Raw genomic sequence first — 72,089 nt, 5'->3', positions numbered from 1 at the left:
ATTATGTCATAAAGATGCTAATATGAAAAGGGGTGCTAAGACATCTATGGTAAGAGTAGAGACTGTGCCTTGTTTGAATTGTGTGCACTGCATTGATATTAATACAGAACAATTCTTTATACATCCTTTAAGTGGTAAACCATTTGAATTCAGAGCTAAAGGAACATGCAGTACAGCTAATATTGATTATTTTGCGGACTGCACACAATGTAGTTGCTTTTATATAGGAAAGACCAATCAAAAATTAAAGGACAGAATTAGCTCACATTTATCAGATATTCTGAGAAATATTGTAACTAATGTTCTGGCCAAACATGTACATACTAATGATTCCACACATAAATTCAAATTCAGAATTTTGCAGGTAATTAATCAGAACCCTATGGGTGGTGATTTAGTGAACAAGACCGAGCTAAGTGAATATAAGTGGATTAATTTCTTTCGAGCAGACCATCCCCAGGTCTATACTCTGTCGTTAGTATTACACCTGTTTTAAAAGAAAGACATGAAATTATTTGAGTTTCAACTCTTGTTTATACTTTAATTTTTTTTATTTTATATTCATTCTACAGTTATATTTATATATTTGTATTTATATGGGTATATTACATTTATTATATGATTAAGAGACAGGGCATTTTAATTCAGTTTATCTAGTTAATTGATTATGTGAGTGGATTGGTGGAATTGCTTTTTAAACAGAAGTATTTTATGTTACTGATTTTATGCACTGACAAAGAGTTCTACTTGCAAGCTTCGTGTGTTTCACTTGACCATTAAAACATTGCTGTGAATACCTGGAATTTTGTGATTTTGTTATACGTTTTACTTGTGAGTATTTGGCCTTAAGGTGCTTTTATTATAATTTTGGCATTAGGAATAGCAGAGTGAAATGTATTGATAAAGATACTGAACAGCATTGAACCAAGAATAGATCCCTGAGGTAATCTGGTGGGGGTGAGTAGGAAAGGGGAGATACCTTTTCTCCATTTCACAGCCCTAGATCTGTAAGATAAGTAGCATGAGAACCAGGAGAGAGTATTTTGATAGAGATTTGGGTTTAAAAGATGGCCCAGAAGATGGGTATTGGAAACAGTATCAAATGCCTTGGGGATATCTAGAAGCACTGTGTATACTATTTCCTAGAATCTCGGGTATGGTTGACTGTGTCTTTAAATGAGAGGAGAGCAGTTGTAGTACTGTGACTGGGTCAGAATCCATGTTGGGTTGGGGTGAGGAGATGGTTTTGAGTTAGGAAAGACATAAGCTGGAGATGAACGCATTTTTCTAAGATTTTGAACATTGGGGAGAGGATTTCCAGGGGGAAGAAATCAGAGATATTTGTGTTTTTACCACCTTTATGGAGTGGAAGGGTATAGGCTTTATGCCAGAGTCTGGGTACATAGGATTCCTGTATGAATCTATTGATCAGCATGCTAATAGAGAAAGCAATTCGATCACAGTCACATTTGACAAAACATGAGGGCATATTGTCTGGGGCATTGGAGAAGGGTTTTAATTTTGAGAGCAGTCTTATTATGTAGTTGGTAGCTATAGGTTTAAGGTTGAAAATGGAGGGGTGAAGGCAGTAGGTGGGGTGGATGAAGAGGGGGACGTACACATAGAGGGGGGGCTGTTGTTGGGAAAGGTTTTAATTACTACAGATATGGTGTTAATAAAGAATGAGTTGAGTAGTGAGGCTAATTCTTGATCAGATTTTCTGGGGTCAGAGCAGGGATTGTTTTTGGTATCTGGGTTGAGAAGTGTGTTTATAGAGTTCCAGAATTATTTAGGATTTTTTGCATGGTTGGACTGAAGTTTGATGTAGTAAGATTTTTTATCTCTAATGATTTGTTTTTTACAAGGTTATGGAGCTGAGTGTATTGAAGGAGTGTTTTGCGGAGTTTGATTTTTGATATAGCTTCTAGGATTTATCCTTTTGATGCATTAGTTGCTTGGTATCTTTAATTAGCCATGGGGCGGAATTGGTTTTTATTAATTTTGTTCTTGTTGGTGCTACATTATTTAGCGTATTTAGAAAAGTGGAATTGAAATAGTCAACGGCATTGTCAAGAGGAAGTGTTTTAGAGTGTTCCAGTTCATTTGTTTGAGGGTATTTCTGATTATGATGGGGATGAAGTTACCGATGTTACATGTGTGCATGTAGTGGTGTTGGTGCAGGGAGGAGGGGGTTGAGTGAAAGGCAAAGGCAGGGAGATGGTCACTGATGGAGTCAGAAATGGTGCAAGAGTTAGTGATATTATTTGGGTGGGAGACTAGGATCCAGTCAAGGGTAGTGCCTAAGAGTTTGGATTTATTGAGTCTGGTAATGGAATTAATTATTTGGGTGAAGTTGAACAGATTGTTGGATTGGGAGGGCGTATAGTTATTGATGTTGCCCCAATTTATGTTTGTGTCACCTAGTATATATATTTCATTGTTTATATTGGTTGAGGTCCATGAGAAAATTTCTTCAAGGATTTTTATATAAAGGGCAATGATACATTGACTTTTATGGTTATTCATTTTTAGTAGGCAAGCTACAAGTTCAGCGTTAGCAAACTGAGGAATAGGGTTTGGGTAGGGGATTATAGAGAGTAGGTTAGAGCAGATTAGGGTGACATTTCCTCCTTTTTTGCTTGTTCGATCACACCTAAGGGCTTGGAAAATGGGGTAGTATTTCAGAGTGAGAGATAAGGGGTTTGAGCCATGTCTCAGAGACCGCTATGATGTTTGGTTGGTTAACCAGGCTTGGAATATAGAACCTTTGTTACATAGACTTTTGGCATTGAGAGTACAGAATTTAAGTGTTTTGTGGGAGAGGCAGTGGCTGGAGATAGGAATATTATTATCTACAGATGTGTTTGGACCAGGATTAGGGTGGATGTCACCTGCTAGGTGGAGGATGTTGAGGAGAGATATTACTATAGGCTTAGGTTTTATTTTTTAATACAGAAAAATGTATTGTGGGTTTAGTCATATGAAGCTTAGTTGTAGAAGGCATAATTTGTAGTTTAAAGTAGTGAAGGAAGTTATGTTGGATCAGAGACGGGAGATGGAGTAGAAGCATTTTGTAGTGGGGTGATGATGTGTTCTGTGTGGAGGGGGTATAGGAGAGGGGAGAGAAGGAGGGAGGGAGATGGGTTGTAGAACAGGAGATTGCATGGTATAGGGATATTAAAAATATCAGAAAGTTTAGGGGGTATAAAGAGTTTGGAAGAGTATGGAGGGCATGGAAATGAATGGGTATTGAAGTAGAGAAGGAGAGGTAATGGATGGCAAAGATTTAGGTTTAGCTTTCTGAGGGTGAGGAGGAATATGGGAGTTAGAGATATAATGTGTAAATTGAGTGTGGGTGTGATAGAGAGGGGTTATACTAGAGTTGATGTTGGACTGGATAGTGGTTTTTGGAGGTGTGGCCAAATGGTCAAGATAAATGTAGGAGTAGTAGGGGCAGGTGGGATTTGGGTCAGGGTAGGGGAGTGGAGTGAGCTTGAAGGGCAAACAGAGCAGGATGACCCAGGTCGCAAGGGACGAAACTCTCAAAAACAAATCAGTAAAAGCAACTGTATGGGTATGATGTGATAGTGCATAGGTAGATGCATTTTTCTGCATTTTAGAATGGCTGGTATGTGCCCTCACTTTGACAACTTTCCATTGCCTATGTTGTATCTGTATTCCAACATTCCTCTTGTGTATCCCTATTCGGTTTACTATTGAAATTGCGAACATCACTCGGTCGACTGTTGTATTGTCGAACGCATAAGGTCGGAAACACAAATGTCGAAGACATTATAATCAATCGAGGAACGGTTTTAACATGGGTCAAGGTAGGGAAGATGGTTGTAGTAGGGAATAATACTGTACACCTACCTCGACCCATGTTAAAACCATTCCTCGATTGATTATAATGTCTTCGACATTTGTGTTTCCGACCATACAACAGTCGACCGAGTGATGTTCGCAATTTCAATAGTAAACCTCCCTATTCTTCACCCATACCCACATCTCCTTTTCTATCGCCCACTTAACTTGGGTGTGTATATTACTTGTTATTTCCATGCAAGTCCTGAACCCATTGTTAGCAAATGTTACCTGTGATGATGTGGCTGTGATTGCCCTTCACCTGTATTATTTTTTTTTTATTAGAAATTTTGCAGAGTCTGTTGGAATCCATAAGTGAAAGCAGGCATATTTTATTACTACATGCCTTATGGAGATATCTATAGTTGTCTCTGAGCTTACTGCAAATCGTCATCATCACCATCATCATCATCATCATCATTATCATCAGCCTTCTTTTTTCCATTTTTTCTACATGGGGTTGGGTTATCATGTTAACTGTCACCAACTCTCTTGATTCAGTGCCACACCTCTGCCTTCTACAACACTCATGCCTGACTGTCACAGATCTTCTTTCTCACAATCCATCCACCTCTTTGCTGGATGTCCTCGCTTCCTCTTACCTTCTTCCTGTCTGTCCCAAATCTTCCTTACCAGATTGTCTTCTGCTTTTCTGCACATTTCCAAACCACTATAAGCTGTTCTTTTTGATCTTTTCTGCAACTGAAGCTACTTTGACTTCTGCTCTTATGTTCTCATTTTTTTCTTCTGTCCCACAGTGTGCATCCTACCACCCTTCTCAGGGACTTCATTTCCATCACCTTTAGCTTCTTCAACTATTCTGCCTTTACAGCCCAGGTTTCTGTACCGTACAGTAGTACTGGTTGCACCACTGTCTTGTACACCTTACTTTTCAGCTTCTTTTGCATTCTTCTGTCATAGATTAAACCTGACACTCTGTGCAAGTTGGCTGCAGCTCCTCTGATTCTAGTTTTGACCTCTTCGTTCAGATTTCACTTCTCCTCAACCACCCCTCGCAGACACTTGTAGCCATTTACCTGTTCCACCTTCTTCCCTTCTATCCGTGTTCTCAGCTTCTTCTGATTTCCCCAATTTATCTCCATTACCACCATCTTATCTGTGCTTAGTCTCATCCCATGTGCCTTCAATTTTGCATTCCAGTCTCCTCTCCTTTGCTGAAGTTCTAGCTCAGAGTCTGCCTGTAATGCCATATCATCTGCAAACAGCAACTTTGTTGATCTATCCTCTCCTACCTGTTTGCTAATGTAGCCCATCACTAGTATGAACAGCAGTGGGCTCAGAGCTGAACCTTGGTCTAGACCCACTCCCACTGGGAACCTCTCTGTGAGGTTGAAAACTGTTCGTACTTGAGTTAGTGGGTCCTTGTACATAGCCTACACTAATTCTACCAATGTTTCTGGGACTTCAAACCACAACAATACTGCACAGATCAGCTTTCTTGGGATCTTGTCATATGCTTTTTCCAAGTCTAGGAATGTCTATTTGGACTCTCTCCTTATCTCTAGCTTCTTCTCAAGTATCTGTCTCACTGCAAACATTGGGTCAATTGTCTTGCATTCTGATCTGAATCCGAACTGCTCATCTCCCATCTTAGATTCTACTACTCTGCATATCTGTTTATCACTCACTCTGTCCAGAACTTTCATGCAATGTGATAGGAGTTTGATGCCTCTGCACTGTCCAGAGTTGTGGATTTCCTCTTTGTTCTTGTACACTGGCATGAATATGTTTATTCTCCAGTCATCTGGGATACGCCTTTCTTTCCACACTGCTATTAGTACCCTCAGGATCTTACTGCAAATATTGCTGATGCTATATATTTCAACAAGCATGGAGCTTTGAAGCAAGTGCATTTTCTTAGTGAATGAATTATGGAAATAGCCAAAGTTGTATGTAATGTTTCTGGACAAATTTCTGAAAATATCCATTACAAATGCCATGCAGCTTAAATTGGGATAGTTGGCATTTTTTTTTTGTATCATAATGGAATCAGTTATATTCCACAGTTGTCCTTAGCCTTACTAGGCAGATTCTATTGCACATATATCTGTATAGCTATTAGGATACTTGGGTTGTGATAATCTTTCCATAACTTTTTTAATGTACAACACACTTTGGCAACCATTTCTCATTACGTATGGATTACTTGCAGATTTGTTTAGTGTGCCATTGCTACTGTAATACTCTCTTGGGCGCCAAGCTATTTTGAGTGCATTATGGTACATTTACATATTACAACATTATACACAAGTTTAGTACTGATACCTGCATAATGTGCAAAAATCTGTGAACTTTATATAATCCAGCCCATAGAAATAATATTAATACAAAGTAGAATTTTACATGAATTTCTAACTAGTTAATTTTATGTCAAACATAGTATGTTAATTTTGATTTCATGGTATGCTAGTTATCAGAAATGCAACTTGAGTTGGCAAAGCTGGGCTGCTCTGGCCATAAACTGTTATTGGTCACAATCATTAAGTTCCAGTGCTGTGATAATGCAGTGCAAACATTGATTTACAAAGCCAACAACATTGCATTTGTAGTCACGCCTGAAGCAATTAAGCGCTCATTATGAATAGTATTTGTAGCAGGATTCTTGTCATATAATCAGGCAACTTGCTGCAATTACATGAATGGAGATTTTTTTTTTTGCTTCATATCATTCAGTTAAAGGGTACCAGTTTGGGGATATCCGCAGGATGCAGATGAGTTAACCACAGTTTCCTTAGTTATCACACAAACCAAAATTTACACTGAATCAGTGCAAACAGTGCCATTTTATAGCATAGTGTTCTTTCAAATGTTTCCTGTGTAAACAGTTCTGACATCTGGAAGCCTGTATCTATATTTTGGATAGGCTATGCAAACAGAATATTAAAATGTGCACTCAGATCCCATTCATACAAGTTTAATTTTTGGGTGAAGGGGTGTAAGCACTCTGCGGTGATATAACAGGGGAATCTACATTATAAACTGAAACAGTACTACCAGTTTCTCAAGTTTTTGAAGATAGTATAACACACTATTAGGCTGTTATACTCCACTGTAGAACAACTAAAAGTAGATGGACATATGTTGTAAGACTACTGCAGCAGCAACCCAACACACATAACAGCTTTCAATAAGGTGATATTTACTCACATGGATACTGAAAGGGAATTCTCATCCAATTTTATGTGTAAAGGCTTTATGAAGTGTGAATGCATATTATCAGCAGTTCTTTAATTGCATAGCATTACTTTGTTTAAAAATATCATTTGATGTACTTTTGAAATGTTGCTAATTGCCTGCCATAATATTAGCAGGCTAGTACCCTCAGCTGAGGCAATGGAAACTGTAAGAGAGCTAACCAACCTGCAATTATTAATATGTATTTATTCAGTAGAAACCAGTGCAGATAAACAACATAGTGACAAAGTCGATTCCCGCTTTAAATTCTCCATATGGTTTGCCAATTAAGGAAGTTTCCTTTATTCCTTTAATAGGACTATGTGAGAAATCAAATACCCGTAGTGTTATTGAGGCTGTATTTGATAAATTGGAAGTGGGGTTCTTCACTATTACATTAAGTGGACTGAGTACAAGGACAACGGTTCACCAAGAACTGAAGCACAGCTGGTTATACTGTGTAAAAATTCCCTGTTTGCCTTTCTTCCTGGCAGCAAAGATGATCCGTCATGTATGTTGTTATTTAGGAACTCTGTTAGAATGGAGTGTGGTAAAAGAACAGTAGCATGCACGCTACTTAAAACAATTAGTAGTAGGACTGATCCTCACACATTATGTACTCAACAAAAAACAGTATGATGTTAGGGGATAGGATGATTTTCTGACTGACAATGCTGAATTCTGAAGAATGCTACATGCTATGTGCCTTTCCTTTCTATGTTATCACCTCACCCCCTCACAACTTTCTGAATATTTGCAAAGATTTCATAAAATCAGATATATTTTATGAGATTGAAGTGAGCCATTTAATGCAGAATGAGTTTTTAGATGATCTAGTTTAGCTAAGTAAAAGGGCTGCACAGTGGATCAGAAGAAGTAAGCTTTCATCACATAACTACACAGAGTGTTTCAATCTTCTTGACTGGCTGTGCTTGCGTTTGCTTGTTATAGCATTGCATATTCAATGTTTTCCATGTACTCCAACTTCCCAAAAAATGTATGGCTACACAATTTTTTATACTGTATTTATTCTTCCCCTTGTGACCTAGTTTGTAGCAATAAAAGAGGGTCATGGATGAGCCTATATACACTTGGCTAATGAATAACAAATAAAATAGTGAATTGGACAGTATTTATATTCCGTTAGATAAAAGAGATACCAGAATAGATGAAATGCAATTAGAAAACCTATGAAATGCAAAGCAGAAACCCTAGACTCAGATCTTGAAGAGTGATAATATTAACACTGATAGAGTGATACAGCTACAGTAATGCAAATAGCTAAGTTATACAGTTTATCTTACTTTTAGAACACTTTAGAATTTCTCAAAAAAACATGATTAGTTTCTAATTTGAAACACCATTTAAGGTGTCAACAAATCATTTTGTTGGATATGGCATAAAACAAATTTCAACATATTATCTCCTCCTGTTGAGTAACAATTTCAGACTATTTTATTTCAAAAATACTCTATTTTATTAATGATAACTTTAAGAAAATGTATATCTGCTATTTCTTTACAGTGATTTCAGTGTTTGGAAGCTCAGTAAATGTAAGTCATAATATTGCCAAGAACTGTATTTTCATCAAGTGAAACATGGTTGAGAATGATTACCAGAAGTAGACAGGTAGGCAACCTGCCCTGGGATTCACTTTGCTCTGAGATGGTATGCAACAATAATATGAACAGGGTTTTGTAGGAAGGCTAAGCATCCCACAATTTTACTTGTACAACATGCCACATCAGAGTGATAAAATCATTTGTTACACAATACAGAAACTCAAGAAACATTCTGAAGTGAAGTAATGAAATAGAACTCAAATCACATCATGTGTGACTACAGTACATGACCCTCTTGCAAAGTGTTGTAATGGGAAAGTAAGTGTAACTGCAAAGGAAGGAAACCATTATACAGGTGCTGAAGATAGTGAGTCAGATACACAGGTAAGAGAATGGCAGACTGGTTAAAGAATGGCAGCAACCATGATAGTGCAAGGAACAGGAAATATGTAAAGGAAAACAAGTAACAGCTGCGTGAATAAAATCATTATTTTATTAGCACTACAACAGTCTAGACAAATACAGGAATGCAAAAAAAAATTGTTAAAATATATGACAGGAGTGCACATATCTGATTCATACAGTCATGTAACAGAAAGTTATATATGAGAAGCAGTGCATATCAGGAAAGTGTACTGGCTAACACTACATTATAGATGAGCAAAACTATACCAGCAACACCATTTGCAGCCAAAACATGTAATATGACTGAGGCATCACATAAGCCCAAGCAGAATATGCCAACTGAAGCCATATGAAAAGGCACAGAAATATCTGAATTATGCATATCCATAGGATACAAGCTTTCTTCTCCAAATGCATGCTGCAAAGGTGCCATAAAGCAGTTTGTTGTAAGATGGTAACAGTGTTGCAATCCAGGCAGTGAAAGGAATAGCATACAATGACACTGTTGTCCATGCAGCTTTAGGCATGCTGTATGCACTTACACATACATATATATAAACACACTCATACCCACACCCACACACACACATACACACACAGTACACACACACACACACACACACACACACACACACACACACATGCACATGCACACACGCATACAAGCACACACGCTCACACACACACACACACACACACACACACACACACACACACACACACACACACACACACACACACACACACACACACTGTACTTATGTGTAACAGTGTACCTACATCCAACACGGACACGGACTGTGCCATATGACATTGGTCAGGATTGGCACTTAACAGACAGGTGTGTAGAAATAACAGAGGGTGACCAGAAGTGTATATAGATAATGCAACACATAGCCACCAACAGGCACCGTGGATGACATGGCACATAGTGGGCACAGGTCAGCAGTCAAAAATGTCATTCAAAAGTTTGCATGTTAAACAATCTATAGATGAATGCTGAATATTCAACAGCAAGCAGCAACAAATGCTTTGCAAGCCTGCATGGAAGAAATAATAACATTAAAGTATAATGCAGGCATTAAGCACTAAAAAGCAGACAGATGAAATGAATTACATTTTAACTTAAATAATCTCAAAAGAGTGAAAATCATGTATGTGGGGTACACATTGTAGGCACAGATTATAGGAAGGGTGTTATCCACTGTTTACTTCATACGCAGCATCTAAAAGGTCAGTCATGCATATATCAAAGGGCATGGGTACCTATAACAATGTCAACCCATAATAAACTCTAGCTGAGTAACTAGTATGCCCTAGAAGGACAGCATCAAAAGCAGATGTTACATGAAGCAATGGTGGCCCAAGCATAGTACACTACATATACAGAGATCCAAACTGCTAGCAACTGGTTAGTATGGTCTGAGAACAGATGTCGGAGTGAGTTGTCAGTGACGGTGTACTCTCCTCCCCTCTGGAGGACAGTGCAAGAAGAATCATTTAGGAATTTAAGTTGGAACACATGACCAAGGATTACATTAAGCAGATACTGAAAAAATATTTCACTAGCTAAGGATTATGGCTAGTCAGTACATGGATATCAACTTTCTGCCAAACCTGGCAGGTCATGTTGACATGACTGTGCAACACAGGGTTGTAGGGTTACTACTTGGTCAGAAAAGAATGGCAGCAATGTACACACAATCAGAAGGCAGTTACTGTCAAAGCCATATAAATAGATCCACAAGCATAGGCCCTACATGCTAACATTTAATATACTAGATAATGGAAGTATTGAATACTGGGGTACATACAGTAAGAAGTACTGGGTCATAAGGAAGATAGATTTCTGTGGACTGACACACTAATGAAACTGGTAAGAGCAAATAAAACATGCAGGAGAGACCAGGGGATAATATGCACAACTCAAATGCCCTAATATTCAACAAAAGGATATTAGAAAATTACAGACACACTGCCACCATGTATATAATGTTACAGTGTAAACATCTTGGACTAGCAGTATGAAATGTGACTGACAGAGTTACACTTTTACCCAAAGCAGCCACACTCATCAGTGGCATCACATGCACCTATGCTGTAAGAGACAGGACAATGTGCATTGCCATGCAGTGTCAAACATGGCTGGAATGGGCGTGTCCAGTAAGAAGGAACATGTGCCCCATATATGAAATTGGTGATCCATGTTTTATTGCCAGTCTGGACACCAAATGGCTGGCAGAATGGAAAAAGGAGTAGAACTTGAAACAAAGGGTTACTAGTGAACTCAATTCATCATGGAAAGTATGCCAGAAAACTATAATATATCTATAACTATTGAGATATAGCTATATTACACAGATACAGTTATCAAAGCAACAGCTACTTATGCAAGCATATATGTGTGTGTGTGTGTGTGTGTGTGTGTGTGTGTGTGTGTGTGTGTGTGTGTGTGTGTGTGTGTGTGTGTGTGTGTGTGTGTGTGTGTGTCTGTGTATACACAACAGATTACAAGCAAAAACTGTTTTCCCTGTCCAATGGTAACTTCTTCAGTACAAAATCTGTTATGTATACATAGATTCACAGCTAAATAAAAAAGTTTTATGACTAAAATCCCATGATCTAATAGTAGAACTTTGGAAAAATAAAGCAAGAATTATGAATTTAAAGTAAATGTTATAGATATCAATAAAAATGGTATGCAAAAACAATTACAATAACAATGTTTAGACATGCTCATTGAAAACAGAAAAAAACACTCCTGTCTTTGCAATCCAGTACATTTTCTTATTCAGGAGATCCTCTATGTAACCCCCTGGTGTTAATGTGTGTGTGTGTGTGTGTGTGTGTGTGTGTGTGTGTGTGTGTGTGTGTGTGTGTGTATATATATATATGGGTCTAGGTTACAACGTCGACAGATGAGAAGACTGACAGTGAAATCACCGACGCGAGAAGATCGACGGATGAAAACACCGACGCGGAGAACACCGAGATGGGGAAAGGATGTGTAAGTATGCGGTAGTGACGGACGTTAGGGTGCGAGTAAGGTAAGTGTGCGATGTTGGCGGTCTGTAGGGGTAGGGGTGGGTTAAGTGAGTTAGGGTTAGGGCGCGAGTTAGGTAAGGGTGCAGTAATGAATGTTTTGGGTTAGGGGCGGGTTAAGTGAGTTAGGGTTAGGGCGAAGTTAGGTAAGGGTGCAGTAGTGAATGTTTTGGGTTAGGGGCGGGTTAAGTGAGTTAGGGTTAGGGCGCGGATTAGGTAAGGGTACAGTAGTGAATTTGTTTGGGTTAGGGGCAGGTTAAGTGAGTTAGGGTCAGGGAGCGGGTTAGGTTAGTGTGCGATAGTGACGGACCTTAGGGTTAGGGTTTCGGTTAGGGTAGTGGATAGTTGTGTATGTAAGGTTTAGTGTTTGTTTGTTAGGATTTAGGTGTGCTTGTGTTGTGTGTGTGGTTTTTGGTCAGGGAATTTGTTTTGTTTATTGGTTGTTGTGATGATTTGTTGAGTGTGTGTGGTGTCGTGTTTGTGAGCTGTCGATGATGTGGTGTTGGTGATGTCGTTGTCGATGTTGTGTGCTGTCGGTGTTATAACCTAGAACCATATATATATATATATATATATATATATATATATATATATATATATATATATATATAAACAGAGAGAGAGAGAGGAAGGTGATATAGATTGATATATGCAAGTTTTCTTCAATGTTCTATCTTATTATTAAAAATTGTCTTTCATATAAACTTACAGTACTATTTGAAAACCTTTTTTTATATTGAATGAGTTTAAGTTGGGCTGGTAGATGAAAAAATAATACTAGCAAAATATTAGAGAAGATATACATGTCATTCTAGGATATGGTAGTTAGTTGAACTGATGAATGGTTTAAACCAAAAAAGGAAAAACATCCAAAAAATGTATCTTAAATAGTGAACTAAATAATTTCTAATTGTGAATACAGACAGCTATACAACAACTACTATTATGTTTTAATGGAAAGAATACATATATATGGATTAAGAAAAGAAAGTTAAATACCTTAATTAAACTATGCTAAATTGTAATGTGTAATAACTGTAAAGCAATTGATAAATAAAAAGAAGTAGAAAGGGAATGTATATGTTTTCTACTTTTTGATGTTCTCTTTCTTCATTTATATGCTTCTTCTGTCTCAATTTATCTTAAAACTTTAACTGATGTTGAAACACTAAGCATATATTTCCTTATTATATGAGAAAAAGGGCTAGATTCTGTAAAGCTTGCAGATTCTAGTGCATTGTGCCGATCTCAACATGAAATTTGCATATAACATTGTAATATGTTAATATATAACAAAAAGCTCAGAATTCATCAGTCCACAATGGAGTACCACAGTTCCAACAGCACACTATAGAAATGTGCAAGTAATCCATAAGTATAAGAAATAGTTGTCCAATAACATTGTACATTACCAAACAAATGGAAAGATATCTCAAATCAAGAATCCCAAAAGGTGTCTAGAAAGATAACAAAATCTTTAAAGTAACTTTATGGACAACTAAAGAATGTTACTGACTCTGTACTGATAACCCCCAAAAAGCACACATAGATTAAAAGTGCAAGGTGTCCCAAACTAATTGGCATGGCAATCGTAACAAACATTTGCAGGAGTATACACAGAAATATACTAGATAATTACGGATATGTCCGCATGCCATCCACTAACTTATAATATGTGCTCCGAAGCAACAAGGCTATTTGCAATACATATATATTCACATCACTCATTACATTAAAATCAGAGACAACTATGGATATCTACATAATACATGTATCATAAAAGAATATTGACTTGGATTTACAGATTATGACAGACTCTGTAAATTTTCTATTAAAAAAAATTAAAGGCAAAGGGCACTGACCGCCACATTGCCATAGCTAACAGCTCCAAATACTGGGTTTGGGACCTATGTGGGGAACACAAGTAATGCGCACACCCAAGGAAAGTGTAAGAGAGAAAAGAATATGTGGAGTATAGGTGAAGAACAGGGGCAAACAAGATGAATGTTGGAATAGAAAAATCTGAAGGAAAGTCCGAGAGGCATGGGTAATATTTTTGGTGGGAATAGGCTCAATTCTTTTATTTTTTAAAGAATGGATGGAAAGGTAAACATAGGGACAGATCAGGTGAAGGTAAGCACAGCAGGTATACCCACAGAACAAACAGCACAACATAAGACAAGCAAAGGTTGGAAAAAGCAGTAAGGACAGGCGAGTTACACAGACAGCACACTGCCCAACAAGGGCAATGGAAAGTTGTCAAAAAGGGGGGCTCCATACCAGCCATGGATAAATACAGAAAAGAAATCTACCTATACACTATCATGTTAGCACATATTGCATAAAGTGTGACAGCCATACCTGGATGTGTATGACCAATAGTGCTTGTGTGTTCCTGGGTAATACAGTATGATCAAAGTACACAATGGATAAATATACATATATCCAATTAGTCCATCAGTAGTACAGGTGTTAGCCAAGACACATCACAGATAAGAAAATACAAGTCAAGCAATTGTACATATCTCTAGAGGACATAAACAAACATATGACCATGCATGTGAAAGGCAAACAAGAAGTACAATGTCAAAGACAAGTACTGCAGAAGAACAGCAAAGGCTGCTGCATAGACAAGAAGATGTACACAACCAGATGTGTGTATGTTACACACATATGCCATGTCAAAGGCAACACAGGTATACATGTGTATGTATGTCTGTCAGTGGCATAAATGGAATGTACTTGCAATCAAGGTCAGTTCACATATGTACATACATCAATGACATGTAATACTAAGTTAAAAGATCTAATAGGGCAGAATATTGAATATAGCAGGCTGTGGACATGGATGTGAAAAACATACAGTGGATAACATACATGTAGAATGAGAACAAGGACATATTCCAAGCATTAGCTAGCAGCTTGCGTGCACGTCCCACATTGTAAAATGCCAATATATTTGGCACATTTTCACCACCTCAAATTAATAAATGGCAATAGACAGTAGTTTTGACAAAGGTGAACACATGTGCAATAACCACTAGAGACATATTAAAGTGGTAGGGAGGTGAACAACCTGGGACCATTCTATGGTAAAACAGGACACTGTAAGATGACACAATGCAAATGCACATGTAAAGCACATAGGGTGCTACAGAAGACACACAGACATCCATTTAAACAAATGAAAAATGTATGTCAAATGGACAGATGGACTGCTGGTATCCACAAAACTGGACATGTACAAAACACACATATACAGCAATGTGCAGTCATGGCACATCAACAAGCATAGGTAAGTAAGTTAAAAATTCAGTCTCACAAACACACACACACACACACACACAGACACACACACACACACACACACACACACACACACACACACACACACACACACACACACACACTGCCAAGCAAATGTCAAATAAAGAAACACATGTGTATGTCAACCACACTACTCATTACAGAGCAGACAACACCTCTGTGAGCATCATTACAGCACATTTGCAGTACATCACTGAGTGCTCACTTGTCAAAGCTACATATCTGTGTCATTACATATCTGACTATGAGCACACATACAACCATTCTGTATGCAACTATTTATGGATGGTGTACAGCATTGTCACTACATCATGGGTGTGGAAATGCTACATATAACCCACATCATAATGTACTGTGAAAGACTGTGTAGTCTGTAACACTGTATATAGATTAATGTTACTTCACTTGTTGATGCAGTCAGATAAGGAGGACTGCACATACACAGGATATACCTGTATCTGATTCCACTTGGCATCAGTATTGTCAAACCATGACACAACACCACATCATGAGAGTCAGACATCGTGACGACTGTCATCCAAAACCACGCTGAGTGACATGTCTGTATGTTGCAAATAGCTGATATGGCAAATCAGACATCCATAGCATATGATATTGTTACTGTTGAGCTATGGATAACATATGTTGTCTGTCAGTCGTCCCAGTAATACAAATGTTTACAGACTGCCTGTCACAGCACTATAAACAGGTTAACTGCCACAATGCACAGACATTTGAATGTGTGTGGACACTATGTAATGTGTTAATGTGTGACATGCACACATGAAAACCACAGTAAATGTCACACTGTAATAACACTTAAGCATGACATAGATACATGTTATGCATGCAGAAGAGTGCATATACAGGCCAGTCAATTAAATGTCAATCACCATATTGGCAGGAGAACACAACTGAAGCACACAGATAATACCTATCCACTGGAGGGACCAGGCTAATGTGGGTCAGACTCCTGAATTATCTCATGAGCTATCATCCCGAATAAATCATGCATAGACTATGTCATCTCTTAAAAGAAGGTTCCCATCATATCTGTCATATGCATTTGGAACACATCAGTAATGACCTCCATAATCTCCGCCTCCATCTCTGTCATGGCCATGGGGGCATCTCCTCCAGGGTGTAGGTAGAATGGCTTGAGAAGTGGCAGTTCCAGGCTCTTCAGCAGCATCATCATCACCATCTTCTTTAGATGATTCAGGCATCACCACCACCTACTCTATCAGACACTAGATAATCTTCAGCTTGATAAACAAGCTCTGGACTGGTTTCTAGGCTATCTCTCTGATAGGAAACAAGCTGTCCTCTGGCAATCAAAGCTCTCTAACCTCTTACCAAATACCATAGGTGTACCCCAAGGATCAATACTGGGGTCTCTTCTTTTTACTATCTTCACAAATGACCTGTATAAGGCCATCCCTGAAGCCACCTGCATTCAATATGCAGATGACTCCACATTAGTCTGTTCTGACACATCTCCTGTTAACCTATTATCCAAAACTCAATCTTGCTTTATATCAGTAGAAAATTGGCTGTTAGAACGTAAACTGATCCTGAATCCAAACAAAACAAAATTACTACTATTCCATCCCATGCAAAAGACCACACCTCTATCCTTTTCTATCTACTCCAAAAATGGGGCAATCATTTCCTCAGACCCCTATACCAAACTATTAGGAGTCTCCACAGATAACAAACTCAAATTTGATATTCATATCAACCAGACCATTAAAACCATTAACAAAAAACTCGGGTCACTATACCGGATCAAATCCTTTCTAACTCCTATAGCAAAAGTGACCCTGGCCCGCTCACATCTTCTCTCCACCCTCCTGTATGCCTCTCCTATGCTCATTAACCTCAACACATCTGAACTAAATAAACTAGCACGCTGCTATAATCAGATTGCTAGATTTGCTACAGGAATGCCCTACAGAACACACCACTGTATTAACCTAAGAAACCTAGATTGGATTGAATACCCTAACCTTCTAAAACAGACCCAACTTATAGAAGCATTTAAAATCCTGAACCAACCTGACAAAACTCCAGCTCTGAATAACTTAATCAAACCCTACAATAATCTCAGTAGTTTGCGTTCCTCCAACAAACTCCTAGTACAAACAATCAAAGCCAACAATGTAGGGGGCGACTCACTCTTTACCAATACCATTGGTAAAATATGGAATTCCCTCCCTCCTAGCCTCTCTTGTATTTCCTCTTTAAATTCTTTCAAAAAAAAATTACATCACCATCTAAGGTCAAATTGGCTCTGTCAGTGCTCCAATCCTGACTAATCATTTCTCCAATTTGTATAGATCTTCTCCCATATGCATCCCCCTCTTATTTACTTTCTCCCATCTCCTCTTAACTAAAGAAGTTAATTGCTCAATAGGAGAATTAGTACACTGGAATCTGTGTTAATTTTTTTGTAAACTCATTATTGTATAATACTTTTACACTTTAATGTTTATTTTTTAGTATAATTAACACCTTACTGTATCTTTTCTGTTGCATGAGTGAAATTATGTTTTTTGTATTTTTTTTCTTTGTATGATCTTTATGTATTAATTACTGTCACTGTGGAGCTTTTCTCCCCGGGCCTCCGCTGAAAATGGACATGTAATCCAGACGGACTATCCCGGTCAACAAATGTAAAATAAATAAATAAATAAATAAAATCAGCCTTGCACATGCACATCATCATCTTCAGATTGGTGAATGCCCATTGGATACCATGCTCTGTAAAGATTAATTTCAAAACACAACAGAAAAGAAAGCAATGGCTAGTATGCTGAACAAACCCATGAAAATCAGAGCACAAAACAATATTGCTAGGATAACAATTTACACAGGGACTGAGACACGCTATTATGGACAGAGTTACTCATGTCCCGCTATGTCATAGTCCTAAAAAGGACAACACTATTCTTTCCTGGTCAATTCTGTATGCTTAGATGCATACACAAGTGTAATTAGCATTGCAAAAATGTATGAATGGTCAATAAACATATTTTACTGTCTGTATTCAATGATGTATATGAGCCGAAACACCATGTCATTGTATAAATGATGTAAAAGATATTGTCGACTACTGTGGACAATAGGCACAACATATGACAGCCTTCTGAGACAGCATGATATTTGATTAAACACTCATCAATATGATCACTACAACACTAAAAACAATGTGTTATGTTCAAGCAAAACAACTACACATATATCAGAATGTAATATAGCTGTAAATAGTAGTACTGCATGTGTAAAACTGTATGCATTCTCATCCAAAACAATCATGAATGAGAAGGCTTACAAATCAAATATTTAGGAAGACAATTGCTGATTTTGACCAGCTGCTATCAAATGTATACCCACTTGAGTGTCAACCTAGGCTACAGCAGTGTTTTTTTTTTAAAAGTGTTTGAAGATCGAAACAATACCAATGTGACTTGCAGGGTGTACTCATTATGAACTGCGACTATCAGTTCGGTACCTGATCAAGTGTCAGTCAACCTAGGCTACACCATTGTTTTTACAGACACATATATAATGTGTGAGGCAGGTGGAATACCAAAGCTGAATGGAAGGCTATGCCACAAAGTCTGCAAATAGCTGCACTAACAGTATCACCACAGACTCCCATGCAAACAGTTTAAACATCACAAAACACAGCCAGACATACAAGAGTGCCAAACCATGCATGATAAGTAATAGTCACAGCACTTACACTTCTATGTAAATAATTCACCTTTTAACCTGTGTGTCATACACACATAACAAACTGTTATTTATGTTGTGGGTGTATTTATAAAAAAATGTGTAGTGACAAAATGGATCAAAGCTATAAAATACAGCAACACTGTAACTTGTATACACAGTTGTAATGGCAGCTAACATTCACTTACCTTACTGATGCATGATGTGCATTCCTGGATTCTAATCAATAAACATGTACTTTTTAAAAATGCAGGCCTGAAAACATTGAAATATGCATCTCATTCCATAATATACATGAGACATGCAACATCCCTATCTCTCGCTCTCCGCGGCTCTTCAAGATTGTGAATCTGCTCAATGCACATCGCTCTATTCAACTGCAGTCATCATTATTTGGAATAAAAAAAGAAAATATTAAAAAATGATCAATTAAAAGACAAAGATAAATATTTCACAAAATATTTGCTGACTGTTATTCTGAATAACCTTACTTTAGCAAAATACTCAGATGACATTGTGACATTTAGGTGTTAACATCTTTGAGTACAGATTGGAGTACAGGAGATGCAAACCTGCAGATGCAATTAACAACCAAACCCTAAACTTGAAACCTACCTGCCTTCCTAACACATCTTATTTACCAAAGTATGTTTTCCAAGCATTGAAAAGAGTTAATATTATGTCATCATCTTGATGGGGGATGTTCTACTAATAATGATTGTGGTTTAGGACTACAAACTGTGAACATGTGCTGCTTATGTAGATAAACTGTTTTCACATTCCATCCATGTCAGCACTGTGTTTGGAGAAATTAACAGTAATTGAGATAATCCATTCCTCATACAGTGTGACAGTGTCTTATAGCATACATCTTGTGTGAACAGAACCATACATGTTGCTGTACATTATGGACACAGAAAGGTATGTCTGAGGACCATTATTCTTTGACATTGAGCATCAATAGTTAAAGATATACATCTTCCCTGCCCTTCATTGCAACTGTTAGTGGGCCCATCACAGTCCCTCAAGAGTATAGTTTTAGTCTGTTGTAAATTGCACTTCAGTATTTCATGACAAAGCAGTGCTTTGCAGCTTTTTAAGCAGAATAAAATATTAACCTACTAAATTCCTCAGACATATAACAGGATTTATCAAGATGCACTGGCACCACTGTTAAATAGCTGATGTTAATGGAATGTTACAGATTACAGATACGTCAGTAATAATTTGACAAATAGCTGAGTTATTTAGAAGAACTCTCAAATTATAAATTAATACCAATAAGTGTAAAATGCTTTGCAAAAAGAATGCTGTGGGCATATGACATCAGTATAGCATTTAAGATATATGTTTCCCCTTTCTATAGTGTTACGCAGTTATCGCATGCACCACAGAGCTTATAGCTTTCAAGACTTGAAAACACAGCATACACAAAATGTCAACAAGCTGGCCTGTGTTCTTACAAGCTGTGTTAATACTCAGTACATGCTACTTATAAGCAAACAGGTACTGCTCTTTAAACACCATTGTTCAACAACTGAGGTTGTTAGGCAATTACAGATTATGGTATTATTCCTAGAAAACCTAGATCAGTGTTTCATTACCATGCACAACATAAAACACCTATTTTAATACGATTCTTGAAAAAATGCTATGGATGAAGTCAACCCAGGTAACATGTTTTCCTATGTGGTGTTGAACCCACAACACACCAAAATGTAGACATACTGGCCAATTATGTTACAGGCCAAGTTACATTTTAATAGACTTTCATTGTTGACAACAGCTACTGCAGCTGTTTATTAGAAATCCTGTGACAAACAGTGTAACATGGAAAATGCATACATTTACACTTCTAATAGTGAGGACATAACAGCTATCAACACATACATAACCAAATATGTTGAACCAATGTTACCAAAATTAATTTGTACATTAATTAAATGTGTTTATGTACTCATGTAGGAAGAATGATGTAAGTAAGTTATATACTTGCATGTCTTCCACCTTGTATCAGTCCAACAGGTGAAAGAGTGAGACTATAATGGAAAACTACAAAATACCCAGTCATCTGTGAGCTAGGTGCTATAGGCATTAGTGATGCACAAGGGCAGTGGCTATGTGAAATTATGTAGTTAGATGTAGTAAAACATATGATCATCTTCAATGGACATAGTTATGGCTATTAATTAATGATTCAATAAGATAAAATGGAAATCAAACCCACAGTCAAGATGACAATAATTAGTCCACTGAATTATCCACACAAGCTAATTCCCACAACAGCTAAAACATGGTTATAAAAACAATAAACCAAAAGTTAAAACAGTTACTTAGCAGGTAAACGCTCCTTCCAAGAAAATAAATAAATAGTAAATGCACCAGCTGATGTAAAGGAGTGACGCTAGACAGTTTACCATATAGTTGATCTGGATAACTCCAAGTATGCCAGTATATATCCAAATAGAACGCAAATTCCTGTAGTTCACATAAAAAAATTTTATTGCAACGGACAAGCGCTTTCGCTAAAACATAGCTTCTTCAGGTCACTTTGATAAATGCAAGAATAAAATTGCTCAATATATAAGCATACCAATTAACCAATCTAAAACATCAACTTCATATTTAAAAGGGAAATGCAAAAAGCAAATATGCATAGACCAATGCATTCAAATATATCTCAATTCATAATCAGACATATAAAACCAGAAGATATAGAAACACATATTAATGCAATGTGTACATATCAGCATATAAAAACAATATATATATATAATTATCAATTGAAATAAAGAAAAGCTAAAAAATACACTAAAAAAATATACTGAAATGTATATATGCTAGAGAATGTGTATAAATAAGTGAATGACCTATCTGTGTACTAAGGGGAGACTCCTAAAGATATCAAATAATAACGCAAAACAATCTGCAGTGTCGTAATACAATCTATCACACTTCTGGAGGTATAAGTAAGGGCATCTGGAGTATCAATAATGATAAACCTCAATTCACTTAATGTTTCTACGTCTCCTTAGCCTAGGTTTGATGGATGCTTGTTCATTCAAACCTGACCCACTGTCAGCCCTCAGTCGGACTATCCAATCACTCTCCTTGCCTTCAGTGTCACTTCTTATGTCACCTCCTCTCTTGTTTGGAATTAGGACTTCAAGAGCCCTGAATAAAAAAGTATGTGTGTGATCACTAACACTGACATGCTTAGCTAAAGCATTATGTAATGACCCTTTCCTAATGTGGTACACATGTTCTCTTATTCTGTCTCTGAACTTACAGTTCGTTTTGCCTACATAGAAACTCATACACACTTGACAGACTGCAAGATATATCACATTCCTAGTCACACAATCAGCAGTAGCAACGGTCTTAAAGACTCGTTGTGTATCAGGATGTATGAAGACAGATGCACTATCAATATATGAGCAGATATTACAGTGTCCACATGGCATGGTATATCGTATAGTCATCTCAGCTTTCTTCTGTCTAGAATAACATAGCATTCTCTTAAGATTATTCTTATTCTTGTATTGAAACTTAGGGGTGTCACCTACAATATTCCTAATGTCATCATCAATCTGAAAGACTGCCCAAAATCTGCTAATTATTTCTCTGATCTCAAAATGATCAGAGGTAAAAGTGGTTATAAATTTCACCACAGGTTTAGTAGTAGATGGATTGTTGTTTAATGTACAATTTTCAGCAATGGGTCCAAAATATGGCATGGCTGTAGTGTATCTTAAGTCATGTATATTATTTATATTATCACTCACTTCATTGATATCATAGCCTCTATCTATTAATCTATCCTTTAGGCTCTCCAATTCCATACGAAAGCCTTCTTCAGTTGGATTCAAACGGGAGGCTCTGATGGCCTGACCTTTAACTATATTTCTAAGAACAAAGGAAGGATGCATACTTGATCTCAGCAGTAAAGAGTTGCTGTAGCATTACTTCCTGAAAACACCTGTATTGATCAAGCCATTAGGTAGTTTCTCTAAATACAAATCAAGAAATTCAATCCTGTCTGTCGAACAACTCATAGTGAATATTAAATAATCAGTTAATTCATTCATATCATTTAATAGTAGTCCTAACTGTTCTGCAGTCCCTTTCCATAAAATAAAAACATCGTCAACAAAACATCGAAAGAAGACTACATGCTTCTTGAATGCTTCGACATTGAATAGGGTTTTCTCTTCCCATTGAGTTAAGAACATATTCGCATAGCTGTTGGCGCAAGGTGTCCCCATTGCTACGCCATCAACCTGTCTATAGAGAATATCATCAAACATAAAAATATTATTCTCCAATACTAATTTTTAGAAATGTACCACTAAGTCTATCTTCACCACACTGTAGTCACTATGCATTTGTAAATAGTCAGATATATATATGTAAGACCAAGATTATTCGGGATGACAGTGAATAAAGATTGAATATCAAATGTAACAAAAATGTATTCATCCAGGCTATCATACTCCTTTGTGCATTCATAAAGGTCTAATAAAAACTGTTTCAAATCTTTCAGGACATATTTGTTATCATTCAGAATAGGTCTCAAATTCTTCTCAATATATACTGAAAGATGCTCAGTGACCCATCCATGGCCAGAGACTATTGATTTCATGGGTGGGTCCCGAGCATCCTTGTGAATTTTTGGTAGTCCGTGGATAACAGGAATCATAGGCTCTTGGATGATAAAGTATTCATACAAATCTCTATCTTTTAATCCACTCATATGGATGTCCAGTAACGTGTCCTTTATCAGCCTTATAATATCTATGGACATATTTAATGTGATGATTCGATAAAAACTATCATCCAACATATCCTTCATGGAGTTGTAATAGTGTGAGGTATTCATAACCACTATTCATCCTCCCTTATCTGCAGGCCTAACAACTATAGTGTCATCGTCCTGCAGTTTCTTAAGACTAATCCTTTCATTATATGTGAGATTATCTCTCTTATAACATTTCTTGCTCAAGTTCTTATTGTAATATTTATAAAGCTCTTCTTCTGTAAGACGTTGAAAGGTCTCTACTAAGGGGTGGTTCACAGGGACATATTCACTAAGGTTTTTAAACATAAATTTACTGTTTATTTGGTCTCTGGAGGCAGACCCTTTGTAGAGTAGCTTAAGCATAACACTCCTGCAGAATAACTTCAAATCTACCATAGTTTCAGTAATAACCCTTGTACTCTTAGGAATGAAATTCAACCCTTTACTCAGTAATTTGAAATCATCACCAGTTAGTGTTCTATCTGATAAATTATATACTAACGTCTGTCTTTGTTCCACATCCTCTTCAGGGTCTGGTCCTGCGGCAGTTCCTCTGAGAGTTTCCTTTTCTGCCGACCACGACTCTTTGAGCGTGTGCGTCTGGGACATTTCTCTAAACGAATGGGAAGGGGAAAAGAAACATTCAAGACTGTCTCAGGGCATGAATTTATTAAAGTGCTTTGCACTTTCGGTCTAACAATAATTCCTGTTTCATTATCTTGACTAACAGGCTTGTTCTTAACAATCTGTATTTTGGGGTATAAATTAGTCTCAGCATGCATACTGGGATGCATTATATGTATCACATCAGTAGAATCATTGCTGGTAACACCATTAGATTCTATAGGGTCAACAAATTCACTATGCAGTGTGATAGTGTTCTCTCCTTCATCCCTTCCTTGTACCTCCAATATATCCTCCTGCCTAACATTAATGACAGTATTCATAGAAGTATGACCGACAGTCCTAGTACTATCATCCATGGCATCAATATTATCTGTATGATTTACACTTCGCAGACCATTGTCTACACAAGTCCTATCACATGTTTCCCTTATAGCGGTAGAGGGAGTTCTTACATTACTAACATTATCATAATTGAAACCCTTATAATTCCTATAGGCATTCCTTTTAACATTGTTATCAACAGTTGTATTATTATAGACATTGCTATTAGAGTTAAAATTATTAACATTGCTGTTAGAGTTAAAGTTATTAACATTTTCAGAGCTATGTCCATGTCTAGGCCATGCAAAGACTTGGCCTAATTTAAAGTCATTTAAATCCCTAATTATTTTATGTCTTTTTTGTTGCAATAATTTACGCTCTAATGCTAGCACACTGTCTAGCAAATTTTCGAAAAGTGGTTGCACTATACCTTCCGTGAGTTCACTGAATATTGTGGATTGTTTCTTGTTTATATCCTCTATCAGAGCATTCTCTTCGGGTCTAAAGAAGGCTATTAGTAGCTCCAAGTACCTCCGACTCGTGTCTAGGTTTAGCTTCTGCCATGCAGTTAAAAGTTCAGGGTACTCACGACCCTGACTTGGCATATTAAATATACGTAGACCTCGAGGCACGATATTCTTGTTGAGGCAAAACTGTAGATGTAATCGTTGCACTTGGAGCCTTTTTAGTTTAAAAAAGCTCTTAACGGTTTCGTCGAGAAGTCTGTGTAACCTCTCCATGTCAACGCTCTCAACGGTGATGTCATCTCTTTGCGCCAAACTCTCCAGTTGCCATGACGAAACAGCAGTACATTCTAAGTACTGCTTAAATCTCTTCAATAGACCTCCATTCCTCTGGTGTTCACCTCGAGGGACATAATCTAATTCTATACTGGCCATTTTAGTCACGGTGAGCAAATATAGAAAAGCAAAATAATAGCAGAGTTCCTCTCCGCTCCGCTCTCACAAGTGCAAGCAATGTTAAATGAATAACAAAGTAAGTTCAATTTCTGTCAGCTCCTGCAAGTGAACTGTGAACATATAAAAACAATAAACCAAAAGTTAAAACAGTTCCTTAGCAGGTAAACGCTCCATCCAAGAAAATAAATAAATAGTAAATGCACCAGCTGATGGAAAGGAGTGACGCTAGACAGTTTACCATATAGTTGATCTGGATAACTCCAAGTATGCCAGTATATATCCAAATAAAACGCAAATTCCTGTAGTTCACATAAAATTTTTTATTATTTATACACATTCTCTAGCATATATACATTTCAGTATATTTTTTAGTGTATTTTTTAGCTTTTCTTTATTTCAATTGATAATTATATATATATATATATTGTTTTTATACGCTGATATGTACGCATTGCATTAATATGTGTTTCTATATCTTCTGGTTTTATATGTCTGATTATGAATTGAGATATACTTGAATGCATTGGTCTATGTATATTTGCTTTTTGCATTTCCCTTTTAAATATGAAGTTGATGTTTTAGATTGGTTAATTGGTATGCTTATATATTGAGCAATTTTATTCTTGCATTTATCAAAGTGACCTGAAGAAGCTATGTTTTAGTGAAAGTGCTTGTCCATTGCAATAAAAAATGTTTATGTGAACTACAGGAATTTGCGTTCTATTTGGATATATACTGGGATACTTGGAGTTATCCAGATCAACTATATGGTAAACTGTCTAGCGTCACTCCTTTCCATCAGCTGGTGCATTTACTATTTATTTATTTTCTTGGAAGGAGCGTTTACCTGCTAAGGAACTGTTTTAACTTTTGGTTTATCATTTTTATATGTTCACAGTTCACTTGCAGGAGCTGACAGAAATTGCACATACTGTCTTATTCATTTAACATTGCTTGCACTTGTGAGAGCGGAGCGGAGAGGAACTCTGCTATTATTTTGCTTTTCTATATTTGCTCACCGTGACTAAAATGGCCAGTATAGAATTAGATTATGTCCCTCAAGGTGAACACCAGAGGAACGGAGGTCTATTGAAGAGATTTAAGCAGTACTTAGAATGTACTGCTGTTTCGTCATGACAACTGGAGAGTTTGGTGCAAAGAGATGACATCACCGTTGAGAGCGTTGACATGGAGAGGTTACACAGACTTCTCAACGAAACCAAAAAGAGCTTTTTTAAACTAAAAAGGCTCCAAGTGCAACGATTACATCTACAGTTTTGCCTCGACAAGAATATCGTGCCTCGAGGTCTACGTATATTTAATATGCCAAGTCAGGGTCGTGAGTACCCTGAACTTTTAACTGCATGGCAGAAGCTAAACCTAGACACGAGTCGGAGGTACTTGGAGCTACTAATAGCCTTCTTTAGACCCGAAGAGAATGCTCTGATAGAGGATATAAACAAGAAACAATCCACGATATTCAGTGAATTCACGGAAGGTATAGTGCAACCACTTTTCGAAAATTTGCTAGACAGTGTGCTAGCATTAGAGCGTAAATTATTGCAACAAAAAAGACATAAAATAATTAGGGATTTAAATGACTTTAAATTAGGCCAAGTCTTTGCATGGCCTAGACATGGACATAGCTCTGAAAATGTTAATAACTTTAACTCTAACAGCAATGTTAATAATTTTAACTCTAATAGCAATGTCTATAATAATACAACTGTTGATAACAATGTTAAAAGGAATGCCTATAGGAATTATAAGGGTTTCAATTATGATAATGTTAGTAATGTAAGAACTCCCTCTACCGCTATAAGGGAAACATGTGATAGGACTTGTATAGACAATGATCTGCGAAGTGTAAATCATACAGATAATATTGATGCCATGGATGATAGTACTAGGACTGTCAGTCATACTTCTACGAATACTGTCATTAATGTTAGGCAGGAGGATATATTGGAGGTACAAGGAAGGGATGAAGGAGAGAACACTATCACACTGCATAGTGAATTTGTTGACCCTATAGAATCTAATGGTGTTACCAGCAATGATTCTACTGATGTGATACATATAATGCATCCCAGTATGCATGCTGAGACTAATTTATACCCCAAAATACAGATTGTTAAGAACAAGCCTGTTAGTCAAGATAATGAAACAGGAATTATTGTTAGACCGAAAGTGCAAAGCACTTTAATAAATTCATGCCCTGAGACAGCCTTGAATGTTTCTTTTCCCCTTCCCATTCATTTAGAGAAATGTCCCAGACGCACACGCTCAAAGAGTCGTGGTCGGCAGAAAAGGAAACTCTCAGAGGAACTGCCGCAGGACCAGACCCTGAAGAGGATGTGGAACAAAGACAGACGTTAGTATATAATTTATCAGATAGAACACTAACTGGTGATGATTTCAAATTACTGAGTAAAGGGTTGAATTTCATTCCTAAGAGTACAAGGGTTATTACTGAAACTATGGTAGATTTGAAGTTATTCTGCAGGAGTATTATGCTTAAACTACTCTACAAAGGGTCTGCCTCCAGAGACCAAATAAACAGTAAATTTATGTTTAAAAACCTTAGTGAATATGTCCCTGTGAACCACCCCTTAGTAGAGACCTTTCAACGTCTTACAGAAGAAGAGCTTTATAAATATTACAATAAGAACTTGAGCAAGAAATGTTATAAGAGAGATAATCTCACATATAATGAAAGGATTAGTCTTAAGAAACTGCAGGACGATGACACTATAGTTGTTAGGCCTGCAGTTAAGTGAGGACGAATAGTGGTTATGAATACCTCACACTATTACAACTCCATGAAGGATATGTTGGATGATAGTTTTTATCGAATCATCACATTAGATATGTCCATAGATATTATAAGGCTGATAAAGGACACGTTACTGGACATCCATATGATTGGATTAATAGATAGAGATTTGTATGAATACTTTATCATCAAAGAGCCTATGATTCCTGTTATCCACGGACTACCAAAAATTCACAAGGATGCTCGGGACCCACCCATGAGACCAATAGTCTCTGGCCGTGGATGGGTCACTGAGCATCTTTCAGTATATATTGAGAAGAATTTGAGACCTATTCTGAATGATAACAAATATGTCCTGAAAGATTCGAAACAGTTTTTATTAGACCTTTATGAATGCACAAAGGAGTATGATAGCCTGGATGAATACATTTTTGTTACATTTGATATTCAATCTTTATTCACTGTCATCCCGAATAATCTTGGTCTTACATATACATCTGACTATTTACAAATGCTTAGTGACTACAGTGTGGTGAAGATAGACTTAGTGGTACATTTCTTAGAATTAGTATTGGAGAATAATATTTTTATGTTTGATGATATTCTCTATAGACAGGTTGATGGCGTAGCAATGGGGACACCTTGCGCCAACAGCTATGCGAATATGTTCTTAGCTCAATGGGAAGAGAAAACCCTATTCAATGTTGAAGCATTCAAGAAGCATGTAGTCTTCTTTCGACGTTTTGTTGACGATGTTTTTATTTTATGGAAAGGGACTGCAGAACAGTTAGGACTACTATTAAATGATATGAATGAATTAACTGATTATTTATGATTCACTATGAGTTGTTCGACAGACAGGATTGAATTTCTTGATTTGTATTTAGAGAAACTACCTAATGGCTTGATCAATACAGGTGTTTTCAGGAAGGAATGCTACAGCAACTCTTTACTGCTGAGATCAAGTATGCATCCTTCCTTTGTTTTTAGAAATATAGTTAAAGGTCAGGCCATCAGAGCCTCCCGTTTGAATCCAACTGAAGAAGGCTTTCATATGGAATTGGAGAGTTAAAGGATAGATTAATAGATAGAGGCTATTATATCAATGAAGTGAGTGATAATCTAAATAATATACATGACTTAAGATACACTACAGCCATGCCATATTTTGGACCCATTGCTGAAAATTGTACATTAAACAACAATCCATCTACTACTACACCTGTGGTGAAATTTATAACCACTTTTACCTCTGATCATTTTGAGATCAGAGAAATAATTAGCAGATTTTGGGCAGTCTTTCAGATTGTTGATGACATTAGGAATATTGTAGGTGACACCCCTAAGTTTCAATACAAGAATAAGAAGAATCTTAAGAGAATGCTATGTTATTCTAGACAGAAGAAAGCTGAGATGACTATACGATATACCATGCCATGTGGACACTGTAATTTCTGCTCATATATTGATAGTGCATCTGTCTTCATACATCCTGATACACAACGAGTCTTTAAGACCGTTGCTACTGCTGATTGCATGACTAGGAATGTGATATATCTTGCAGTCTGTCAAGTGTGTATGAGTTTCTATGTACGCAAAACGAACCATAAGTTCAGAGACAGAATAAGAGAACATGTGTACCACATTAGGAAAAGGTCATTACATAATGCTTTAGCTAAGCATGTCAGTGTTAGTGATCACACACATACTTTTTTATTCAGGGCTCTTGAAGTCCTAATTCCAAACAAGAGAGGAGGTGACATAAGAAGTGACACTGAAGGCAAGGAGAGTGATTGGATAGTCCGACTGAGGGCTGACAGTGGGTCAGGTTTGAATGAAAGAGCATCCATCAAACCTAGGCTAAGGAGACGTAGAAACATTAAGTGAATTGAGGTTTATCATTAATTATACTCCAGATGTCCTTACTTATACCTCCAGAAGTGTGATAGATTGTATTACGACACTGCAGATTGTTTTGCATTATTATTTGATATCTTTAGGAGTCTCCCCTTAGTACACAGATAGGTAATTCACTTATTTATACACATTCTCTAGCATATATACATTTCAGTATATTTTTTCATGTATTTTTTAGCTTTTCTTTATTTCAATTGATAATTATATATATATATATATATATATATATATATATATATATATATTGTTTTTATACGCTGATATGTACACATTGCATTAATATGTGTTTTTATATCTTCTGGTTTTATATGTCTGATTATGAATTGACATATATTTGAATGCATTGGTCTATGTATATTTGCTTTTTGCATTTCCCTTTTAAATATGAAGTTGATGTTTTAGATTGGTTAATTGGTATGCTTATATATTGAGCAATTTTATTCTTGCATTTATCAAAGTGACCTGAAGAAGCTATGTTTTAGCGAAAGCGCCTGTCCGTTGCAATAAAAATTTTTTATGTGAACTACAGGAATTTGCGTTCTATTTGGATATATACTGGCATACTTGGAGTTATCCAGATCAACTATATGGTAAACTGTCTAGCGTCACTCCTTTCCATCAGCTGGTGCATTTACATGGTTATAAAAACAGCTATATGATATATTTATGGGTCAAATATTGGGACGATAACAGAAAACTACTAAATGTTCAGTCTTCCACTGCCTAGGTGCTGAAGGTGTCAGTGATTTGCGATAACAGTGGCTATCTGAAAATATGTATTTAAATATTGTGAGACATATGTACAACCTCAAAGGTCATAGTTACTGTCATAAATTAAATGTTAGATAAAATAACAACATGGGTATCAAAATCATAGGAGGACAGTGAGTACAAAGTCAAATGAATTATACCTATGAGCAAATTCACACAGCAGCTTAAACGTGTTTATAACAAAATGTATATGATAGATATGTTTCAAATAAATATCTGAAAAGTCTGTAGCAATACTAATGAATATGTAGAATATTGGTAATCCATGTAGGGATCTACAGGCTGTCTCTGCACCTTATCAACCCTGCTTTGATGCTTGTCTGCTTCCCTCTGATGTAGACCATTATAGCAGTGATGGACCTGTACTCCAGAGTGAAGAACCCCATCTTCTGTTGGTGCTCTTTCACAATCTGGTTCCACACATTGATCATACTTGGGCCTGGCTTTCATCCTCTGCTCCAGTCCAGCATAGACCACCAACATCTGAGTTGTCTCCGTCTCGGTCCAGTTGGGCACATAGACACGTTGCAGCCTTCTTGAAGTCACCATCACAATTTCCAAGTCATTTAAATCTGAAAAACAGAAACACATAGAAATGCTCAGTGAGGTACTACTCAGTTCACAGTTAGCAATGATCTGATTAGTAACTGTATTAAAACCAATATTTGAAAGTGGCACTGATGTCATGTTTTAGATAATTGGAAGATAATACACACATGGTACTATTGATCTAGACCTACTAGGTGTTTACACAGGACACCTGCATTTTTGGTGCAGAACAGCATTTATGTGAATGCAAACGAATGGGTTTCACAAACTTGAATTTTAATTAACCTCATTAATTACGTATGGCACAAATGATACTTAAAGCTGTGTACACACAAGGTGCACTGGTAGAATTTCCTTAGTGGTAATTAGTACATCTGTTAAAGTTAATCATATCTAAAGGTACAAGCTTAATCCCTTTTATATATATATATATATATATATATATATATATATATATAAATATATAAACACACACGCATATATACATATATAATCCCATATATATATATATATATATATATATATATATATATATATATATATTTATATATACACATGCTTAATATTTAATCCCTATGTTAAGCTTTACAGAAGTGGTCATAATTTCATAGAGAGATGTTTTCTTAAAATATGTGCATACAGATGTTGCTCTTCCTAATTGTTTAGTTCAGTCATATATTCAGTTGTATAGACAGACTTCCAATTCAAATGATAACAGTATATGGAGGAGGATTTACAGATCATCTGCAATTTTTACTGATAATTCCTTGCACTCTGTGGTCTACCTACAGAAACCTATGGATCTGTATATATATATATATACATATATATATATATATAAATATATATATATATATATATATATATATATATATATATATATATATATATATATATATATATACATATATATATATATATATATATATATATATATATATCTATATAGGTCACCTTCGAAATGTCGACATTTCACAATGTCAACATTCATTTGGCAAGACCATATGATCGACATTTGAAATGTCGACCATGGGGTACCGGCATCTCCCTACAGTGTGGAATGAAAAGATTTCCACTGTAGTGCGATCTCGGATTTGGTATAGTTAAGTTATGGGGGGTGTGGGGGTGCAGCAGGGTGAAGCACCCCTGGTGGAAGCATTAAGGTAAGTTTCTGTTTTTATGTTCTACTTGTATGGTCAACATTTCAAATGTCAATCATATGGTCTGGGCGATATGAATTTCGACATTGTAAAATGTTGACCATATCAAGTAGACCCATATATATATATATATATATAGATATATATATATGTGTATATATACATATATATATATATATATATATCTATATATATATATATATCTATATATATAGCACTTTCTGCCGAAGCAGAAATCATCGAACATGCATAACTGAAAGTGCTGTTCACCAAAGCAGCACTTTCAGTTATGTATGCTGGTTGTGCCAGTCGCACTATGGTGCGGTTAAGGGAGAATTCCATGTTCCCCACTGTAGTGCGACCTCGGAGTGAGAATATAAAAGTAGGGGGTGTGGGGCACAGCCTCAGGGTGCAGGGGGCTTTTCCCCCTGCATAAAAGAAGATTTGCTGTTTTTTTGTTTTCGGATGGACTTTAATGAAAGTGCTCTTTCGTTAAAGTGTGTTGCGGTATTTTGAATTCATTCAATAGACCTAGACTTATATTTATATATATATATATATATATATATATATATATATATATATATATATATATATATATATATATACATATATATATATATATATATATATATATATATATATATATATATATAGTTGGGTTCTCTTTATAACACTGAAAGCTCAAAACACTGAAACTCAAATCACTGAAACCAAAACACTGAAACTTCAAAATCTTGAAAACTCAAAACACTGAAACTCAAAACACTGAAAAAACATATCATACATATACTGAGTTTAAACAACATAAATCATAGCACTTTCCACCTAGTGTTATACACTAAGTGCAATCTTGGAATTGATATATTTAAGTAGCAGGGCGTGTGGGGGTGCAGCCCCCCACATGGGCGGTGCAGGGGGGGGCTCACCCCCCTGCTTACACTTGGTGGAAAGTGCTATGATTTATGTTGTTTAAACTCAGTATATGTATGATATGTGTTTTCAGTGTTTTGAGTTTCAGTGTTTTGAGTTTTCAGTGTTTTGAAGTTTCAGTGTTTTGGTCTTCTATAATATGAAGTTTTCTCATTTTCAGTGTTTTTAGTTTTCAGTGTTATGAAGTGAATCCATATAGATATATGGTTTACTATTGAATGTGCGAATGCACTTCGTTCGAACGGCGACCTCATCGACGTGTTTGCGTGAACCAAAACTGCAAAAACTGTTCGCTAATGAACCGAAACCGCGAAAACTTTGACGATTGACATTACCGGCCGCGCAACACCTCCACACCCATGCTACCATGGGTCGGATAGGGGCGAGGTTTTGCCGTTCGCACATCTGGGAGTCGGTGTAGTGGTGATCGCAGTTCCACGTTCGTGCAAGACGAGTCGCACATGTCGTGATCGACATTTCAATAGTAAACCTAGATATATCTATATATATATATATATATATATATATATGTATGTATATATATATATATATATATATATATATATATATGTATATATATATATATATATATATATATATATATATATATATATATATATATATATATATATATATCTGTATCTGTATCTAATATGCAATATTGATGTTACAGTTATTTATTAAATCGTGACTCCTAAAACACTGTTATACAAAGCCTTGGACTGCCTTAATGTAAAGAAGTATGGCTCCGTTTTTATTCACGTTGGTACAAATGATGTCACACACAAGGATTCTCTGACTGTTAGTAGAGAACTGACAGCCCTCTTAGATAGTATTGTTTGTATTGGTGTTAGGGTGCATTTTTCACAAATCACCTATAGAGAGGATAGTCAGGTCACTGTGAACAAAAAGATTTTGGGGGTAAAATACCTACATGGAAAAAAACGCCCTGTTTAAAAAAATTTAAATATGTAGAGCATCCAAGCCTTGCTTGGGGCACACATGTGTTCAGACAGGATGGTGTGCATTTGTCTAGGCCAGGGAGGAGAATTTTTGCAGCAGATATTTTGCAATATTTGACAAACAGTAGGCAGGATTTTTGCCAGGGCGAAAATTTAACAGCTCACAGATAGCAACATTTTATGCCTCCCTGATGGTTGTTAATGGTAGGCACATTAATAATAAAGTTCTTTTATTCAAAAATTTGTTACATTCCCACAAGATCAATGTTGTTATTGTTTGTGAAACATGGTTAAAGAACATTGACTGGAAACCAGTTCTGTCAGTGTATAAATGTGTTTACTGTAATAGACATTCTAATAAAAAAAAAAACAAGTGGAGGTGTTATGATAGTGATTAAAGATAACTGTGAGACTTGTAATTATTACATGTTCAGTGATAACACCAACAGTATAGACTGTGTAAGTGTGACAGTAAAGATAACCCTGGAACATATAACAATTGTTGGAGTGTATAGACCACCAAACTCAAGTGTAGATGACCTAGAGAAATTCACACATTTCTTGCATGAAACACAGGAGGGAAGAATAATATTAGCTGGGGACTTAAATTTACTAGAAACAGACTGGAATAATATTGATTCTACAATGTTTGTAAGGAAATTATTCACAGAGTATATTCATGAACAATTGCTTCAGATTGTAAAAAAAAAAAAAAAAAAAAAACTACCAGGGGATGGAATATGCTAGACATTGTTTGTGTTCCCAAAGAAATTACTGTAACTTAAAGTCAAGTTTTACCATCATTGATATGCAGTGATAATGTGGTTATAAAGGTTAATTTGTTGATAGATAATTCTGCCAAACTGAAATCTTAGCCAATGCACAGAAAGTTAATTACAGATTATATGGAAGTAAAACAGTCACTATGTAAAACTAAATAGTGAGGTGTTCAGTGGAAAAACTGCAGATGGAATGTAGAAAGTTTTGAAGGAGAAATTGTTTGAGTGCAAAAAAATAAAAAAAAAATGTTTAACATCAGGATCGAGGCATACAACATCAGGCGGATATATTTCCATAAGAACAAGATATCTGATGAAGGTGAGAGACAAAAATATAAGAAATGGAAGAGAGGTCGAACTACAACTTTGAAAACTGAAATAAACAAGCTGGACAAACAGAAGTGTGAGACAAGATCAAGTAAGATTTGAAGAAAATTTATATACAGATATTGAGCATAACAGCAAACCTTTTCGTATACATAAGATGTGAAAGGAGTAAAAACACACAGATTGATAAACTGTGTGCAGATTCTAAAAATTATTCTCAGACACAACAGATTATAGATATATTTACAAAATCTTATGCAAAACAGTTTGGCTCCACAAAAGGAGTAGTAAGTTTTCCTAGTGACATCCAGGTAACCCCAGATACTGAAACCAAATTTGATTATATTGAAAAAGAACTGCACAAATTGTATCCAAACAAAGCACAGGGAGAAGATGGAATTAGTAACAATGACCTGAGAACACTTCAGCAAGAAATTATAGTACCATTATATCTATTATTCACTAGGTCATATAAATATGGGGAGATTCCTCAAGACTGGAGACATGCACTTATTAGACCTGTTTTTAAGGGAAAGGCGAGTAGGACAAACTCAGAGTCATATAGACCCTTAAGTCTATTTTCATGTTGTGTAAAAATAATGAAGAAGAGAATATTGGATAAGTTATTGTCAGAACAGGATAGGTTAGGACTTGAAACCATATATCAAAATGCGTATGCTGAAGACAAATCTATTACCACCTATAACATGATGTCTTATGACAATATAATAACAGCTATGAATGAAAAAGTGTGCTCTGATGTAATTTATATAGATTTAACGTCAGCATTTGACAGAGTCATACACATAGCAATGATCAATAAATTAGTACAACTAGGTATTAATGTAGTCTTGATAAGATGGATAGCTGCATGACTTACAAATAGGAAATGGCAAGTATCATACAGCAACTGGACAGGCAACATCCTTGGTTACAGTCAGGGTGTTTCACAGGACTCTGTCCTAGGCCCTTATTTGTTTAGATTATATCTTTCAGACCTAACCTTTTCATCTGAGCTGTTCTACAGTCTATATTCAGATTACCTGAAATTGGGTAAACTGATTATATGTGTCACAGATAAGGCATGTCTGCAAAATAACATGTCTAAATTGACCATTTGGGCACAGGAGAATAATATGCTGACAAATACATGAAAAACTAACCATATGTGAGTTGGTAGGCATAAATTAAAAAGTGAATATTTAATACAGTACACAATGATTGAAACTGTAGACTCATTTAAGGACCTGGGTATATGGGTAGACTCAGATATGAGTTTTTCTAATCATATCAAACAATTGGTTAATGATAGTTATATAACTATAGGTTGTATAAAAAGCTGTATAAAGTCTAGGAAATCAAAAATAATGAAGTCATTGTTTGTCAGTTACATTAGACCCAAACTTGAGTATGGAAAAGCAATATGGAAACCCTATAAGAAAACAAGCATGAGTAAACTGGAAAGAGTACAACGGAAATATACCAAGGATATCCATGGATGTGAAAATTTAAGTTATTATGAAAGACTAAAATATCTGAACTTGTACAGTGTCTTGTATAGATATCTAAGAGGAGATCTTATTCAGGTATATAGGGCATTTAGTGACAACTACCTCTGGGAATGTTTGGGGTTAACAAAATGAACTAGAGAATCATCAGACGACCTATATAGGAGATTCTATAGGAATGAGAACTGTACTAACTGGTTCTCTGACAGAGTAGCTGATGCATGGAACAGACTACCAAATTACATTAAAGCAAGTACTAGTTTAGATATTTTTAAGAACCGTCTGGATACTTATTACGGAAACAAGTGTTTTGGTATATTGGCAAGCTAGAAGGGCATTAATGCTCGTGCTTTAAATATTTGTAGGTAAGTATGTATATTTTCATGCTTCTTCTTCTTTTGGCTGCTCCCATCAGGGGTCGCCACAACAGATCAACTGTTTCCATTTCTTCCTGTCCTCTGCATTTTGCTCTGTCACACCAACCACCTGCATGTCCTCTCTCACCACATCCATAAACCTTATCTTAGGCCTCCCTCTTTTCCTGTTACCTGGCAGCTTCAGCCTTAGCATCTTTTTCCCAATATACTCTGCATCCCTCCTCAGCACATTTCCAAACCAATGTAATCTTGCCTCTCTGGCTTTGTCTCCAAACCTTCCAACCTGGGCTGGCCCTCTAATATACCTATTCCTAATTCTGTCCACCCTCGTCTCACCCAGTGCAGATCTTAACATCTTTAACGCTGCCACGTCAAGCTCTGACTCCTGCCTTTTTGTCAATGCCACTGTCTCCAACCCATATAACATAGCTGGTCTCACTACCCTCTTTTAGACCTTCCCTTTCACTCTTACTAGTACTCGTCTGTCACAAATCACTCCTGACACTCTTCTCCACCCACTCCATCTTGCCTGTACTCTCTTCTTCACCTCTCTTCCACATTCACCATTACTCTGAACTGTTGATCCCAAGTATTTAAACTCATCCACCTTTGCCACCTCTACTCCCTGCATCTTCACCATTCCTCTATCCTCTGTCTCATTCACACAGACATATTCTGTCTTAGTCCTGCTGACCTTCATTCCTCTTCTCTCTAGAGTATGTCTCCACCTCTCCAGGGTCTCCTCCACCTGTTCCCTACTCTTACTCCAGATCACAATGTCATCTGCAAACATCATAGTCCACAGGGACTCCTGTCTGATCTCGTCTGTCAACCTGTCCATCACCATTACAAATAAGAAAGGGCTAAGAGCTGAACCTTGATGTAATCCCACCTCCACCTTAAACGCATCCTTCAGTCCCACCGCACACCTCACTGCTGTCACACTACCCTTGTACATATCCTGTACCACTCTTACATACTTCTCTGACACTTCTGACTTCCTCATACAATACCACAACTCCTCTCAAGGCACCCTGTCATATGCTTTTTCTAAATCCACAAAGACACAATGCAACTCCTTCTGACATTCTCTATACTTCTCCATCAACACTCTCAAAGCAAACATCGCATCTGTAGTGGTCTTTCCTGGCATGAAACCATACGGCTGATCACTAATCATCACCTCCATTCTTAACCTAGCTTCCACTACTCTTTCCCATAAGTTCATGCTGTGACTGATGAATTTAATCCCTCTGTAGTTACTACAACTCTGCACATCACCCTTATTCTTAAAAATCTGTACCAAAACACTTTTTCTCCATTCCTCAGGCATCCTCTCACTTTCTAAGATTTCATTAAACAATCTAGTTAAAAACTCCAGTGCCATTTCACCTAAACACCTCCATGCTTCCACAGGTATGTCATCTGGACCAACAGCCTTTCCGTTCTTCATCTTCTTCATCGCTATCCTTACTTCCTCCTTGCTAATCCACTGCACTTCATGATTCACTATCCACACATCATCCAACCTTCTTTCTCTCATTCATTATCCTTTATCACCCTTACCTGCTGCACATCTTTACTAGCTCGGTCCCTCTGTCTAGCCAATCAGTATAGGTCCTTTTCTCCCTCCTCAGTGTCCAACCATTTATATAGCTCATCATACGCCTTATTCTTAGCCTTCACCACCTCTCTCTTTGCCATGCACCTCATCTCCTTATACTCTTGTCTACTTTCTTCATCTCTCTGACAATCCTACTTCTTCTTTGCCAACCTCTTTCTCTGTATACTCTCCTGTACTTCTTCATTCCACCACCAGGTCTCCTTGTCCTCCTTCCTCTTTCAAGATGTCACACCAAGCACCTTTCTGGCCATCTCTCTTACTAGCTCTGCTGTAGTTACCCAGCTATTCGGTAACTCTTCACTGCCACCCAGTGCCTGTCTTAACTCTTCCCTGAACATCACCTCACAATTACCATTTTTCAATTTCCACCATTTGATCCTTGGTGCTGCCCTCACACTCATCCTCCTCTTCTTGATCACCAATGTCATCCTACAAAACACCATCCTATTCTGCCTAACTACACTTTCCCCTGCCACCACTTTACAGTCTCCGATCTCCTTCAGACTGGCCCTTCTACATAAGATATAATCCACCTGTGTGCATCTTCCTCCACTCTTGTATGTCATGCTATGCTCCTCCCTCTTGTTAAAATACGTATTCAACACAGCCATGTCCATCCTTTTCGCAAAAATGACTACCATCTGACCTTCTGCATTCCTTTGCTTAACACCATACCTACCCATCACTTCCTCATCCCCTCTGTTCCCTTCACCAACATGCCCATTGAAATCTGCTCCAATCACCAGTCTCTCACCCTTGGGTACAGTCATCACCACTTCATCCAACTCACCCCAAAATTTTTCTTTCTCATTCATCGCACACCCAACTTGTGGAGCATATGCACTAACAACATTCATCATTACACCATTAATTTCCAGCTTCATAAACATCACTCTATCTGACATTCTTTTCACCTCCAAAACACTCTTAGCATACTGTTCCTTCAGGATAATGCCTATGCCATTTCTCCTCCCATCCACATCATGATAAAATAATATGAACCCACCTCCGATACACCTAGCCTTGCTCCCCTTCCATCTGGTCTCTTGCACACACAATATACCAACCTTCCTTCGGTCCATCATATCAGCTAGCTCTCTCCCTATACCAGTCATACTGCCAGCATTCAAAGTTCCAACCCTCATTATCACAGTCCTAGCCTTTACCTGCCTTTGGCCATGCCTTCCACCTCTTCTCCTCCTTCGTCCAACAGTAGCTCAATTTCTGCCAGCACCCTGTTGGCCAGTAGTACTGGTGGTGGTCGTTGTTAACCCAGGCCTCGACCGATCCGGTATGTATATGTGTACTTTTGTCTGCATATTTTTTCAATGATGATTCATAACAAAGGTGTAATCAGTACTGTGTCATTTTACTATGGATTGTTACTACATACAGATTCAGACATATGCCACCACTTTCCTTAAGTTGTTTAATTGTTAAATGATTTAGTATTGCAACAGGAAATGCACAGAGGCTGTGGTGGCATGATTCTGTTGTTTTTGGAACTGTCTTCAACATATATGTAAGTCAGGGGTTCTACTCCCAGTCACAAAGCATACAGATATTACAAGTTATGTTGTTTTCACATATGTTGTATAACACCACTGTTGATACATTTCAGATGTCTTGTCAGTATTTCTCACAGATAGTGTTATACAGAAGTTTACATTGCACAGGAATGCATGCTATTTATTTTGACATATGTTGTTCATTGACTCAAAGGCATAAACATATTCATCCATGAGTCTTATCATGTGTGTATGAATGTTATCCAGAAGGCCCACCATCCTGGGCTGACAACTTTTCCCGCAAGGAAAATTACATCATCATCGATGCTCTCTGCCAACATGACAGGAGACTAGTAGGCCATTTAGGGGATGCTGTGTGGAGAAATGAAATGTGGACAGGCCTTATCAACATGATCAATGCCATTGGGAGGCCACTACTGCTCCCATGAGGCCTTTAGATGTCACTGCTTGGACATTATTCTCCATACAGTCAACAGAGTCACACATTATGAGAGGTTGAGGAATGCCACCAGTGGTGGACTACTACTAAACCCCCAACAATATTACAATGTTTTTGGCCTAACTGCATAGAGCAAGAGGAGAGTGATGAAACCCTGGTGATGGGATTGAAGCGAGTGTTCCAGGATGGACATGTATGTATCCATGTTCAGTACAGGGATGAGTATTTTGAGCAATCACTGCATATTGCTTAAGTATGCACATTCATGTATTCCTGTGTTTGATTTACAGAAGCAGAGATGAGCCATGAACAAAATTCCACACAAAGTGAGGATGATGAACATAAGTATAATTACATGTATAGTTAGATCTGAGTTACAGACAGAGCAGTGATACTGCAGTTGGAATGTTTGCTGCATTAATATTCACAAGTCCATCTACTTAGGACCTACAGCAGTGGATAGCAGGTAAGTGTCTCTATACTGTTGCTGTGCTCGCAGCCTTTTTGGTGCCTCCTCCTCATGTAATGGCACTACTATTTACTGTTACATTGTTGTTTCCATAAACTTGAACACTATAGGTACATCCAGTGAAGGGTCAAGCCATGCATTATCAAATGAAGAAAGACAAGGTATGTTACAGTGACATTCATATAGCTTTCAACAATGTTTAGCACAGCTGATGACTAAAATCTTTGTCAATATTTGTCATTACAGGTCCTTCTGGTGTACAGTTGCAATGTACATAATGTGAGTATTTGTAGCGCATAATACGGTATTGTATATTTGATATTGTTAGTATTAGTTTTGAGAATGATGTGACTATGTTGCCTTTCTGTTTACTTACCCACTGCAGGACCCACAGTATAAATCATGACCTCTACAAAGCAGGAGTTCTCAAGTGCACATACAAGTGGTATGTGTATGTCAAGCATTCAGTCTTTTTTAATTGTGTTCACCTGGTACATGTTGTGAATGATTTGCTCCATAATGTCTTTTTTCCCTGCACTATTTGAAGTTCAGCACAGTGGCTCAAAATCAACATCCCATGAGTGCTTGCAGGGTGTGTTGATATGTTCTTATTCATGATATATGTCATGCATGCTGGCCATGTTAATACATGATGTAGTTATGGTATGTACATTCTATGAAACCTACAAACATTAGACTGCAAGTGAAGTCAGTGTTATTTGTAACATTGCAGTGAAATACATATGCCAATTGTATTATATATTCATCATGTGCTGTATGCACATTGTCCTGATCTGTGTCTTTGTATCTTGTAGCACATCAACTGTCTTTATCATCCAGCAGCCCATCCAGTGACCATGATGCTGTTCATGATGTGTCTCAGAATGGTAGTTTGGCACCTGGCACAGAGGACATTGATTTTTATGGACAATCCATGCATGCAGTTGACACAGATATTGCACCAGATGTATACTCAGATGTGGAGGCCCAGTTGTCTGTGGGTTCAGAGGATGATGACACAGTGGATATTGAACAGGGTGAGGGCGTTGATCAACACAAAGCAGTTGGGAGCACTGCTGCTAGCTGATCCATGCAAAAACTCGATACAGGTTGTCACTGTAGACATAGGTAAGCAGATGTTGGACATGACCAAGTGTCAGAGGGTGTGTGCCTCCTACTGCAGGCAAATGAATTGGTACAACTATGTCATTGTTCACACATCCATGCACTTGCCCATGACATAGATCATGTGGCATACCAGATATGTGGCATACAAGAAGGACAAGAGTGCATACATGGTGAGATTACGGCTTCATTGGCTGCTTAGAATAAAAGTCTGCTAGCTGAGGAATGGTCAGTGGCAAACCTGACCTGTACAATACTGCAACAGTGTGTACTAGTAACAGGATTCTGACTTCCATGACTATGAACAGCCTGTGAGAGACAGGCCACCTGTCTGCAAAACCAACATTGGCCATTGGGAATTGCTGTCCATGATCTAACCTGCACAGTTGTCAACTGCTATCACATCTGCTGAGGTCCTGCTAGTCACAAGGCCTTCAACTTGAAGTCATGCTCCTTTATCTGAATATGGTGTCATACCCCCATCCATCTCCTCTATGGAGCAAACAGGGCAGGATGTGTTTGTACATGGCCATGGCAGGACGGACCATGGTGGGAGAAGTCAGTGAGGTCAACCAAGACTGTGTTAGTGAGTGTCCAAAAGTGTAGTACACATAGCTGACTCTTATTATTTCAATACCACTGTGCTGTGATATGTGTTTCTGAAATAAAAATGTCTTCATGAATTTGCACGTGATTTCTCTTTTTCATGTTATGATATTGTACAGATATGTAAGTGTAGCACTGACATGTGTCCCTTATTGTTGAACATACAGTGAAAAGACAGAATGAGCTTGTATGCATATCTATGTCAGTTGTGCCCTGAGTTGATGTTTTTATTTTTGATGCATTTGCATATGTTCATGGTGGAATAGGTTAAGCTCATGTTATATATGATGCTCAGTGTGTACACCTAGTAGGTACTTGCCATTAGATGCAATGTATGTTGCTGTTGTATTTAATCTGTGTATACATGTACATGTGGCTTGTCATGACTCAAATGTCTGGGTCAGACACTGCCATATAGCCTGTGCCTGCACTTGTGGTTGGACCTGTGTTGCCTATGCCTGTGACATCTGTCCCCTATGTCCTCCTGCTCCTCCTCCGATAACTGGGGGATATCATCTTCAGGCATTTGTGGTTCTTGTGGTAGTTCACCCACACCTGCAGATGGAAGACCACCATGTGCTTGGATTAGCATGTTGTGCAGCATGGCAACACTATTATCATCTGTGCTGCCTTCTCTTGTTTGTGTTGCAGTGCACCACCAGATGTGCCCAGATATCTGAACCTAGCTTGTAATATACCAAACATATGCTGTATGGGGTTTTTGACTGTTGCATATGCTCTAGTGTAGGCCTCCTGTGTAGGGTTGGATGGGTCATGGTATGGAGTCATTAGCCACAGCTCAAGAAGATAACCACAGTCACCTACCGGGAGAATTAAAACACTTTTGTTCCGACTGGATATTGTTGATGGGAATCCTTCAATTACATCCTAGCTGTGTTCCTGTACTTACCTTAAAGCCGTCCCTGTCGAAGTTTGCCTTGCTGGAATGCAGCCCCGAGTCCACTTTTCCTCCAAATTGGCAGCATCATGGGCACTTCCAGGATATAGTGCCATAATGTTAGTTATGCTGCCATGTGCTGCACACACAACTTGGCAGTTGAGAGATGGCTATCCCTTTCTGTTTCTGTATTAGCCTTCTTTTGGATGTAGTGGTGTCCTTATAGGTATGTGTGTGCAATCTATTGCACTGAGTACATGGGGGAAGTTTGCAACATTCTAGAACTGATGTATTACAGCTCTCCTCTCCACGGATATGGATGGGAAGTGTAGGTATTCATCCACCTTGCTGCACATTGCTGCCAGGAATTTGTCCAGGATATGACGCTGAGCTGTTTGGAATACTCTGACAGCATTCCCCATGTGTCTCTGGGATGTCCCAGATGTGAGTATACCCAGGCTGAGACACACTTTGGTTTCAAGAGGGATGGGGTTTCCTCACAAGGTCTGAACAAATGGGGCACACATGTTACAGACAACCTGCACTATTTGTCGGTCTAGACAGTATTTGACAATTATTTGATGGTCTGACAACTGGTTAAGATTCAGCCTTGCTCTAACTCTAGTTGGCTGCCTTCCAGAATGCACAGGCATATCCTCATTTATGGCTTGTATCACAGTTGCTTGTTGCAGCATATTAACAGCAGGTTACATTGTTTTATTTTTTTTTTTTTCAGTTTTGCAATGGACTTCACTATGATCCATAGTATTCACCTGAAATCCTTGGAGTCCATAATGTATGTGCTGACAGTTTTAGAAGTGGAATTGGCTTAACTCTTTGCTGCATTTGAATTGCACTGTGTGAACATGATTTGTTTGGAATTACACTGGCATACGCAGTATCCCTAATTGTTCTACACTGAATAATTAAGTAGTCGGTCTGCCTTCAGCATGTCTTCTGGAATTGCATCTGCAGCAGACGCTCTGGAGTCCTCCTTCTGTGTGTATCTGTCCACAAATATCTTCCACGAACTTTGCAGAATCTGGCCCATTGACCTGCAATATCATGATGATAAAGGAAATGAAATGTAAGAGAAGATGGGGAACATAAGAAGATAAAATCATCAAGACAACTGTGAGGAAGAAATTGCTCAAATGAATAAGAAAACTCAGTTGTGGAATTATGTGTACTATTAAGTACAATGAATGCGATATTTGTTTTGAAATTGTGATATGGTAAAAATAGACAATTTAACAGTGACATTTTAAGTTAAACAAATAAAAGACTGACAGTTTCACTGTGAATGATGTAGCTGAAGTAGTTTGTATTTTCACCATATAAACAATTAAATCATATCTCAAATATAAAAGTGGCAATCGTATCATTAGACTGAGAGCAGATTAATGAATAGAAATAGAGAGCATTGAAATATCCCTAAAATGTGTGCTTTCCACAGACCAACTAAAGTCCCTGTTACCATACTCTGTATTGTATAGACATCTTAGAGGAGACTTATTCCTGGCTACAGAGCAATCCAAGACCCAAACCTAATGAACTTGCTTCATATACATAAATCAAACAGGACTCGGGCTACCCATTTCAGGGAGCAAAATATGGCCTGTGAATTAAATAGGACATGCTGGATGGACAGATGTATCTCCCAGTGACTGCTGTGTCTTTGGAACAGGCTACCAGTTCATATGAAACAGAGCATCTCTGTGACACTGTTCAAGAGGAAACTGGATGAGTGGATGGGTAACCATAAATTCTTACCCAGGATAGAGCTCACAACCCTCCTAGACATTGGCAGTAATCACTAAATGCAATCTTGGATCATCATCATCATCATCATCATCATCATCATCATCATCATCATAATCATCAGTTCTCTTTTTCCCATTTTTTCTACATGGGGTTGGGGTATCGTGTTAACTGTCGCCAACTCTCTTGATTTAGTGCCACACTCCTGCCTTCTTCAACACTCATGCCTAACTGTCACAGATCTTCTTTCACACAATCCATCCACCTCTTTGCTGGACGTCCTCGCTTCCTCTTAACTTCTTCCTGTCTGTCCCAAATCTACCTCACCAGATTGTCTTCTGCTTTTCTGCACATATAGCCAAACCACTGTAATCTGTTCTCTTTGATCTTTTCTTCAACTGGAGCTACTTTGGCTTCTAATCTTATGTCCTCATTTCTTCGTCTGTCCCACAGTGCGCATCCTACTGGGTTCCCTTTACAATTTCAGGATACTGAAATCCCGACTTTCAGTATTTTAAAACTATAATACTGAAGCCTTGAAAGTCTGAAACACCAGAAGCGCAAAATTCAAAATACCGAAGTTCAGAGCTTCTGGTGTTGCGGTGTGTGAATGCATAGGTGTAAGTGTAGGTAAGTACATATGGGTGTGTTGGTTAGGGGCTTTTGTGTATGTCAGTGTGTGTTTTGGCTGTGATGTGTGTGTGCAAGGGGCTGTGAAATGTGTGTGTGTGAATTACCTTGCTGTCTGTGATTTTGCGATCTCAGAGTTAGTATATATAAGTAGGGGGGTTTGGGGGGGTGTAGCCCACATAATGGGGGTGCAGAGGGGCTTGCCCCCCTGCTTGTCTGTAGTGTAGGATTGTTTGTTTGATTGTGGGGGAAGATTGCGTGTATGTGTATGTGTGTGGTGTATTTGCACTGTAGGTTCGCGGTTTTAAATTTTGCGGTTACGGGGTTTCAGTATTTAAAGGTTTTGGCTATAGAATTTCGAAATACTGAAATTCGTGATTTCAGTATTTCAGGATTCTATAGTGAACCCAATCTTACCACCTTTCTCAGGCATTTCATTTCCATCACCTTTAGCTCCTTCAACTGTTTTGCCTTTACTGCCAGGTTTCTGTACCATACAGTAGTACTGGTCACACCAATGTCTTGTGCACCTTACTTTTCAGCTTCTTTGGCATTCTTCTGTCATAGACTACACCTGATACTCTATGCCAGTTGGCTGCAGCCCCTCTGATTCTAGCTTTGACCTTTTCATTCAGACTTCCCTTCTCCTCAACCACTCCTCCCAGATACGTGAAGCTGTTTACATGTTTCACTATTGTCCCTTCTATCTCTATTCTCAGTTTCTTCTGATTTCTCCAATTTGCTGCCAGTACCACCATCTTATATATGCTTAGTTTCATCCCATGTGCCTTCAGATTTGCATTTCATTCTCTTATCCTTTGCTGAAGTTCTAGCTCAGAGTCTGCCTATACTGCCACATCATCTGCATACAGCAGCTTTGTTGATCTTTCCCCTCCAACCTGTTTGCTAATGTCCATCACCAGTATGAACAGCAGTGGGCTCAGAGTTGAACCCTGGTGTGTACCCAGTGCCACTGGAAACCCCTCTGTAAGGCCGAACAGTGTTTGCACTTGTGAGTCACTGAGTCCTTGTACATAGCCTGCACTAATTCTACCAATGTTTCTGGGACTTCAAACCACAGCAGTACTACCCAGATTAGCTTTCTTGGGACCTTGTCATATGCTTTCTACAAGTCTAGGGATGCTCAGTTGGACTCTCTCCTCATCTCTAGCTTCTTCTCAAGTATCAGTCTCTATGCAAACATCGGGTCAATTGTGCTGCAATCTTGGGTGTTGCGTAGCATTTCTTTGGTATTACATTGGGATGAAATAGCTAGGCTTAAAATGACCTCCAGATTGATAGTTTAGTAATAGGTTCATAGGTTCATAGGTAGGTACTAGGCTATCTGCCCGAAGGCATTTATAAGCCTAGACAGAATCTGTTGGCTTTCGTCGCCCCCTTAGATTAGTTCCCAGTGCCTCTGTCCAGCAGAGCCATTGAAGTGATCCCTGGGGTACACTTTCTGTTTCCCATCCACTCGTCAAGGTTTCTCTTGAAGAGGGTTAGCGAGGAGCTTTGCCTAATGTAGATTTGAATCTTATTCCAGAGCATGGGAAGTCTCTGGGACAGGAATCTATCCCTCCAGCATGTCCTATTTATTGTTGTGGTGAGGTTTAGATCCCTGGAGCATGTGGCTCAAGGGGATATGGGTTTCTTTAGGTGGAGCATGTCCATCAATTCTGGGTTGGACATGGCCTTGTATGTCAGGCAAAGATCACCTCTGAGTAGGCGGTATGCAACCAATTACAGCTGGAGTTTCTTCAGTCAAGCTGCATAGGGCATATGCTTGAGGCCAGTGATTCTCTTGGTGAGGTACTTCTGTGGTCTTTCCAGTTGTTGCAGGTGTTTTGTAAGGTACATCCTAAATGGGGAATTGTACTCTATGATGGGTCTGATGAGTGATGCATAGAGGGGCCCAATGACCTCTTTCGATTTGGATAATCATATGACCCATTCCTGAAGTAAGATGATATATTTGATGATTCATTAATTCCTTTAGACTGATAGAGCTGGCTTTATTCTCCACCCCCTCATGAGATTAGGGACAGCTGGGCTGCAAGAATGTATTTGGCTACATGCAGCAGACCTGCTCCTCCAAAGAATCTTGAAATTCTAGCTAGCCCTCTAAATATCCTCATCACCTCTCCTTCCAAGACAGAATTGTCAGCCAGCTCCAGAAGTTGCATTAACATAGGATTGGCAGAACAGATTGAATATTTCTTATGCATAAGTGGAGTAAAATCACAGTTTAGACTTTTTGATTTCCCTAATATAATCTTAAAGCAGTCAGTCTTGGGCAGAAGCTTCTGAACTTTCTCCAGCAACTCAGAAAAATTGAATGAAATTGTGTCCTGGAGACAGCACTCCATTTGAAGATCTAGGTATTTGGCCTTCAATACTGCAGGAATTTATTTAGTTTGGGTGCAATGGACTTGTTCACCACATCTTATAACTGCTGATTTCTTAAGACTACACCTCAAACCTGAAACTTCACTTAGTATATTGAAAAGATTTAGAACTCTATCTAGGACCTTTGACACATTATTAATCTAAATGCAATCATCTGCAAACATGAGGAATAATAACCGTCTAACCCTGTTTTGGTCGCATGCATCATCTTTACTTCATATCCCAGCTCCTCCACCACCAGTATGAAAAGACCCACTGACAAGGGCAGACTTGTTTTGTACCTCTCTGTATTCTTCCTGCCACTGTCTACAAGTCTAAACACAGGGTTGTCATAAAGCTATTTGTCCCACAGTTGTAACATGACTGTCATTCTCTAGCCTTTAAAGCCTTAAACTAAAAGACCCTTTCCACTATATCAAATGCCTTTTTGATATCAAAAAAGACTATACCTGCCATTTGTTAAACTCACTGTGACTCATGTAAAATTATGGCTGACCCGTACCAGTTAACTATCCCCACTCTACTTTTCATGAAGCCCCCTCTTTTCCTTGGGAATCGCTGTTAGCAATATTAGGGTTAAGCCTACTAGCAGGATCTAAGCAAAAATTGTTAACTCTAAATGCATCAGAGATATGGAATGAAAATCCTCCACATGGAGATTGGGTTTCCTGTGTTTGGGGATGAGTGAAGTGATTGCATAGTTGTTATCCATAAAGGCTACCCCATCTGTTTCAACCATGTTGAATATTTCACAGAGTGTGTCAGTAACAACATCTCCAGTCCACTTATAAAATTTCATTGGGGAATCCATCTGCCCCAGGGCCTTATAATATTCAAGGGAAAAAACAACTTTAGCTTCCTCTTAGGGGTGGATAGGGCTACTTAGCTTTGTTTGCTAAATAGTGTAAAAGAATGCTCTAGTACTGCTGTATATCTCGATTCTGGTCCATTTTTGATTGAAGAAGTACTATAAGGAAAAATGGAAATATTGCAAAATTCGTCCCTGATTTCTGGGTCTATATACCAAATGGTATTTCTATCAAAAATACTGTTCAGCGAATTCTGAATATTGCAATCGCATTACAGTGAAGACTGGAAAATTTGCCCTTTCCTCACTGTAGTGTGATCTTGGAGTTGTTGTATATAATTAGCGGCGGGTGTTGGGGGCACAGCCCCCTACAAGAATATATTCGCTGAACAGTATTTTTGATGGAAATACCAGTCTGTGAATTTAACTTTTGATTATTTTACTATAGACCCTGATTTCCTCACTGTCTGCAAGAATGTTCACTAAAGTACACTCCGTGGCTGGTTTGTATGTCCATTGGCATTTTTTCTTAAAGACATTTTGGATCATCCTCCCTTTTGACCCACCAGAATATATTTATTATTTGTTTACCTGGAAAGTATGACTTGGAATGAAGCCAGTTTTTAGAGGAGGCCTGGGAAGAAGTGTGTCAAATGCATGTCTTTGAAATGTAGGAGGAAACTAGACCACCTTGAAGAAACCCACATGAATGCAGGGAGAACATGCAGACATGGCACAGAAGGCACCCTAGCCAAGAATTAAACCAGAGAACCTCTTGTTGTGAGGCAACAATGTTACCACTGAGCCACTGTGCCATCCAGTTGAACCCCACCTAAGCAATTCTGCCTCCATTTTTGTAGTTACCAACAAATTAATCTAGCTTAAGAGAGATGTCTTTAATGCCTTCAAGGTCTTTTTGTGTCCCTTCTCCACTATTCTTATCTGCAGTCTCTGGAGTTAGTCATTTTTATCACCCCAATATAAGTCTTATCTTTTTCTGCAAAATCCCTCCTCTTCCATTAAAACTCCTCTTAGTGTCACTTTATAACCTTCTCATAAAAGCATATGGTGCACTGTTTCTGGCCTCTCATTTCCACTTATGACGCCTGAGACTACAGAATTGAGCACTGTCTTATACTGAACCAAATTCTACCTAAAGTAGGCCCATCTTCACACCTTTCAGTCTGCAGTACACTTAGTTGCTACCTATCTGTTAATGAAATCAGAGCATGGTCTAAAAGACAAATCTTATTTATATTTGTTTGCTTGTGAGATGAATATAAAAAACAATTATACTTCCTTGTTTTAAGAAATCCCTAGAAAAGGTAGGAACCAGAGTATGAGGGTAAACTTCCCTCCAGGTGTCTATCCATTTCTCAACCTGCATCCAAGATTTTAACTGTTTTTGACTGTTTCTATGATACTCTTCTACCATAAAGCCTATTAACCTTCATATTAAGGGTCATGTTGAAGTCACCTGTTAAAACAGAAAAAGATGATAATGTGGTTGCCTCGTCCCAAATCCTTAGGAAGCTTTCAAAGCAAAACATCATCCGTGTTGGGCTTACATAGGTTACCGATGGAAAATGTCTCTCCACTGAGTCTACTTTTCCATGTCACATACCTCTCTGACATACTTGCTCTCACCTTATTTCCAGCTTACAAGGAAGAAGAATAAAGCATAATAAGTATGCCTCTCTTACCTCCATCTGTCTTGTGATCCACTATTACTGTACAATATGATTTAGACTTCAACTTAGAATTCCCCATTATTTCTAGCTTAATGTCGTAAAGGAGCACAAACTGAGCTACCTTTCTTTTCACACTGTGAAGAATTATTTCTGGAAAAACTGGGTGGGAGTACTCCCAATATTCCATGAAAGAAACTTTACCTCCTTGAATTTACAAACTCAACCATTTTCAACTAGTGGATGGGCTTCCCTACCCTCCATGTAGTGTCCCAGGTATGGCACCCAAGGTTACATACTCCAAGGATCCTCAGGAGCCAGATTACACCTGCATCCAGTAAGGAAATCTCTGGTGGCTATGTAGAGAAAAACAGATTCTCTTAGTAGTTATAAGGCCCCCTGCCTTAGGCAAAAGTCCTCCCCTTCATTTAACATGTCCGCATTGTTACTAGCTCCTGGCGTATTACGTGTATCCATTTTTTGTGTTATGGTAAATATCCATGGTTCTGACCCTTAATAGGTATCGCTCACTCAAGTTTCTAACAGCATCATTAGGCTTCCGTAGGCCCATCCAAATAAGTAATAGGGAAAAACATTCTTCTCTCATTCTTAAATTCAGCAGGAAGCAAAGAAAAGTACCATAGCAACATTGATAGCACTAAAATAAACAGCATTACATTCAAACACTGCATCCTTTAACACATTTCTAGTGAGTGTATCAACAGAAAAATAGTCTGGCTTATTCTGGAATGTAAACACTATGTTATACAAAAGAAAAAGGAGACAGCACTCCATAAAGCAGCAAGCATACTCTTAATAGTTTTGTTAGACAATTTTCTATCAAGTCATCATAGGAGGTATTAGCATATTGACTAGTATGTGCACATTAAGATGATACAGGAAAAAAGACCTTCAAGATGCTACTTCTCAGCCATCCACTACAATCTTGTCCAGCTTTTCTAGGCTTTAAATGTGCTAACACCTCTCTTCAATGAAATCTGATGAGCCAGAAAAAAAATCTCTGACCATAGTTTTACACTTGAGTGACTTGACTTATCTGGAGACGCAGTGAATTCAAGTGCTTTTTTTTTAGCTCCTTGACTTCATGTTGTTCCAGTGCTGGTAGGCCTTGCGTGTCACTTGAACCCTGTTGCTAGCACATCCTTCCTGCTGGGTATCACTCTCCTTGGGTTTTCTAGGCACTCTCAGTCAGCTCTTTTCATGCTAGTTTGAAGATAACTCCAGTTCCTGGACCCTAGCATGGCAAATGAACTGATATACAGATTCTTTATGATGACCCACTCCCTTCTGCTGTTTAACTTGCTGGTAGGCTGGTGACTAAATATGGGGTCACTGTTGTTTCCCTTTTTCATTTGTCAACTCCCATTCCATCTCTTTCTTTGGATGAATGCTCTTTGTTCTCCTTTTCACTGACAAGTGAAGTGGATCATTGATGTTTGACTCCCTTTATGAAGGACTGTACTTCCTTGGTATTGTGCAGGAAAACTTTACTTACACTTTTTTCAAAAGCCAGAATAGCCAGATAAAGCATCTAAACAGTTAAGAAGTTTCTTCTTGAATGGTACGATTGTTTGCCTAATCCTGTATAAGTGTTGTGGATAATCTGCCAAAAATTGTCCTTGTGCAATCTGCTTTGTATGATGAGAAAGCCCCTTGTTTACACTGATTTCATGACTTCTAAAACATGTCTTTCTGCTCCTTAGGATGTTTGCACAGGGTTTACACTACACACCCACTCTATAGAGTGATTCTGCTATGATGATATGCAAACTACTTCTCCAACAAGGGCTTAAAGAAAAACCTTAATTGATGGTCTACTATATCACTAAGAACCCATAAAACTCTAGATGTATTTTCATTGACCTATTTTCAGGGTTATCGATTTTGTTTGTTCGGACAGAAAAATCACATTTAGTTGGGCGGTAACCATAATGTTTCAAGTTATCAGTCTTTGAAACAATTTTAAATCTTCCTTCAGCTTTTCCATCTCAGCACTAACATTTTTAGACATTCAGTTTGATTAGTGTGAGGGGCCTCTGTCTCTGATACCATCAGTGTAAGCTAGTTGAGAAACATGAACAATTTTTCATCTGTAAAAACACTTAAAGTGATCCAGTGACTGTCTGATGTCTGCCATAATAGTTTTATCCAACAACAAGTTATGTACAAGCCTTGGGATATTGTACACTGCAGAAACTAAGATATTTGTCTGAGGCAGGTGGGCAGCAAACACTTAGGCATCCATCTTCCCTGAGCTAGCCTCTCCCCACTTCCTCAGTGCTTACAAACTTGTTAAGCATTTTGGTATTTTGTATTGAGCTCACCTAGGCATGAACACCTTTGCATTAATACATAAAACTCAAGAAGCCTTCTGTACTCTGTATTTGCAGTCATTCTGGAAGCCTTCTGAATGTATGGACCAAAGACATGAAAGTATATGCCAATCATTAATAATGCAATTGGTTCACCAGGTACTATGTCTCCTTTGACATGAGGGAGAGCATAAAGTTTTGTGCCTTCACCCACACCAATTCATTATCTAATACTGACACTAGTATAAAATAAGGTGCCGCTCCACTCCTTAAATATTCTCTTGTTGATAAGACATGAATTGAATGGAGGTCCCATCATTAACTAGAAAATATTAGTTTTGCATTTTTATATAGAATCTTAAATGCCTATATACAGAAATGGAATAACAACTTCTTCCAGCATTTTATATTTCATTTCTTTTTGTTGGAATCTTGTCTTAAAATATTCACAAAGATAAATCATGCTCAAAGCTTTTCCTTTGATGACCAATATAGTTTCTTTCCTTATTATTAAATGTTGACAATTATTCCATTACAGAATACTGTGACATAATGTCCTTATCGCATTTCTTTCTCTTCTGTACCTCCTTCCATATCTTGTCTTTCCATAACCTCATTTCATTACATTCAAATATAATTGAGTGTCACATTTTCTTCTTTTTCTTCTAAACTCTACTTCAAATATTTCTCTACAACACACTTGAAATTAATTATTTCTGAAGGATACATAATCACTTAAAACATGTTTCTTATTTTTGATATGGAGTCAAATAAAGTGCAGTTTCCCAAGTGTATTAAATTATCTTTTTCATTTGGGTTAACCATGAATTCCAACCCTTTATTTCTACATTTAAATAATGATGCAGTGGATAGACTTAGAAAATACCCATTTTCCTAATAAAACAGATCTTATGAGATATACTTTCTATAGGATGGCTAATAAGTCTTTTGTGCTTTAATCCATTTAAATTGATATAAAAGGCCTGCTTCCAGAAGACTTGTACTCAGTTCAAGTAATCACTCACACTGAGAGAAGGATGAGTGCATGTCTTTTGGAATATGGTATATTTAGCAAGCCTGTTTATAGATAGATCTTACACTGAAGGAAGTCACTTACGCTGACAGCAGGTCTTTTGGAATCAGGACAGACTTATACTGTAAGTAACTTTTTTTTTTAATCTGGCCCAACAACTTTCTCATTCCTTCTAATTCAACTCTTTCCAACCCAATATTACTTGTAAAATCTCAATACATATACTATAAAAATGTCCTTAAAATTTACAATTCCCTTTTATCTGTTACACGTTCAATATTAATTCTACATTTCTAACATCCTCTTCAAAATCTCTAATACCATCCCATATACAACTTTATTCTTTACCAGTATTATATCATTAATTTGAATATAATAGAATACCATTCTCAACTGCTTTCCATTCCTTTCCTTACTACTTTATTTTTTCAGTAACAGCATTTACCCCATAATTAGTAAGACACAAAAAACTGTCTGTGCTTTGAAGGACACGGATATTACAATAAGGATGATAAAATTAATATTAAAGATAGTAGATTATAGATTTACCCCATAATTAGTAAGTATAATAAAATATTCTAAATGAATGATGGATGGTCAAGTATATTTCTTGTGAGAGCTATTTCATAAATAGGGCAAGGTAAAAACATAAAAAGCAAGACTGTCATAGAGTTTAAATTGAAAAAAAGATGACAAGAGAGAGACAGATAGAGTCACGCTTGGAGACTGACATCTTCATGAAAAACATATTATAAATTTTAGACTAAAATATTACTGTTGAGAATTTCTAAGCAACTAGTACAAATAATGAAATCATACATGAATGGCATAGAGAAGGAAAACAATTACATAATTTGTTAATGTTAAGAGAAGTGGTAGAAGATATTAATTAGGAGGAAGGAAGATATAAAAGAAATATTAAAGAAGTTAGACAGTATATATGACTCAGGCATCAGAAAATGTTTTAAAGGTATGATGGGATGGGAAATTATACTTGTTGACAAAGATATTATAAGAAGTACTGAAGTGAAAAGAAATGTATACATTTATAGGACTGTGGTAAAACATATTGAAAAGCGGACAGGAGTAGGACTGTAGAACTGAAGGCTGATATCATCATAAAATGCAAATTACACACTTTCAACTAAAATATTATCATTAATAATGGCTAAATATTTACTGAAAATAATAAAACCAGAAAATGATGTTGTACAAAAGCAAAGTGGTCAAAGAATTTGTTAATGTTGGCAAGAAAAGTAGTGGAAGAAAATAATTTGAAAGGAAAAGGGAAGATAATAGCACAGAAATTACTATATATATTTTTTATTTTTGAAAATGTGAATTATGAGGTTTGAAGATACTAGCTGCTTACTGATTTTGAGAAAAATTTAAAACTGTATTAATACTGTGTTTGATTAAGAACAATAGCAAAAATTTGATTGGGAAAGTGTACAGATGAAAAGAATGGTTACGCAATGTTGTGCTCTGAGTACTATATTATTTATTTATTTGATTGATAAATCTACATTCTACTGTCTTTTCTACAGTTTTTGTGTCTTTATTTACGTATGAGATACAAATATATATATATATATATATATATATATATATATATATGGATTCACTTCAGAAGCTCGAATTAACAAAATCTCGAACTGCAAATAACCGAAACCAAAAGATCGAGTTTCGGAAACTCGAACTTCTGAAGCGAAACCAACAACAAAAAAAAAAAAAGACAAACTTCGCTTTTGCAGGGGGACTTTGCCCCACTGCACTTATGTGGGGGCTGTGCCCCACACCCCCTACTTAAATATACCAACTCCAAGATCGCGCTACAGTGGGGAAATGGGAAATCTCCCGTCTTGCCCTGTATGCGGAAGTGCAAAACGGGAGATTTCTCATTTTCTGTCAACACCGCAAAAAAAATAAAATATCACATACACACAGAGCGTACAAGAATCCTTGGCTCTGTGTGCACGCAATGTATTAAGGTAAGTAAACTCTTATTTTTAAACACTACACATATTCGATTTACTGAAATCTCGATCATATGGTCTCGACCATATGAAATTCGAGATTTCAGTAATTCGATTATGTGAAGTGTTCCCTTATATAGATATATATATATATATATATATATATATATATATATATATATATATATATACATATACATATATAAAGCACAGGCAACACTGCCCTTCTATCTTGTCAATATACCAGAAGAGTTGCTCCCATAATAGGGGTCCAGACTGTTCTTAAAACATCCAAACTAGTGCTTCCCTTAATATAATTTGGAAGCCTATTCCATGCATTAGCTACTCAGCTACTGTCTCAGACTCTCAGAGAGCCAATTAGTACACTTCTCATGCCTATAGAATATTTTTTTATTTTTCCAAGTCTTTTGGGGTTCTAATGCCGTGATAGGAATGGACCCCATTCTTAAGTCAAAATAGGAATAAAGTTCATGAAATTAGTATTGTTTCAATCTTTGATGTTAGACAGAAGTGACTGCAATGTGCCCAGTAATAACTCCTGCAATTCATACAGAGTTACAAGTAGCAGTAACAAATCTAAGTATGATTATAATTAAATAATTCCTTTTTATAGCACTTGTTACTCCTCCTACTACTGGATCTGTCAGGGTAGCTTTCCTCTATGCTGCCCTCATTACTACCTGCAAATCCTGGTATTTTATGACTTTGTGTCTCCCTGTCCCCGAGATTCATGAAGCTTGTGCCAGGCGCAGGCGTAGCATAGGCGGTATAATGCCAAATATGGCCACCGAGCGATTCAGGTATGATCCAATTCCACGTGCATTACCAGCGTACGCCAGATCTGCGCAGCCCTCGGCTTAGGTATGCTAATCACCCCATGCGCAGTGCCGCACCATGCAAATGAAGGTACATAGCGATTCATGAAGTGGCGCAGGCGTAGTGTAAGCCCACAGAAATGTAAACCAAAAAAAATTGTTTACATTTTTCCAAACAAAACATTGGAGCTATGAAAGCTGACCAGACTCATTTATTACAAAGTTAACATATGCCAATGGCTAAATATACAGCCAATGGCATAAGAAAAGATGCACAACACCTAAAAAACAACATTTAATGTCATGTCCACAGTAACGCAAAGTACAACTGCAGGGCATGTGTGCGCAAACGGGAACACAAAGAAAATATATACAAATGTCATAAAATCGCAATGTAATACAAATCATGATTTCACCATAATACTCAATGGTATGCATGGTACAACACAACCAAGCTGCAAGGGTTGCTAAGGGTCTGTGACAGTGTTCAGCATGGTAACTAGGAATTAGTAATCAATGCCATGCAAATGAGGCATGTAATAGTGAATCGCAAACATCCCGCTGGACTAAGGATGTACCATACGGCGCAGTGCTACAACACCGAGGAGTGGTTAAGAGGTATACATGACATCAGCAGTGGGGTGTGCCACAGTAGCTGTAAGCACATTGGAGTAATGCAAATCCAGCCTGGCCATTGCTATGCAAAGCCGCAGGACAGGGGTGGGGATGTAGGTATATCATCGTTTAGCTGAGAGCACATATGGTGCTGAAAACGCATGTGTACGGGGATGAAAATGTGCCCGAAACCCAGTAAGCGGACACACGCGGTGCGCACCATAGCTCTAACAGGAAGGTTAGGGGAAGAAAATAAGGAAATGCCGCAGTAGGATAATTCGAGTACAACTGAGCAATTAACACCTATTAACTCACAGTGGGCAATCAACGGCAGCTGACAAGTCTGCTCACAGAAACCTGCAAAACAGGATAGAGAAGGTGTTGGATTGCAAAGAAAAGAGAACTGTCATAGCAGAGCAAAGAAAACCTGCAGTAGACCGGCCATAGAACACATTACGCAAGATAAGCCAGGTTTAGGAAAGTGCAAATGAAAGCAGGCTGCTGGATGCATGCCAGAAAATGGGAGGTGAAACATTAAGAAATGTAAAGGGAAGGGCAAGAGGTAATCCACGGCAGCCAAATGTAATTCAACACCAAAGGCACCAGAATAATAGTACCTGTCGTAAAACACATAAGATAACCTGTAGCTACGATCGTACATACACACCCTATGACATCATCAGTGTTCACAGCACAATAGTATAAAGTGTGAAAGCACCTCACACACACATGTGTATTCTCAAACACTGCACCATTGGTGTAAACAGATGGGGAACTTTTACAATGTATATGTTTGGAGCTGCCATAGCTGTGATTCATCACCATGTGTTAGAAACTGAAGGTGTTGTGGAGGATGATGCTGACAACCACTGCAGGCCCCAGAGGAGGAGAAGAGTGTTCAGACCAAGGGTAACCTACCAGGGGCTACATGATCTGGAGATAGTACAGCATTACAGGGTGGACAGGGGCATCATACAGCAAATAGTTGAGCTGTGCCGGCCACGCCTGAGATCCAGGAAATAACAGAGGGGAACCCATCTGAGTGGACACGAAGGTATGTGTAAGCTTGTGAATACTAGCCACAGGTACCTTTCAAAGGCCAACTGGAGATATAATGGGAATCTCACAGGCATCAGCATCCAGGGTACTACATCAGTTCCAGGATGCCATGTTACCACATGCCAATGAGCATATATACTACCCCCGAACTCAGGAGGAGTTGGCCAGCAATATGCATCTCTTCCACCATGTGGCACACTACCCAGAGGTACTGGGTGCGATAGACTGCACGCACATACATATCAAGTCACCACCCGGTGAGCATAGTAGGCACTACATAAACTGCAAGGGATACCACTCCATCAACTGCCAGGTCGTGTGCAATGCCCAGGGCATTATCATGGCTGTGTGTGCTGGCAGCCCAGGAAGCTACCATGACTCCCACATCTGGCATGCCTCACAGCTGTATCAGGTATTTGTCAGGAGGGACATCCCACATGACCACCTTGTGGGGGATGCTGGCTATGCACTGGAGCCGTGGATGATGACTCCCATCAGAAATGCACACACACCCATGCAAGAACACCATAATGAGGCACATGCACAAACCAGAATCATCACAGAGCGCATGTTCGGGATGCTGAAATCATGGTTCCATTGCTTGGACATATCTGGTGGAGCCTTGCAGTACTCTCCAGGCACGTGTGCCCACATCTTCATAGTATGTGCCATGCTACATAATATGATCCTGCGAAAACAGCTGCAGCAGGGACATAATGGTGAAGGCCCTCACAGCCCACCGCAACTGCCAAGGCCATCACAGGTACAGAGGGATTCAGACCATGAACACCCTGTGCCAGCCCCAGTAGGCAGATGGAGGTGTGCCCAATGTGCCTACGCCTTGGCAAAGAGGGAAGTATAGCACATACTCTGACAGTGTAGGCCCCTACTGACTGACACACCTCTCCACCTGCACACACAGTAAAATGGATGGCACACACACACACGACCACCTCTAAATTGTAATGTATAGGTGGCCTACTGTGTGAATCCTACATAGGCAGCCCTCAACCATTGCACACACAACAGCTATTGGAACAAGGAATGTCAACACCTGAACAGTACATGCACCTATCAGCATATGTTGGTACTGTATGTATAGGTTCCTAGGTACATCGGTAGGTACATGCCCGATTGTCAGAGGCCATTCATCAATCGAGGCAAACAGTGTCTGCTGTCGCCACCACATCGAGTAACCAACTGTCCCTCAGTGGAGCAGAGCCAATTGCGGGATCCATGTGTGTAATCACTGTTCCCCACACACTCTGCATGGATTCCCTGGTGTGTTAATGAGGGGCTCTATATAATGTAATCATGGATGTAGTGGCAAAGCATGGGGTATACCCATGACAGGCATCTGTCACCCCAGCATGCTCCACCTATGGTTGTGTGAAGTTGTAGCACATTATAGTGTGTGGCTCACTGTGACATACATTCCCGATGCTGGAGCACATCCATTTAACATCACTTGGACATACCATTAATAGGTCTCATCCATATGTAAACTAACTGAGTTACCCATTTGATTGCAGTATGGTGTAACAGCCGTAGTACAGTAAACATACAAAACGCCATAACACGTGTACAAATCCCAGATGCCAAAATGTGGTAAACGCACTGACTGTCGTGCATGTTCCCGGTTCCACATCCTGCAAGGGACGTTACGTAATCCCGAAGGCACGAATAATGGATGTTGGATGCAGGTCATCAGATCAGGTTTAGCACATGTTAATGGGAATATGCGTTGCCCAGTGCTGGTAAGCATTGTTTAAACATGACTATACGGATATGCGTGAAACAGGGCTAAGCTTCTCTGAATATCGCGCAGATCACGGTCAATGATGTCCAGAACAGGTGAAACTAGCATTATGCACCCCTGTACTAATAGTGCCTGTTCTGAAGGGTAAAACAATCACTGCCAGGAGTAGAACACGCAGTCATGTACACAATCACCTAACACTAAGCTACCCAAGATGTATCAACAGCAGGTGTGTAATGTGACAGGTCCAAACACAAATGTGCGGAGTCCAGGAAACAGTATACACCGACAGGTGCACAATGAAAGGTGTATTCTCCTTCTCACACTCTCTCTCATATATATATATATATATATATATATATATATATATATATATATATATATATATATATATATATGTATATACATATATATAAATAGGTCAATAACATGTACACAACCATGGAGGTAGAAATAAATAGGATACTGCCAACTATGGAATGTGTCACATACCAACACGCGTAATCCCGAGGCTTAAAGACCGAAAGAGCACAGTACCGGAACACTGGAACCGCGTATTATATTATCACGTTATTAAGGGACATTTAGTTATTGCTGCCAGTGTTGCAGTCCAAGTAGGTACTGTGTTCAACTGTGTTTGTGATTGCTGTAGACTGTGTATGTCTGTGTTGAGGGTGCCGTGTGCTTTTCCATGGGACTGTAATGTGTGTGTGTGTTTGCATCGTGTGTCTGTTAGTGCTAACTCGGAGGTAGATCAGTATGGTAGGTGTGGTTATAGCTGACCGTAGGCATACGGTTACCACCTGTCCCACTTTAAGAGGGACAGCCCCTCCCTGGGCAGTTGTGTCCTGACAAAAAATATTAAAAAGGGCAAATGTCCGAGATTGTAGGACATAATTATGTCCCATATATTATGTAATAGTTGCATTAAATAGTTATGCCTGTATCTACAAAACGTAAATGTTACATGAAACATGAGAAGTAGCTAAAGTGCTACAAGAATAAGTATGTATTCAGGATAAAAGTATATTCTATCCTGTGTACTGACCATGGGTATGTGTTGGCCTGTAAACACCGATGTGTGTCCAGCAAATGTCTCACTATGGCCATTTGAAAAGGTGGCAACCCATGCCAAAGAGGTTCAGTCACCAACACAACTACAATGAGTGCAAATATCTGTGACAGAAATGCACGAGATAGCTGTCATTTAGTAACATTCCTTTACATATCGCTGTATTTCTGGAGGTATGGAAGTATCAACTTCACCTGCATACTATATAGAAACCAATTAACAATGGCTCAATGTATAAGCCCGTAACAAACATAGTTCAGTCTACTAACTGATAGGTCTTCAATTAGGGAATGAGCCCACACACATATATAGAATATGTAGAAGTGCAGTCCAATATGCTATGTACACCCACTTACATCTCCCCCACACCCGAAACAATTGCAATACAGACTGTAATAACATCACAAACATCCACTCACTCAATTACATCTGCAGAGGCGTTAACATATCTTGTGAGAGACACATTTGTAAAGGCACCATGTGAAATCGTAGCTGTTGTATAACGGAACAGACGGTGATGTTACAGGTTTTGTTTGCAATACTCCCTTATCAGACGGTTGAGATGATAGGTACACTCACATGTAGAGCCACAAACTCTAGCCATCACACACAATCCACAGGGGACATGAATTAAAAATATCCGTGTCTCTACAAATATCAGTTGCAATTCCTCACAACAAAACACATACGAAGGTAGGGCAAAAGGGCAACGCCCAAGTGGAGAATTCAATTATACCCCACTGTTGCCACGTAATTGGTGAATGGAGTAGCTGCACAGCTGATGTGCATGTAATAATTTACTCAGGAACACCAATTGGTGGCAGGAAACCACATGTTACAGGTATCGACGTATATAAGGATGACTTGCCATTCATTCAAACCGTATGCTCATACCATAGAACTGTTTAAATAGTAAAGGTGTAAGAGAGATATCTATGAAGATTCGGAATGCTAACAAGGTATGTAGAACACTCAGTATGTTAGTGTATGTAGAGCCTGTTTTGTATTAATTAAAAGTGTACGCAATGCATAAAGTGGGAAAAGTTATTATGTAGTGATGTCTTGTTAAGCATAGTAATGCTTGTAGAAATTGTGTGTCCTGCTGTGGGCCACAAGGTAAACATCACATACACCAGAAAGGACGTTACATGAGGGCTTTAAACAGAGCAATTCCACACCACCCGCCGTCAGTGGTAGGGTATGTCCAACAAGTACGTGCCATAGCAGGGGATAGTATATGTTGATATACTGTCACAGTAGGCATGTGCATGGGCATATACCGACAATAACATGCCTAAGGTGGTCCTGCTGTACAAGTATTCTTTGCATTATGGGATAATGTGTAAAATATGTGTGATGTACAGTATTGTAGGTAGATATGTCAGATATTCTATACAGCATAACTGTTATATCATGCAAACAAAAAGTATCGTCTATTGGCATGTACAATACACAATAACAGGATACATATGGCTTGTAGTCACGGGACACTGTAACAGCATGATATGTAATCGAAATGGAAGAGCTACTCAATTAACCATGCACAAAGGACATGTAATAGCTTCACAGGTTCATAGTGAGGTACTATGCTGTCTGGCAAATCTATGTGTAAGCCCAACTACAGTGTTCACACCGGCAGCACCTCTCTAGGGTATTGTCCTGTCTGTGAACAGCAGAGCCATGTGTTACCTTCACCTCTGTACAGTACAGCCACTGCAGTGATCCTTAGCATATCAGTGTGACCGCCTACAGAGTCACCTATGACCGGTGTGTTGGGTATGTTATAACACCCTATTGGCTGTAGTTGATGGGCACACATGAGTCTGTGGGCTATAAGTAATTGTTGTTGTGTTTGGTGATGGGGGCTGCCTCTGGTGCCTACACAGAGTATGGAGAGGTTCTGCAAATGTCATACTCATACTATGTGTGGCCTGTGGTGGTGGAGATCCAGTGAGACTATGTGATGAGTGGGGTGTGTTGCAAATGTTAAACGTCCCCACATGAATGTCAGATTCAGTCTGGGTTGGTGAGAGTATTACCCCCAGCATGGCTACATATGTGCATCTCCCACAGGCTGTAGTGTCATATGTTAGGAGGTGAGCATTGACTGTGTACATGAGACAATTGCTCTATTGCCACATGTTTGCCATATTCATCATATAGACAGGCAATAGCACTGGTAAGTGACACTTGGACATGCCTGTATATTCAACCATGTCTCACAAGATATGTGAGTTACGTGTGTACAACAGCTGTTGTACTGCAAGCAAGCTGGAAATGTAAGGACAGACAGTGTACTTGTAAGAAATGAGTTGGAATGGGTGCTATAGTAATTAGTAGCTCATGAAGTGCTTACATGTTCTGAACAAGTGCTGAGCATGAATATGCAATACAGATAGGGTGTTGGATAATATCAACCTACAAGTGGAGACGACAGTCATAATTGGAGGCACTGCACTATTACCCTGCTGAGTATGGTTTGCAAGTCTATGAACCTTTATCAAAGTAGATGTTAGCAGTACAGAAGTAGATGACAGTACAGATGATTTCACACTGCATAGCATACCTGTGACAGGTCACAGGACATCATCACCCATACCGTGTTCCAGTTACACTGAGTATACTAGATGTACCTTTGTATGTCACAGGAGTGTTCTACCAGTGGCCTGTTGACAGAAGCAACTCTACAAAAGGTGTCTGAGTGACATGTGCATATCACACCAGTGGCAGCTACAGTAAAACAGGGTTAATGTTTTGTACTCCTCCCGCATTGTAGCCCATACCACACAGACAAATGGGAGGCATCTGTGTATGCAAGGATGTGAATGGCCATGACCTAGGAGCAATAGCTGTCTCAGTGTTGTGGACAACATACAGAATGGGCTTTGTGGGTGAGGTGTGTGACATATGTGCACAATCTGACAGCTGATAATAGCATTGTCCCCACTAGGTGAATAACCCTGTACCCATTAACTACCACCTAGGCAGTGGTCAACATTATGGACACTGTGTAAGGGATGGTGCTGTGCAGTTCACCTCCCTGAGTTGGTGATGTCTCCAGACCTATTGGGTAGTCATATGAGGCACTCATGTCATGACAGGGTGCCATCCATGAGCATGGAGATCATTGGACAGGCATACTCAACACACGGGTGACCAATATCAGATCACATATCACCTTTAAGGGGTATTGGCCATGCGTGGATGGGCAATACCAGCCTTCACAATCCTCACCTCCACTATGCAGCATGCTGGTTACCTTGCATAAAGATATGTGCTACACTGTGATGTTGGACATGCTACACGTACATATCCTGATCTAAAAGGCATACGTCATGGACATCCACCATCCTACTACAAGGATCACCACATGCTGGACAGATCCCTGTGCCATACATGTTACATACTCCTGCCATACCATGCAACCCTGTCCATCAAAGCTGCACATGTCATCTCTGTCATACATGGTGCGATGACCGCATGGTAGATGTATTATTAACTGTCTGGATCAGTAATGTGGCACTGATGCACCTTGTGGTGGCAAAATGGCTGTCAGATACAGCTAGAAAACCTTGCCCGTACATGCTATAGTTGATAACCATCCCTGCGAATGACGTCCGGCTAGCCATTGTCCCATGTCTATCACATGTGCAACACAGGCGATACGTGGCAGGATGTTGAACCGCTGTACAGTGCCGTGTAGATGTATATGGCAAAACACATGCATGTAAATGATTCCGTGTGTATGTGTGCATTGTCACTGCTCATGTCCATTAAGGCAGTGTATGTGTTGATATGTGACATATACACAGCATCAAGGTCAACAGCATTACTGTGGACACATCCAGGCATGTGCTGATAGGTGAGAACACCAGTACAGGCAAACAGACATGCCCACATCAAGACAGCATTCATATGGAGTATGAACAATGTAATGAGGTGACACACATATATGGTGATGATATCCAATGCATAACGGGTGTTACATGTGTGTGACACAAACATGTCAGTCGTGTCAGTGTCATGACGATTTGCAAAGATAACTGTTCAGATGTACTAGATTTAATACAAATGTATGTGTAGCTGTATCTCTGTACATCTCTGTGATACTGTGACCTGTCTCCATCATTATGTCTTCCAGATAATGCCTCGTTCACACCTGCCAGCGTATAGCCGCCTGGAGGATGATGCCCTCATCCGGTACCTTCATGAGAACTACAAGGTGTTGTTCAGCCATGTGCCACAGCATGCCCAGCAGCATGATGACCTGTAGCAGGACCTTCGCAGGAGGGTTAATTTTGTGGGTGGCCATAACCGCACCTACCAGCAGGTGTGCAGATACTGCACGGACCTGATACAACATGCAAAACAGCGTGCCAATGCAATCACCAGGGAACAAGGTGGAACAGGTGGTGGGCCACCAACCCAGCCCCCACTCACACCCACTGAGGAGCTACTGGCCAGCCTGGGGACACCCTCAGAACAGCATCCACAAACACTAGCTGCCATCGTGGAGGTGGGTGTCTCCCAACCAATGAGCCTGGAGTTGCCTGGTAAGTCACTACTGCACATATGACTATTATATCCCATTTAATTGCATGTGTCACTGTACAATATGTAAGGTATGTTTACACACATGCCGCATACTACAGTATGCTACCCTGTGTATGCACACATGTGCATACTATATGCTATTGTACAGGCGAACATGTTAACATGCATAGTGCACCCTGTGGCTGTCATGCAGTCATGGATAATGTTAAACTGCTGTGTCACCCCTATACAGGTACATCTGGCATGCCACACAGACATCAGTCCATTGCAGGTGAGACAGTTATCAGTATCAGGCATGTTAATGCATATATCTATTCGCCATGTGGCCAGTTAACACATGTGCACATAATATTTGGTCCAGTCACGATATACAGGTCGCATCTGTCATCATTCACACTGACTACCCATGTGCAATATATACAAACTAAATGAAACACTGACATGAAACCACAGTATCTGTCATTGTTAGATGTGTGGACAGCTGTGCATACAACGGTGGAGGTATTCAATGCAGGCGTATGTACTATACATTGGAACAACACATGTGTGGTACGCAAACAGTACCACACAGTGAGCTGGGATATGGGCAACCCACAGGAGTCACCATTGTGTAATATGCCCCTGCAATGGGTGCACACATTGTGATGTGCCATCTGACATGTCCCAGACATGTAGTGTACCGGCTGCAATATTGTCTCACTATCCCATAATACATACCCCACATACCAAATATACAACCCGTTGTCTGCATAGCCCTGTGGACAGTGACATATCTGACATCTATGGGTGTATGTCATATGGGACAACACAGATATGGGAGATAGATGGCCATCACAAACATTTGGCCAACACATGTTCACACATGGCCATGGAGGATGGCCAGAGACATGTAGCCACACAGTAGATGTGATGTGTATACACCCTGTTACACATTGTCCACAAATGGTCCAACTATAACCTTAGTTGACTGATTATATAGTTGATGTGGAACACTGGACATCCTAAAAGCCTGTGCACAGCTAGTGGAGGTGTCACTTTATTCAACCATATAAGATGTATTGAACATCACGACTGTGTCATAGCATGACAGTAGTCACCTGTACAGCTTCCACAGACATTGACACCACATCAGGCCACAGATACCGTACATTTCTCTTGCTGCTGTAGGACATCACTGTCAGCCGTGCACCTCATGTGTGTGGTACATTAATGTCATGTGGGACATGGTGTATTGACAAGTCTGCCATGTGTGGACATGGTTGCCAGGCAGCTAAGACTTTGTAGTAGTTGTGCAGGGGTGTCATCCTTAGGTCTTCCAGTGATCTGTCACATGACACAGCATGGTTTGGTGTGTATACACCTCAGTGACGTGGGTCACAATCTACAGTTATGTAATGTGTATGCATGCAGTTATGGCTATGCACTGTGTGCGTATTACACACTGTATAGCAATATAGATGCCTCATGATGCCATGCAATGGCACAGTGTCTGTACTTCACACTGTATAGCCATGTAGACGCCTCACACTACCCTTTAATGCTCATGCACATTTGCTAAAAGTGCATTCTATCTGTAGGGCATACAGACAACACTGCAATGTGATACCCATTACAATGCTGTACATGTGTCAGGACACCATTGTGTCAGACATGTATGCATGTCAATGCACACATCAGCAGATTACATGTCAAGGTCACTTCAGCCATGTGTACTGTTAACCTGTGCTGGTCCACATGGCGTATCACAGGGATGCATGCTTACTACCATGATTGTGTGAACTGCATGGCTACTGATATGACACCTGCTTGCTGTTGTGTGCAACACAGGGAGGTATGCTAACTACCACTATTAATGTCCGAGCTGCATGCCGTCTACTGTATCACATGCATGCTGCATGCCGTCTGTGAAATCACATGCATGCTGCATGCCATCTGCTGTATCACATGCATGCTGCATGCCGTCTGTCAAATCACATGCATGGTGTGTCTGTGTGTCTGTGTGTCTGTGTGTCTATTGTAATGTAGAGTCTTTCTTTGCATTCACAGGTCATGTAGGTGCGTTACCCTCCTGCGGTCCATCTGATGTTAGTGTCCCCACAGATACTAGCAGTGATGAACATATGCATGAGGTACAGGCAGGGTTGTCAGGGGCTGAATCTGTGCCAATGGTTGCCATCCCAGCTATGTCCCCCTCTTCCCCGCACACAGTTCTCATGCCAACACATACCCCATCAGCAGTGGCCATAGAGGAAGTACAGTCAGAGTGAGTAAGTTTGGAACAGGAACGTGTGGTGGCTACAGAAGCTGTGTCTCCACACCATGGTGTCAATGTAATGACTGCAGATGTGCCACACAGGCATGTGGCCAGTGCCGCTCATGGGAGGACCTCTGGCAGACATGCACTTGCAGGACAGAGCACAGCAGCTGGTGTCACCAGACGCATGTTCCAGACTGTGATGGCAGCACAGATGCATGCTGAACGGCAGAACAGAGAAGGGCAGAGGCTTCAGAGGGCTGCTATCTGTACTCTAAATGACAACATCCAGGCATTGGCAAATGCTCAACAGCAGATTGCTGATGTTCAGGACAGGCGATTGGGTGACATGGTTGGAATCTTTGACCGTGGCATGGCAATCCATGAGCATGAGCTGTCTGTGCTGGAACATCTAGTAGGAGTGAGGTGTAGGCCATGTGGATGTAGGCCAGCTACACCAGCTAGTGCAGGTCATCATGAACGAGCCACCTCACATGCTCACTCCCATAGTGCCGGTAGCAGTAGCAGTGCAGCTGGTGCTTTGCTGTCCACACCAGGACACAGCAGGCCATGTGGATGTGGCCCCGGACATTCCCAGCGGGGACACGGTTCCAGTGGACATGTTTCATCAGACAGTAGCCAATCTGTACTTCCGCCTGGTAGTGCCCCTGCAACCCCTGGCAGACACAGGTCACGTGGCCGTGGCCGGACACAGTGAGCTGTACATCCTGGTCTGTACAATCTGGAGCTGTCAATAATACCCCTGTGTAGGCCTGACAAAAGACAGACCTGTGTGTACACATACACACACACAGCAGAAACATCTGTAGGGCACCGCAACACCCACATACATAATGACCACACATGTCCAATCAGATCACCGGCCCTTACCCACACACATGATGTCATCCACTGGTGCAGCCTATGCCCCTGGCAAACATTATTACCCTGTGCATATGATGATACCTGTGCCTCATCCCTGTCATCCACACCATCGGTGCAGGGACATGCTCATATGGTCTGATGCACAGGGTGAACAGAATAGTGAGATAAGTGTACATTACATTAGTTGTGTACTGTTGACATGCACCAGACATAACATGTAGTACAGGTTTATAAAGCATTGTTATATGTTCATAGTATATGTCTTGGTAACAACGGTAACAGCATGTTGGTAATTATGCCCTGCTTCCCTCCTTAAGGTCTACTTGCATGTGCCAATAAGTAGCAGTGTTTGCAGTTTCACATGTGTAAATGTGGAGTACTCACAGGCATGTATGGCAATACCAGCATGCTATACGTAGCCTCAACCTCACTGTTAGAAACGCTACCATTCCACAGATGTCCACACATCTACTGACCCAGAAGCATGTTGGCTGTTTAATAGGCTATGGTGGCTAGAGACGTGACATCCATACCAGGTCACATCACAGGTGTGGTGACATGGTGCGGGGGGTTTACACAGTGGTCTGGCTGATGATAATGTTAGAGGCCACTTGATAGCATGAGGCCTCACTGTGTAGCAGTAATACATTGTCACATTACAGGATGAGAACACACACAGACATACACAGAAACACACAGTAACATGCCCACACTGATGGGGTCAACAACACTATAATGCACACTCGATAGTGTTGAGGTGAGCATCCCTGCCTATGTAGTAATCACCCTCACAGTACCGTGCACCCACACGACGCAACACAGAGAATGAACATGTACAGGTAGCCAGTAAGGCTGAAACTGATGGCATCAACAGGGTAGTAGACTGCATCACCATGAGGGGTTAGGCATCCTGTCTGTTCTGTATGGTAGCATACACCCTCACTCCATGCACCAGACAGCCATACATGCATACACACACACACACACACACACACACACACACACACACACACACACACACACACACACACACACACACACACTGTGGAGTCCACAAATGTCATTCACATACAGATAGCTGACATGTGTGTGATACACACACCACCCCTGCCTACGTCATGCTTTCTGCACTGCAGTATGTACAGATCTCTACAACAGTGTACAGGGGTGTGCAACAATTGGGATGTATTCCCCAGCATACGTGGCATATATGGTCACACAAGCAAACACACATGGCAGTACTGTGAATCATACACCTGTTATATGATGATACGTCTGACAGACATGCAGCAGTATTGGCCGCATTATGTGTACCAGCGCTACCTTCAGCAATTGTGCTACTATATGCACGCGGGAGGATGTAAGTGTTCCAGGTGTCAAGTGATTTACAGTCAGTAACACCCTGACTGCTGTGTAGGTTGTATGTCTTCACCTTCAAGTAACAGTAACATAGCGTACTCTTTGCACATGTAATGGTAGGATGGGGAGTGGTTCCACTACATAATGCAGGGTGGGCAGGGTTTCCACGTGTTTCCCTTCCCTTCCCATTTGACTATTTTATTCATTTATAGATACAATGAATATTATTCTGGACATCAGTTATAAATTCATTACAGGTATGCAATAGTCCTGTCAACAGATGTGACAGTTGGTTGGTGTACTTATGTGTATGGACCTCTGTGATACTCGGGGACTCGTTTCTACAGTGACAGGGACAAGGCTATGACAACTCAGGGACAATCATGGACACTTCTACCATATTAATACTATTAACTTGGAACGTGTTGACAGATTCGTAATACTACAAATTTTCTGCAGTTAAATGCATCTATTACTCTTCATTGTTGTAAGTAGTCATTCTAATTCAAC

Source organism: Protopterus annectens, chromosome 1.part1, assembly GCF_019279795.1.
Source record: "Protopterus annectens isolate FY-2018-M chromosome 1.part1, PAN1.0, whole genome shotgun sequence".
NCBI classification, from domain to species: Eukaryota; Metazoa; Chordata; order Ceratodontiformes; family Protopteridae; genus Protopterus; species Protopterus annectens.
This window is presented reverse-complemented; position numbering follows the sequence as displayed.